Genomic DNA, 54,690 nt, shown 5'->3' on the forward strand with positions numbered 1-54,690 from the left:
AAAGGCCAGAATGGGTATATGTTTTAAAGAAATTAGTTTCTCCTGCTCAGATTACAAATATGCAAATTATCACTGTGGAAAGGATTAATGTTAAGCATTTCAACAGTTCACCATATTTTCTATAATGAGATGACTTCAGCAACTCAAGTATCACTGGGAGGCTGTGCATGATGAAAAAAAAAACATTTTGCTGGCAACCTTGACTACCATAACTACCACACAAATCAAAAATCTCCACGGAAACAGTACATTTGTGACTGTGTAAATGAATGGCACCTGGGTGTTACGTCTTATGTCATCATTAGGGATACCTGAGGTGCTCAAGAAATTCCTCACTTTTCTAACCTCTGACCCGAAATAAACCGCAAACCCATTTAGCACCAACTCATTAACTTCAAGGCCACGGCAGAGGAGAAGAAGTCAGCTAAAAGAAGTGCTATTTTCTAGGTCGGTAGGCTCAGTCAACATAAGGAATAAAAGCTGTCAAAACTGTGCATAGAACAGAGGGCTACTGAAGGAACAGTAGCTTTCACAGAGTTAATGTGAAGTGATTCCCACGCTCTGCTTGGTTTAGGCACGTGGTCAGTAAGGCGAGGGTGCCACGCTGTAATTGTAGTGTGAATACGGCTTACCAGCAGCATGATACCCCCACCCCCCCACATTCACACACACACACACACACACACACATACACACACATACACACACGGACACACTCACGCAATACTGAAACTGAAATGACGACATCATTGCTTGGTAATTTCTTCCTTTCTTGGACCAGGTGAGTTATGGTCTGCTGCCTCTGTGTGAGTATGAGTTTGACACACAGCAGGGCCATGCGGCTTCTTAACAGTAGATGAATGAAGTGTAAATACCTCAAACAGCAGGGTGATGGTCTTAACAAATGAGCAACATGTGTAGCAAACAGAATTTACATAACAGCTTTAACTTTGCTTTCAAACCTGGGGGATCAGGAGCGATGAGGATAGCAACAACTGTCAGTCAACTGATGATGTGGCACAATGCCGTTAATGATGAGTTTCTTACAGACTGCTGAATAAAGAGCCAAAGCAAAGCATCAAGTTGGTCACATTTTTATAATAATGTAAACATTAAGAATGACATATCCTTCTCAATAAAAATGCACAATCAAGTTATGGTCTTTTCCCATACATTCTGATTTGTTAAGGCACAATTCAAGTGATAATAAAAATGCTGTAGAGTCCCATCACATGAAAGAAGGGTGCTTCAGAAATAAATAACATGCCCATATTTGTGCAGCTTAATCAAGAAAATTCCTACTAAAAAGTTCTGAGAAGAGTTTTTTCTGTTCCCTATATTTTTATTATTATATCCATTCCATAGACCTGTTAGATAGCTTGAATATAAATTCTACTGTGCCTGATGATTAAAATCCACCATAGAGAGAGAACAGGGTGGAAGGTATTTTTGTAAAAGACATACAACAGATACACTACTTGCTGGTGTTTTGTGGCTCTGAAACTGTGTTGCAGTTCATAGTAAATACAGCAAAATAGAATACTTCTATCACATCTGTGTGAAAGTTGATAGTCATCATCATCGCCGCCTAAGCCCAGGGTCCCCAGGCTCCAGAGACGCCTGGGTCACATCTGGGGTCATCATCAGGGAATGTGATTGGCAACGCATTACTCTGGTGGTAGCGGAGTCGACTGAGGAGAAGATCCACTACTGAGGGGAACTTTTCAGATACCTCGTTCCTCTCCTCTGGATCCTTTTCTATGTCAAACAGCATTACAGACTTCAGCGGCTCCACCTTGGAAGACCCGGAGCTGTTCTGGCCAGGTCGGGGGAACCAGTTGGGACAACCTGGAGGAAATGCGGGACATGGACATTTGAGTCAGCAGAGATAAAGGAATGAGCGTGTGCCCATGCATGTTTCTGAGTGTGAGCGATTGAATGAAACACTTTCAACCAAAACGCTACAAGGACACCGCTTCCGCTCCCCCGTCAGACTAAACATGTCATTATGGGTGACAGAGGATACTGACCCGGGTAGCCAGTCAGCAGCTTCCAGTTTGAGGATCGGATGGCCGCGTGAATGGACACATTGAAACCAGATTTGGCCCAGGAGCCTCCGCTGACCACGTCAGCCAAAGTCAACTGCTGGGCCCTGAGAGGACCTGGGGAGAGCAGAGGAGAAAGCTGATAATGGAAGGCAGTCGTCCATCTCAAAGAAACTGCGAATCGCTGATTAAGAGGATATTGGACTACATCTGGATACAAAACGTCCTCTATGAATGTCTAAGTAAACCGAACAGTTAGTGGGCCTGGGACGGAACCATGGTGCATACCTGGGAATCAACGGCTGGGTATCCAAAGCAGTAAGGTGTAAAAATAAACATACCAGTAAGAAGGAGCTCATTCTTTCTGTAAAATCAACAATGAAACAGCAGGTATTGCAGTTCAGACTCTGGCAAAAACAAGACAAATAAAACATAAGATAAAAAAAAGGAAAAGACAAACCATCCACTAAATAGCAGAAATTATTTTAGGCATGCTTTTATTCAAAATACAACACATGAAACTTTGGGGCTGGAGGAATTTGAGCTTAAATCTGACAAAAGTGGTGACAGTGTACTCAACTCAGCACCTGCCCTTCATCTCTGCAAGGCAAGTGAAGGACGATGGTTATAAGTGGGATATATTCAAATGACACAAGAAAATAGTTTATTGTTTCTCAAGATCTGGGGGTGCAAATTTTTGTAGCCTCACGGCATGAGGGATTCCTGATCTCTTAAAGAAAATGCGTTTCTGAAGTGAACACACGTCTGCGTTTCAGAGGGGCAGATCTGGCCTTGAGAGTGTTCTCAGGTTCATGTGCTGGTTGACCCCAGCAATATGGTCCTGGTTAGACAGATTTTCAAATAATTGCTGCCTCCTAACGCTGTCAAAAACAAGTATTTCCTCCCATTCTTTGCATAAACACAAATACTTCATCTATTCATGAGCACAAGCTATGTGTATAACCACATGCTAAAACCTTTGACAATGAATCTTTCACTGATTATTGCACAAATGACATGTGGGTATCTTAATTGCTCTCACATGCATTAAAGGGATAGTTCACCCATTTTGAAAAACACAATATTATTTCAGTTCTCCTCTAGCTGGTAGGACAGTAGTGGTGCTATCTTCCTCTCATTGTTGGATACTGGCTGGACGCTCCAAATGCTAACTGTTAGCCTCCTGCCATTAAGGTGGGCTTCCCCCCAGCTAACATCCTTAAACCACATTAATCCACTCATTTGGTTAAATGAAGAAAGGTTGAGTTTGACAATGTGCAGAAGAATTTTTACAGCCTAAAAATCCAAAAATAGAGGTGAGCAAAGTAAAAGAAGAAGATAGCAAAGAAGTTAGCCACCTCATTGCTAACCTAACATAGCTACGTCAATGCTACTTCCTCAAACTTTGTTTATTTAACAATTTGAGTGGATTAAGGTGATTATTTTGAAGAATGTTAGCTGGGGGGAAGTCCACCTCGATGGCAGGAGGCTAACAGTTAGCATTTGGAGCATCCAGCCGGTATCCAGCACTCAGTAACATTGAGAGGAAGATAGCACCACTACTGTTCTGCTAAAGGGGGAAGAGAAATAATATCATTTTTTCCCTAATGGTGAGCTATCACTTTAAGTTAAGCTAAACAATGAAAAAACATCCCTGGTCCAAGCATCATAGACTTGTTTAAAGCACCACCACACAGAGCTGATATCCCCATATGAGAAAGATACGCCAGTAGATTATCAACAGATTCAGGTGTCGATACGATAATGTAAGCAGGAAGGATGAGGAAGGTTAAATGTTTTGGGCTCTGGAGACAAAATGGTTTGATTTGTAGCATACATAACAGAGAGGCCTGCTCTGAAGCACCCTGTGGCCCTTCTCTGGCTCTTGCTTCATTAAGGGGCCTCAACATACACACACACACACACACACACACACACACACACACACACCCATTTCTATTCTTGTTTTCACCCTTTGCATTAACATAGGACAAGAGCTGCTTAAGGCACGGCTTTCTTCATCTGGATCCGCAGCAGGAGAATTTACACACTGGCTCATGAGAAGGAGGGAGGTGAGGGGTAGGGAAAGTGGGAAGAGACCCGGGGAGTAAAAGAGGAGAGCAGAGCAATGGAAGGAAAGGAAAAGAGAGGAGTCAGAGGGAAATTCTGGGTGATTTAAGGCTTGGGACTGTTTCAGAGCCTCTCTCCCTACACAGGCGAGAAGTTCAGAGACCTTTCTGTGACCCATTTTGATGGGATCCTTCTTCTCACACTGAGAATGAAAGAGGCTGAGGGAGACTGAAAAGTGATTTGAAAAGCAATCACACGTCAAAGGGACAAGTTCTTTTCTGAGGGCTAAATAGAGGGGAGACAGAAAAGACAGCAAGAGGGAAATGGGACCCAAGGATGCAAGAAGAGAAAGGGACAGAGAGAGGGGTCTCAGAAAGAGGGTGGGCTAACATGAAAGAGGGGAAGAAATAACAAGACAGTCCGAGAGAGGAGAGGGAAATCTCACCCTGGAATGTGCCAAAGAAAGCCGCTTGTCACCACGGCGGCCGACACTGAAGATTCACATGCATCAAATGATTAAATAAAACATCGGGATGAAAGCTTGCGAGGCATGCTGTGTCACAGGGCCCTCTTATCTTGGAAATGATTTAGATGGTCATAACTGACAGTTAAGTTTGAGGGTAATTTGGGGATTACAGGCTTAGGCTGTTAGACATTCATGTAAGAGATCTTGCCCCTAAAATATAGTACATGAGTGTTTGGACTCCACTGGCCCAAATGGACATATTTATTCACACTAAATCACAGCTCTCTAAATCTCCAGCAGACTGGGTTTCCACTCTTTCCGGTTACAACATGTCCAGGCCAAATAAAGTGGTGAAGTAATCATCCTTGTTAGTAATTCAACATTTCTGTGTTTGCTCTTCACATCTTCCTACATGACTTACAATCTTTAACCATAAATTAAGGGGTTGTGTGCCATTTTTTTCTGTGGCTTTGCAGTAAAAAGTCTAAAACCCAACAGTAACACAAAGTTGCAAAAAAAAAAATAAAATAATAAAATAAAATAAAAAAAAAATGCAGATGTGGGCAGGTAATTTTGCTTGATTAAATTCCTTTATTCTTGTATGTATTATGATTTTTACAACCTCTTCTCAAAATTCATAGTTCATGTGTAAACTACATAAGGTTTTTTTGTAAAGTCTTCCAAAGTCTGCCATCTGTAGGGGTGAGGCTGCTGGGAAGCAATTTTGTGCCAGTTATGAGGCCGAATCAAGCGCCAAACAACGACAAAAGCTACTTTTGACAGATTTCAGAACTGAAAACGATCAAAGACGTTTTTACCCCTCTTGGGGAATTCCTTCCGCTTTCACTTTTTTTTTTCCTAATGAGGTTTTGGTGAGAGTTTTTCCTTTCTCTCATTAAAAATCTGAGGTCAGGGGTGTCAGTGTTGTTTGAATTTATTGTGTGATAATGTGAGGCCCTTTGAGACTGTAGCTGTGATTAAGCGCTGTGCAAATAAAAACGGCTTAGTAACAGTATAGTGGATTTGAATGCTGGAAAGTTCCTGCTGATTCCAACCAAACCATTAGAGAGGAGGTCGAGTCATGTTGAGCTCCCCCTACATCATCACAGCGCCTGTTTGCCTTGAAGTGCAAAGGTTTAAGGTGAGCAGCCTAATCTGCTGACATTTTGCTAATGAAGCATAACGGGTTAAAATGAAAATGTGTGCTCCATGCACAAAAATGAAACAATTCCATTTCCTAACACATGCACAAAAAAAACATGAACTGAAAGAAACTTGGCCAGAAATAGGCAGCAGTTTGACACAGAAATAGCACAGCGGAAAGTAAGAGTGTTGTGGTTGAGGTGGTGGATGGGCGGATACATTTTGCCTTCAACTCTGACGACCCAGGTTAACTTCCCAAAGATTCCTGTGGTGACTTTTACTTTTTTTCAGCCAAAGTGTTTCTTAATCCACTTTTACTGTGTTGTAAACTAATGAGAATTTGCCAACTAAACTGAACATCATCTTCAACATCCTTACTGTCTGCAACATGTTGATAGATAGATGCATTTTACTGATCCCAAATTGGGAGATTCTTGTGTTGCAGCAGCAGGTTGTCCAGACATTACAGAGGACCAATAGCAGGCAAAATATAGCTATCAACACTACAAGACAAAAACATATATCTTTAGAAAAATAAACACAACAAATAACAAAATTAAGTAAAGCAGCTCAATACAAAGAACATAGGAAAAAACTTTCTATACCCTATAAGAGTAATAAAGATAAAATATATGTATCTACAGAGCTTTAACCTTTGAACCTTTGCATAGACTATATGTAAAATGAAATATATCTGCAAATAAAACAGCCACAGGTCTCTGGGCTGAATGCTGTAAGCCCTGTGAGCTGGAGGAAAGGCCCAGCAGCCTCTGGCCTCTGTGGTCGTGTCATTTAGTGAGCAGAATACAGCAGATACACGCCGCTGCACAGGCCGCTGTTGAACACACAGTCACAGCTGGCCTCCAGCCAGGGCCCCTCTGCCTCCTCTGAGATGGAAGCGGTCGGGTCCGCCTAATATTAAGTGGTTTAGACAAGAATGAGACCACTCCACTGTGTCTCGTTCGGCAGTCACAAGATTCATTTCCTGGAAACCCTCCCTCCAATGACTTTAAACCATGCGCGCACACCCAGCTATCTCAAATGTCAACAGTGTTGACTGATTACACTTTCAACCTGGCATTGTCAGCATTGCACACACTGAAACAGAATAACAAACTAATTAATCACATAATACATGTATTCTTTTTAAAGGTACAGTCATCACAAAGGCTCAGCTGAAAAGCGAGGAAAGCTGATAAAGGTGTGTGTTAAAACTCAGTATTTGTGAGATCTGTCTCATAGTGATTCCTTGTACAAAAGTAAAACTCAGAGTAAAATATAAGAAATTTGAAGTCAGTGGCAAATCATCATCTTGAAGAGAAAAGTGTCTGCACGTACTAGAAATTCTTTCACAAAGTGGATGTTTACAGGTCGCAGCTGTCGGCAGGGTCAACTGGATTTACAGTGACTCGTGTTGACAATGGCTCCTTGGTGCTTGTGCCCATGTTGTGATTATATTAGCACAATGTAATTATGTATTTGAACAAAAACCTGTTATTCACAATGTAAGTGAATTAGTAATGCCAGCACTGTTTTGGCTTCAAGCGCTGTGGGAATTTTTTCTGTTGTTGTATTTTGTGTGTGAAAGGGAGAAAGAAAAAGAGAGGAAAACAAAACAAAACTGAATATAAACAATAATAGTGAGAGACACCCGTCCCAGACGGCACACACACAAGACGGGGGCCGGTAACTCGAGAGGGGTAGTTAACGTCAGGAGGTCCGTCACCTTAACACGCTTTATCAGCTTGTTCCTGCCACTGGCAGATGAATTATGGCTGGGAGGGTCGGCATGTCTCCTTTAAAAAAAGGACCACAACAGTGATATTGAATGTTTGGCCCATTTACTACAATGCCCCCACATGTTGCAAATCATGCAGGCGTACTCAAGATGTCAGAATCAAAATTACTTGATTTTCAAATTGGAATTTTTGGTTGAAACACCCATCTTATAAAGGTTCTGCTTCCCCTCAGGGATATTTTTTGGCTTTACTCCACCTAATTACAAGTCCTCAAAACACAACAGTGCGGCTGCTTTTGGGGAAACTAATGAGGACGACTTTATTACGATGATGGTGTGCTGGTGTCCTATCTACAAGGGAACAGTTGTGCCATAGGAAGCAAATTCATCGTCTTCTCTGTGGAGCTCTTAGTTATCAATTTCATGACCCAACATAACTTCCATAAGTTTGTGCAGCGATTTTGCTCCCACAATCAAATACCTCAGAAGCTGGAGGCGAGCTATGCATTTCTGTACTTTGAAAATGTGGGAAAGCATTAAAACACAATGTTTATGGCCATTTTGATAAAGATAATCAATGCACAATATTGTCATATTCCCTATATCTTAATTGAATTGGTGCTTCTTGTCAGCTGGTTCTGGCAAACGCAGTTAGTCAGCTGGAAAATCACTGTAGCCTACTATTGTCGGATACCCCCTGAATGCACCACCAGGTAGGCTTTCAGATCCATACAGATCACTTCACCCAGTTTCAAGTCATCAAAACACAACAGTGCTGCTGCTTTTAGGAAAACTAATGTGCACGACTTTATTACAGGTAATGAAAAACGATGAAGAAAGTTTGAAGTCTCTGAGAGTTGATTTTCATATCGTAGCTAAATGAATAAAAACCAATGGCTGGATTAAAGAGAGGATGTCAGAGTTATAAAATATGATGGCTACAGTGTTTATAGTAATAGTAACGCTAAGTATATATATCTTGTAGATAAAGCAAAATCAGTGGTGTCTGGCATTCTCACAGCCACTTTCGATCTTTTATCATCTTTTAACATAAGGATTTTGACTTTACATATTATTTATTCTCACATTCACAGCAGAATCAATCCAAAAGATGTGAAATGATTCTGCGTTTCATTTGTTTCAGGACGTTTCGCAGCAAAATGAGGCAGATCACACCACTAGAAAATGACACCAAGTCAGCAAGTTTCCAGTGCTCGCTGATTTGCACTGGAAAGACGTGAAATGATCTCACTGTACTGGCAGGGTTCTCACTTTGTCTTAAGATTTAAGATTGTGAGATTTAAAGAGTCAGCACTACGTTAAATGATTCGTTAGGATTAATATTTGCAGAGCGGTGATGGGATCTCTCTGGCTCTGTCAGCGCTTATGTAAGTGACAGCCAAAGCTTGTATTTTACACGCTCATATTTCAAAATGCATGTCACTTCTCTCCTCACCCCATCTGGAGGGGAGCACACACACACACACACACACACACACACGCGCGCGTGCGCACGCACACACAGCATGGGGAAATTAGGGAGCTGGAGTACGACTTCAACTTTGTCCAAACCCACAAACCAGATCCTGTTGTTGGGACAGAGTTTTTATGTCCAGCTGGCGAGTCAGAATCAGTGTTGACAGCCAATTTGATTTTGATTTTGATTTAGTTTTAATCTTGATGAAAATGTATTTTAGTCATTTGAATTTCTTGTTTTAGTTTAGCTTTTGTTTACAAATCTACACTGGTTTAAGTCAATACAAACACAAGTTTAATCTCTACTGGATCATTTTTCACTTTTTTTCCTCTCTTAATTCCTCATTAAATTATAGTTAGTGACCTTTATGCATAGATTGATCTACTTTTAGCATTATAGCTATAGCATTTTGTATTCATATCAAAATGAAAGTTTGCTCAAATATCTGTTTCCAACCAAACAAAGGAGCTATTCTCATTCGTCTATTTTGAAAATGTCATTATGTCATAGTTTTTGCCAAGAGTTCATTTTTGTTCAGTTTTCGTCTTGTTTTGGAAAAAGTGTCATTGCCGAACACCTTCGCTCATAGTTGTAGAAACAAAATGAACACTGGTAAGGATCCCAGTAGACAGAAGTGTCAGTGTAATGTGAACTGGGGTGGGTGAACTTACATGGACCTTCGTCATTATACAGAGGGTCAATGTTGTGCAGCAGCTCCAGTCTGGGTGAGGCAAATCCTTTGCTGTAAGACAAAAATATCACCAGTTACCCCCGAACATCTGGACACACAACAAACACACACACACACACACACACACACATGTACTGGCACACACGCGTGCATCTGACTCACGCGCTGTAAAAATCCACAGGGATAAATCTAAACCAGCCGCCTGTTATTCAGCAGACAGTCATATGCCTTGACCACACTTCACCACAGAGAAAGTGCACCACTCTCGCTGACCACAGTGTCTGATAACACAACGAGAATAACTCTCGCTTTCTGCTGCCTGGCTGCACTTCCAGGCCTTCATTTGTTGTTTTATTTCACAGGCCGAGCTGTCAGACCGCCGTTTTCTTTAACAGGCAGCCAATTAAAAACGGACTGGATCTGTAAATCCGGGGGAAAAAAAAGTTTGCAAGCGAGTTTGTGCCGTCGTCAGGGTCGACACATATCGCACACTTAGCCAAAGAGAACAGTCGGCGGTCAGCTGACACACGACAGCCAATAGAGGCGAGTGGAGGCTGTGGGTAGTCGTTTGTGGTCCAGGCAAAGCCCTGTTTCAGCTGAGGCTCTGCTCTAGCCCTCAATTTCACCTACTTCATGGTGTCCACATTTAGTTTACAAATATAAAGTGTCACTCAGACAGGACTCAGTGACACCCAGCAGAGTCGCCCACAGGCAAAATAAACATGGCCAGCAAAGCTACAGTACCATGTGCACAGCGTCACTCGACTTATTAAAGAACTAGATTTTGCATGTTTGTGTAAAATTCCCATCTCTGCTAATCTTTTCCCAAAGCAAGCAGCCAGTATAGTATAAAATGTGTGGGAAACTGTGTTTAACGGGCCAAACATTCAAAATCACTGGTATGATCCTTTAAATTGGTAATTGATTTCCATGGAGAATATATGCAACATGTAACGTGTGAAAAGACAACTTATAGCTACAACTTCTTCAGGTTTCTATTTAGATAAAAGAATCTGTGTCAAAACTAATACGTTTATCTGACAGCAAGCCTTCATTGTTCTTCTTAAAGGTAGAAGAAGGGATGGACAGAGGATGAGGGGAAAAAAGAGAGAGAGAGGGATTGAAATAAGGACTACAGATTCGTGTGAGAATGACTGATGGAATTTCCTTCTCTTTGAGTTCCCACTGCCACAGTAACAAAGGGCTTATTGAAGGACCAGGGGCTCCTATGAGAAAAAGACGCTCGCTCCAAGACAGAGAGAGGGAGCTGGAGAAAGTGTTTGGGGGAAGGATCAGAGCGGGGAAGAAGAGGGGAAGAGGGCAGGCTGTCAAATGCAAGAGCTACTCTCAGTCACAGTGTCAGCGCAGGCCTGGTCTGCCACCCAGGAAAAGGTTTCAGCCGGGAATTTTCAGCGTTTGTGTAAAATCAGCGTTCTCGCCTTGTATCCTCTGTGGGAAATGTACCAGCAGCGCCGCTCACCTGATTGTATTCCACACGTTGAACCCATCCAGCGGCTTCGTGCTGTTGATCTTCCCCCCCGCCAGGCCGACCAGCGTAGGCAGCCAATCAGAGATGTGGATTAGCTCGCGGCTGACGGTCCCAGGCTTCTTCAGGAGCGGGCTGGAGACAAATCCCACTCCCCTGACCCCACCTTCCCACAGCGACCACTTCCTCCCTCGCAGAGGCCAGTTACTGCCACCGGACAGCGTCTGGCCACCGTTATCTGTCGAACAGCCACGGGGACAAAACATGACATGAGAGGACAAACTGCACCACAGAAAGGAAAGACAACTGGAAAGTAATATGTAAGATTCGGGCTGAACAACTAACCGAAATAGTATCGATATCACAATATGGCAAAGTGTAATATCCAAATCACAGGAGCTGTGATTTTGATGAAAGGTAAAATGTGTGACAAAATATTGTTGTAAATAAAGAATTATAGTCTAAAGAGATGCCCTGGCCTACAGACCCAAGCAAAAAAAAAAAAAAAAAAAAAAAACATCACACCACTGTCACTTTAATAGGTATTTCAGTGAAAATGTAAATGATCAAGCAACAATTCTCATTCCTATTAAAATCATGAAAAATGACAGTTATGGCTGGGAATCACTGGGTAACTGGAAATGCGATATTATAACAATTTTACCCACATAAATGATGGGATCACGATACAGGCGATTCTGTGATATAATGTAAGATAAGCAGCTGTGATACATGTAACTGGAGAAGAAGAAATATCCTGGGAAAGGCAAAATAATTTTTCAATAAGCAGGAATCAGGCATGTTTTTCAGTGTTTTAATCTACACAGAAATCAGCTTTGGCAACAAAACAAGCAAACATATTCCTCCCCGGTTTAGACTGGAAATACTCCTCTATTCCTTCAACAACAACAAAATATATTTCAGAAGATTTCTTCCCAAATAAAAAGAAAACATTTTCATTTTAGCATTACTGCAAAGTAGGGCCTGCAACAGAAACTTCCTTGAACTAATTTGCCATTTAAGCGCCGTCTGCTTTTTCCTTTTCCACAAACTCTAAAACAATACATGACAACATGCTTAGTAAGCGCCAATTACCAGCCAAGACAACCACTGCTGAATACATTAGGTTGGGGGAAACTGTCACACTAGTCTCAGACTGGTGACACAAAGTAGTTTTATCCTGCAGTCAACACCACGTCCCATTGCTGAACTGAACATATCGCCTTTCACAACTTTGAGCTGGGTGTGCCAATTAAATAAAACATTATGAGCTGTGGTATTGCATGCAAACACTGTGTGTGTGCAAATTCCTACTCATATTAACGAGCATCTACCATCTACTATCATTTTCTTTTCCAATATATATGTTTCACCTCTTTATGCCTTGGCACCTCTATCAATATGCCTCTGATGTTATATATTGACAGTGATATCCATCCTTTTGTCGCCCAAAGTAGACAAAATGGTGAGTTAAAATAGACGGGCATAAACACAAATGCTCGTGTGCACACAGACACACACACACACATAGACACACACAGTCATCACCCCAATAAGTTGATCCAGTATAAACACAGTTGACCAATCACATCTGGGCAGGGCTCCCTTTCAGGAGCATAGTGTCATGCTAGTCCAGGAAGTAGTCTGCGCTGATTCCAGTACTGTTCTGGAAAGAGTTTGCTTCCCTAATGCTTTTTCAAGCTGTTCCAACCCTCCGTGTGCCAGTGCTCTCTTTCTCTTTCTCTCTTTTTCCCAAACTCCCCAAGTTTCCCCAGCATGTCTCTCTCATTTGCTTACAGAAAAACCCCAGCGAGACAGTCAGCTTGCAGAAAATTTCATCACAAAGGAATCTCAGGATCCTCCGAGTTCAGGGCTCGTTAAAATGGTGCATCGCTGAAACATAGTCCGGCGCGACTATGACAAAACTGTCAGCTATATACTGCACAAACATAACTTAGGGAAGCTCATAGAATTTACACAGGAACTGAATGTACATTTTGGTCATGTCATATTGACACCGGGCCAAACTCAGTCATCACATGTCGACCATGTTGCAGAGGTTTCGTAACCACCGCATCCCATTTATACAAAAGCGAAGGGGGGCACAGTGAGGTTTTTCACAGCTTCACACTCCGTCAGCAGAGTCGGTGTCTGTCTGGCACATGGCTGAATCCGAGGCACCGAGGAGTTTCCAGCCGTACCCCTGGTCGTCCAAATGTTTGGAAGAACAATGAAACAGGCCACCTACCGCAGCCCACCACAGGCATAAAACTCTCCACTTTACTTTCACAGCATTGTTCCTGCCTTCTAATTACCCTTTAAAAAACCTAAACCCCTAAAAATAACTTGCTTTCCCTCGGCGTTCAAAGAATTCACCTACTTCAGATGCAAATCATTAGAGGTCCCAGATGTGGAAAACTAAGTAGAAACCCATGAGCAACTTGGACCGGACTTCAAATATGTTCAGATGATACTGCGTGCTCTGAATCCGCTCCATAGCTTAAATAATTTCAAACGCATCCTGGTTGAGTCACATTTGTTACTGAGGGTTGTTTATGCGAGAGTGAAATCATTAATTTTCCTGTTAAGCAAAAATCATTATAATCAAAACGCTGACCGCAGCCATATTGTCACTGTGAACGGATATTCAGTGCTTTAGTGTAATTTTTGTTGTTGTTGTTGTTGCAAATGTCCATATCCTGCTTGACAATGATCCTAGGAGCAGAATAGGCAACTATTAAATCAAAAACAACAAAAGACTGATCTCTAGTGGATTCAAAGAGTATTGCTATGGCCACTTCAACATAAAATATCTCATCTCATCAAACACAGGAGTTTACAGCTGATATACACTGCAAATAACAAACCTCTAGAGATATTTGGTACATCTATTTCATCTTCAATCGTGCCCTGTGACATTATTTTATTTCACATGCTGATATATTAATTCAGTAACTTGCACCACGCTGTCTCTTGACCTCATCTCCCCTCAAACCAAACTGCCTCCAGGGCTCGAGGGAAACACTGTGTTCTGTCCAGGGACACAAAATGTGATTTCTCTCTCCTTAATGCCTACTGATTCAGTCTCTATTCTGGCAAACCATAAAAGCATTAATGTTTAAAAATCAGCGGACAACATGTTAGCACTCATTCCAAGAGATTTTCACCAAATTATTGTCTCTCTCCTCCTTTCTGAAACTCGCTCAGGCTTCATGGCATCATGTTTTGACTAACTGTAATAAGGTTTGAGTTAGCGGTGGAAATCACTGTGAAACTGGTGATACCATACTGTCACAACAACAACGGTATCATGATAAAGGTGATTCTGCCATAATATATTGTAAAATAGTCAGCTATGATACATCACGTTATCTGTAATTGAAGAAAAAAAACATTCCCTGGAAAAGGCAATATAATTTCCCAATAAGTAGGAATCGGTCGTGTTTAATCTGCACAGCGACTGCAACATGAACATGACAGAACAAATACACCTCATAGGAACTCAAATGTGTTACCCGTGCAAAATAAGCTGAAAACTCAAATGCTGATACTTGGCACAAGTGTGTCGATAATGTATTTCAAAGCACACCTACCTTACCCTGCATCAGTCAGAATATTTCATACGCTGGTGTTTAAGTCTAATTAAGCCAATAAAGCCTTTAGAGACTATAAACAGTGATATGGGACTCTAAACTTGAACTTGAACTTGCCACCGGAGTCTGTATGACATTATGTCGGAGCGTAATAACTGGAAACACTTAGTAAGCTTTTTCAAACAATTAGTATTCCTTGAGATAGTCATGATTCTGGTTTGCTGCTTTAAAGTCTGAAAAACAGGCCTGCTTTGAATCTCACTGTTGATCGGTGTTAGACATGCTTGTCTAACTTGCTCACCAGGCGGCTCCTCAGTAAAGCTCACACTGTCATCACAGACGGTGCGCATCCCGTGAGTTTCTTAGTTCCCCCTCTGGCGCACATTTTAGACTTCCTCAGCTTAGGACAAACAAATATAAACACTCGTTTAGTTTCTCCGCTATCATCCCGCTTAGCTCATTCTCTAAAAGCAGGGGTCAAGGCTGCTGGGAATACTTGGCATTTTTTTATTTATGTGATGCATATGTGGTTTGTGGTTTGCTGTGACTATGTTTTTATGTATGCTTAAGCACAGCCTCGGAGTCAAGCTTTTTAGGCGTGTTGTTTTCTTGTGAGTCTCTGTATTGTATGTCTGTTGCTGCAGCAAAATGACTATAGGCTGAACTGATTTGAACAAATAAAGAAATATATATATTTGCCCACTCCTTAAGTAAGAAGCACAATCCATCCAAACAATACATTTTAGTCTAACGGTTATGAGGATTGTCTTATTGGATATATGCCGTCTTGCATTACTACTTGTCTGATTACTTGTGTCATTTTAGCCAGTGCTTTTAATTCAAGAATTTCTTATTGGATCATTATACAACGAGTGTGTTTTGTCGCTTGTTGTCTAGCTCGCTTTAACATCATTCATTCAAAGTACCCTGAAATCACCTGATTTGTAATTGTTTGATTTGCCACATGATGGACCGAGGTTCAAATTCAGGCTATGATACTGATGCCCAAAATGAGATGGAAGAGGTCAAATGGGGAAAGAAGCGGTGAGTAACAGAGCCTGAGGCCTTTCAAGACTATATCAGACTGTAAAGGCCCCCCTTTAGGTGAAGAGTAGATGTGTCTTTTCTTTTGCGGGAGATTCAAGCTTGATTTTTGTCTGCCAGATAGTAGTTAAAGTGTGATGTGCAGGGAAATAGTCTAGCTATAAGAGTATGTAGTTTCACCTCTAGGGGGCGTCATAGAATGCTAAAACAAGGCTAAACAGAGTCCAATGAACAGCAATGGGACTCTTCCAGGAAATCGGCTCTCTAGATAATTTTTTTTTTTACTGTGCAACAATGAAAATGACTAGAAGCTGGTTAAAAAGATAAACATTTATATGTGCTCAGCTGAATGAAATCTGCAACCATTTAGGGGAAAAAATATTCCTTTTCGTCTTGATATGCCATCAGTCAGCAGCACAAAGCCTCAGTGTTGGTGGTTTTTCCAACCATCAGTTTCATGTCATCTTATGATTATGTCTTCATTATAAATATTGGGTGTAAAAATGACAGTACAAGTGTAGTTACTGGTGAATCAAATGTAGTGATCACTGAATAACATGTAGCCCCACTTACTATAAATTAAATTATATATATACACTACTCTACTCTGTTTAGAAAGTGCTCGGCATTGCCCACTAATGGCCAAAAGAGCGTACTGCACTGTTTTCTGTCTCACATCACTTAAATGCAGTGGTTCAGCTTTGCCTCTCTCTATAGACTTTATGCAAATGGAAAGTACCTGTTGAGAAAACCAAGACTGTATTGTTCCAGAGGCCTCTCTCCTGCAAAGCCTGGGTGATGTTGCCCACTGCCTCGTCCATGGCCGACACCATGCCGGCATAGTGCCTGCGGTTGCCGTCTTTGATGAACGCGTAGGGGGCCACGTATCGTTCTGGCACCTGCAGTGGTGAATGGACGGCTTGCAGCGCCACGTAGAGGAACAGAGGCTGAAAGATCAAGGAACACACTGGGATCAGATGTGCCTCACAGACCCGGCGCTGCAAACATGTTGCTCACATGTCAAAGGAGTGAATACAGACTCAGCAATGAACACACTGATAATATACGGTTGAGTATAACTGTGATAGTCAATTAAAATCAAGTGAAAATATCTAACATTTGCTAGTTAAAGCTTCACAAATACTATTTCAATTATTCAGTTATTTCAAAATGCATGCTTGAGTCGTCTTTGTGCAGATGTGTGAGAACAAAAAGACCAAATGTAGAGAGGAGGTAGTCCTGCACACCGCCAGAGCTTGCAAAACTTGTCGATTTTATTGATAAAAGACTGTGACATTTACATTTACTCAGGGTCAAACAATCAGTTCTTTTAACATCAGCTGCTTGACATCTGGTGTTTGCATGGTAACTGACGTGTTGGCATGGTGCCAGCTGATGATCGGTTGACTGGCTGGGCCATGTTTTTCATATCACAGAGTCAATCTTATTTCATGTCAGCCAGACAAAGGTCTCTGAGTGACACGCTGCACTTCATTTGTAAATAAAATCAGGCAGTTTTGCATGTTACATCAGTGTGTAGGACTAACGTCTTTCTATATATTATTCAAATAAAAAAACATGTTTTTTGCCTGCTGGTCAGACTAAGGAAGCAATTTAAAGGCACTGCTTTGGGTCTCATAAGCATTTGTCAGCAGTTTTTACATTTTATATATGAAATGATTGATTGACTGATGCTATGTGGCCTTGAGTCAAAATTTAAAAATCAAAAGATTATTTCATATGAGGTTTCTTTAGTCGTCTATGACAGTCAACTAAACATCTTTGGTTTGTGGACTGCTGGTGGCGACAAAACGAGACATTTGAGGATTTCACCTTGGGCAGTGGTAAATTGTGACCAACATTTTTCACCATTTTCTGATATTCTATGGACCAAACAGCTAATCAACTAATGAAGAAAATAATCAGCAGAGTAATCGATAATGAAAATAATGTTAGTTGCATCTCTGTGGTAGGAAAACTACAGCACAAGCAGAAAAATATACACGCTAATGCCTTTTGCTGGCTAAAAGAAATAATCTAAAGTTGAGCCAAAGCTGTGGCTGAATTTCAACAACAATTTATTTATATGATTGCCTCTGTTCAAATTAACAGATAATTGTGGGCTGATCATTCCAGGGTTAAGTGTCGCAAAATGACCCTATTCTAGGGGATCAATGAAAAAATATGTCTTATCTTCCTTGTCGAAATGATTGTATTTGCATCATTCCTGGCTTTGCCACATGACACTTCAGTGCTGCACACTTGTCTCTGCCACTTGAGAGGGAGAATGACTCACAAAGTGTTGAAATAACTTTAAATGAACACTAGGTGTCCTCCCTCTCCTTGTGTATTGAGAGCCTCAACCCCTGCCACGTCTGAGGACCTGCTGCTCCAGGTTGTTACAACGTGTGTGTATGTGTGTGTGTCACCTTGTTGGGGCTTTGTTTAGCAATAATGCTAACAGCCCTGTCGCTGAGCATCTCAGTGGAATAGGTTCCATTGTATCCGGTGGCGACCTCTTCCCCTTCCCTCAGGTCCAGCGCACAGCGAGTCAGGTTCAGAGTAGAAATATGAATGCAGCGGACATGACTGAAGTAATCCTCACTGCCTGTCAAGTAGCCTGTGGCACAAGGGAGTTGAAACAAGTTTTGATGAAGAGAAAAGAACAGCAGCATCTAAAAAAAAAATATCCAGTAAACATGGTATAGTTTCTGCACTGACATGCTCTTTGCAAACTGATTTTTTCTAAAATCTTTTATTCAGCAAAGTATACCAACCAAAATAGGTGTCAAAGCCGCGGCGGGTGGGCAGGCAGTCCTTCTTGTACATTCCCAGGTGCCACTTGCCCACCATGTGCGTGGCGTAGCCTGCCTCCTTCATCAGCTGGGGCAGCAGTTTCTCATCCAGCGGCACACAGTAGGGCTGACACGGCCAGATGATCTGATGCTGCATGCCAGTATGGATCTGTGGCGTGCAGGATCACAGGCTCCAGGTCAAAATACAAGCATGCCTGCATCTTATTAAAACCTAAGTAGCCGGTTGAATAAAGGCTTTTAAACTATCCTATTGTAAGAACAGTTGGCTCTGTTCATGAAAATATCTCCATTTACCAAATAGCACCCTCGCTTGTTTTCTGACAAAAGCCACAGAGGCACTTCCGAGATGTTCAAAAGCAAGCACGTCTTGTTGAGCAATGATGCGGCTTTGGATTGTAAACTGGATTTTGCAAGCTTGAAGAGCAGAAAAGAGATTACTCCACGAAACCCCAACCTCCCAGAGCAAAGTGATGCTGACTGAGGCCCCTGTCACCCACAGGCATGAGTGTCACAAGGTTGCAGGGTTTGTTTTTTTTTTTTTTTTTTTCCCTGTTTTCAGCCTTTCATTGCCTACTTTGCTTATTTGCCCACTTGTTATACATAGAGTGACAAGGTGAAGGGGACTAGTGTAACAGTTTCATCTTTTGCATGCATTGCACTGGTGACAATTAAAAGAAAAGCCCAAAATAAAGTGTCTTAATAAGGCTACTAAGAAACTTTATGTTGATTTTTCTTTCATTTGCAAGCTTGTAGAAGAGCAAAGAGATCACACCACTAAACTCCAAGCTCTCAGAGCAACGTGATGCTGACTGGGGCCCCTGACACCCACAGGCATGAGTGTCACAGGGCTGCAGGATGCACCCCAGGCAGCACAGGCCATGTGCCCAAGGAGCCCACCTGTAATTTAGGCTGGATTTTACCTGGTATCTCCCGGTCATGAGTTGATTTCGTGAGGGAGTACACAGAGGCTGGACATAGTAGTTCTCCAGCCGGACGCCAGTGGCAGACAGCTTGTCCAGGTGTGGTGTTTTGATCTCAGAGCTGTGGTAGCCCACATCATGCCATCCGAAGTCATCTGCCAGGATGAACACGATGTGCGGCGGCTGACTGACCGCTGAAACTACACAAAGGCTTAGGAAGAAGACGGCTGTGAGGACTGCGCAGGCTGATTTGAACGAGGCCATTTCCGATTTGCCTTCTTTGCCAACTTAACAGAGCTCCCTCGGTCGAAGGTCTGGTTATTTCCCCATAACACAAACAAGGAAGTCCTCCGTCAGGCCAAAAGGAGCAGGCATGGCTAAGATTTAGCAGCGCAGTGATGAGCTAAGTTAGCTGATCACGAGGGATCAACCCGATCACCAATAATCAATTGCAAAACGTATCCAGAATTCACAAAATGTATATTTACTTCACTACCTGCAACCTTGCAGATTGAAAACACAGGCTCAACTGCAGCAGCCAATCAGATGAGCGGAAAGCCGACAAATCACGTGAATGTACGGGTGCCTTACAAGGTCACAATTAAGACTCTCGCGTAACGGGTTCGTGTCTAATGCTGCTAATGGAATGTTGTAAATCCTGTGGTGAGTCATCACTGCACACATAGTTGTTGGTGGCCTAAATAATTGTGGGACATTTTTATTTCCTGCTGTCAGCCTACATTACCTACTTTGTAAAATTTGCCACAAATACACAGAGTAATGAGGGGAAGGGATTTATAGTAGATGAAGAGTCAAAGGGGACCAATGTAACAATTTAATCTTTTGTATGCGAGTCCTAATGAAATATGCAGAGTGGTGACAAATTAAAGGAAAAGCCAACATGAAGTGTCTCAATAAGGTGTTGGAGCCACTGGTCCCAGCAGAACAGCTTCAGCGCTCCTTGGCATAGAGTCTGTAAGTCTCTCAAACTCTACTGGAGGGACTGAGGTCCTTTCTTCCAAAAGATAGTGCACATAGATAGGTTGGCACTGGTCTACAGAGATGTGGAACAAAGTGATGAAGTCAGAGAGTCATCCTTCACCTTATTCTGGACAAGTGGGCGAGTCCACCAGGAGAACGCTGCAGACCTGAATGCTGGACCCCTGCAGTGAGGGGGTCCGCTGCCTCTGTTACACTGTGGGGGGCATTTTGTACTTGTCCTCTTAGAGGGAAGCGTCACTGCAAAGCAATACAAACTTCTTCTGAGTGATCACCTTCATCCTGTGATGTAACATTTCTATCCTGATGGGACTGGTCTCCTCCAGGATGACAGCACCTCCATCCACAGGACAGGAGGGCTCACTGAAGGGTCTGATGAGGATGAAGATAATGTAAATCATGACACTAAAGGCCTCACAGTCACCAGATCTCAACCCAGCTGAACACCAATGGGAGATTTTGGGAGATTTCTGCCTCCATCATCAAAACACCAAATGGGGGAATATCTTTTGGAAGAATGGAGCTCCATCCCTCCAGTAGTTTCAGATCTACAACCAGGGGCACTGAAGCTGGTTTGGAGATGCGTGGTGGCCCAACACCTGTTATGTCATTAGAATCACCACCACAGTCTCTCTCTCACACACACACACACACACACACACACACACACACACACACACACACACACACACACTCACACAACAGCGATCACAAGGCAGTGAAAGCAATGCTTTTTCATTTAATGATTTTAATCCAGGGTTTTTTAATACATTTCTTCCTGTACACGTTTCCTTACAAATTAGGTTTAAAAAAGACGATTTATAAAAAAATAGCTTGTGCATGTTTTGCAAAAGTTCATTTCTTCTTTTCTATTCTTGCTCCTGTTCCTTTTGCTTACTTTATATTTTGCCTACTGCTTGCATGCTTTGTTTAACCTTGCAAAAGCCCGCTGTGCTCTGAAGACTATGAGCATTGTCACCAATTGTCTTATTACCAACACCCATTAAGAAACTCTTGAATAAGAATTTCAAAATTTAAACACAGCTTCAAAAAAAAAAAAATTCAACTGTAAACCGTTAATTTCCATGGAATTTAAATTATTCATCAATTGCAAAATACTGTAAGGTATTATGCTTGTAAGACATCACATAGCAGTAATTATATCTCAGTGTCATTGAAAAACACATTCATACGGTTTGTTGTACAGATGACTGTGCTGCTCATTCTCACATGATGAGAATTAGGAGCTGTTTTAGCAACTTCTTCCTTTCCAAGTGACCAGGCAGAGACAGGAAAATGTGAAAATGTGGCAAAGTCACTGTCACCAACTACATGACTCAGCACAAAAGCACCTCGGTACATGGACCACACATTAGGATTTTTCCCCCCATCACTACTTCAGCTTTTTCTTCATCACAGTGCCATATATCTCATTCATATTAAATCACAGTGAAATGGTTGATGATACTAGTTCATAATTAGCTTCATGTAGGACGGCGTGTGAGCAGCTGGCTGACAGCTGGCCAGAACTTATGCTTTGCCCTTGGCCTTCTTCTGCAGCCGGGTCCTTGTGGGCTCGGTGAGGACTAAGGGCTCTTGGACCACCATGGCGGTGTACTTCCTTCCCAGCAACTCCACCTCCACCTTCTGGCCGATGGAGCAAAGCTCCATGGGCAGGTAGGCGAAGGCCAGGCTCTGCTGGGTGCTGTAGCTGTAGGCTCCAGATGTTGTGTTGCCAACCACCTGAAGAGAAACGAGGACACCGGTTAACTGGCGGTCACCAGGAAGTTAGTGAGTAAGGTTTAAAGCATGGCACAGAAGTTGAATGATTTAATTAAAGGGTGAAAAACACAGAGTTGTGCATGGTGATAGGATGGGGTGATGGGTGGAGATCAGGCAAGAAACGAATCAAGACAGACTGACAGTACATCACTGAGTAGCACGTGAGCCTTTTTCACAGCAGCCAATCTGACATGAAATAGCAGGTAAACACAGGTGTTACTAATGATATTAACTAAGGGTCTTCTCCATTGAACTACTGTTTATGTTGGCTCACTGGAAGGACTATGCTCATATGGAAACGATTCTTAATGAACGTCATTACTAACACCTGTGTTTACCTGTTATTTCATGTCAAAATAGCTGCTGTGAAAAATAATGCAGCTGCCATTTGTTTGAATGGGTTTGCCCCATTTATGCCTAATTCAACAGGTTAGTGTTAAAGCCAGGAGTCATAATAAATCATCAATCAAAGTCATTTGTCTATTGCTATGTCATATTTGATATGAGACTGTACATTTTAAACATGCATGTAGCTAACATTAGTATTTTTTTTTATTGATGTTAGCTCATGGCTTTAGGCTTTATGCAGCTGCTGGACAGTCTTCTGATGTTTTGAGACCAATGACAAGAACAATTAATATGCACACTGGATTAAAAATACCAGTCTGCATTATGTGAAGTGTGTTTTGTTATACAGTCAGACCTCTGACCTGTCAGGCTTCAAACAGCAGAGGTGTAGTGGTTTATAGAGGGATTTTGCATCCTTGTTCCACTGATTTCAATATCAGTGGCACCAAATTCTGGCACCAGGGCAAATTTGGGATACTGTTGCTATGACGTACTAGACAATCCTTGTCAAAAAAATGAAATTTGCATATAAAATACAGGAAAGCAACATTATGCAAGGTATTTTCAAGTTTTCAGCGACAATGGACGTGTTTCCTCATAAAATTGTCTGCAACATGTTTTAACAGCTAAAAATAGTACGTTTAGAGTTGCATCCCACTTTATGAACAATAATAAGAAGCATCCAAATCAGTAAAAAGTTTTGGTGCTGCTAACCTTGCCGTTGTGCCAGACAGTCTCGTTGCCCTCAGGGTCAATATCATCCGTATCCATGGTGATGTAGCACAGCTTCCTCTTCAGGCCTTTGGCTTTAATCTCCTGCAGGGCTGCCTTGCCAATAAAGTCAGCAGGCTGGGCAAACATGGAAATAAATCATGTTTATTCACCTGAGATTGCGACTTCATTCGTGGCCACAGGAGAGCCAGTCCATGCAAACTCGGCTGTAAACTATACAGTGTCTTTGCACTCGAAACATACAATGTATAAATAACTGAACAGTGGAAAAAACTCACCTTGTTCAGTTTGATGAAATAGTCTAATCCAGCCTCCAGGGGGTTGGTATCACAGTTCATCTGTAAAGAAAGACGGCCTTTCTTGAGATTCATGAAAATATTATAATGATAAGATAATCCTGATAGATGGATGTTGTTGTTGATATTATTATTACTGTGTGTGTGTGTGTGTGTGTGTACCTCGGCTCCCCAGCCTCTGAAGCCCTTCTCCAGTCTGAGGGAGGCCATGGCATAGGTGCCAAAATTATCAATGCCCTCACTTTGTCCTGCTTCCATGATTGCCTTGTAAACAGCTGCCAGATTCTTCTGCTCCATGTACAGCTCCCAACCCAGCTCACCTAAACACACACACACACACACACACACACACTTTAATTTTATAACCACAGACTTCCATTAGAGGGCTCTCTCTTCCTAAGTAATGTGACAAGGTTCTCAGCTTCATTCGTAAGGTGCCGTATACTTTGAGTCATGGCCACACTTGACTTTCCCCTGATATGCAACAGAATCTAACAAAATCCTTGAAAAACATTTCATGACACTAAGGCAAATCAGTAACTGGGTGGCCCTCAAAACAAAGCAATGAGAACAAAATTACTTTGTGTTTTTGTAACCACAGAGAAAGAAGCATTCATTAATAGTCATTATCGGTCAGACTTCATATTTTTATAAACAGTTTTGGTTTGAACATAATGGTGATCTAGTGCTTTTACATTATTTTCTGCTCATGTGGATGCACTAACCAGTTTATCCAGTTTTTTGTGAATGTATATGAGGTGGGCTAAATCAATCTGCTTCAGAGCCACTTTCAGGGAGGAGCACTGCCTGCACCTCCGTGTATCTCAAGTTGTTGGAACATCACTGTAAAGCCAGGCATTATTCAAACATGGCGGTGCTTTCATTGCGTTGTTTTGAAGCTGGTGCAGGAGTGGCGGCAGACAGACATGAGGCCAAGTTTGCCTCAATCACTCTGTCAGACACGTCTTTCAACACAAGGGGCTGGGGTTGGAATTAAAGATGGGTAGTGCCAATACAAGCTCCTGAGGCAAACTTCAACCGTGTGCCAGCAGAGACAGTTCCTCTGAGGTCATCTACAGCCAGAGGCACAGCAGCTCCTCCCATCTCTGTGTAAGTCAGCAGCACCACAACCTAACTTCTAGTTAAAGGTGCACGGTAGAAAACTGCCAGGGGTTGATTTACCTGAAGAACTTGCATAGTGCATGTTTGAAAATATAGTAAAATAATAAAATATAATATTAAAAATAATTTGAACAATAGATTGACAGACACTCTATACATTCCTCCACTCTTTTCCTCAATCTGGCTCAAAAAATACGTTGGCAATGTGTCACAAAAGCAGACTACATACTAATACTAATCAGTATCTACTGTTTTGGCAGTATGATAGACATTCGCGATACTGAACCATTTTTTCTCAAATGACATGTGCACTAATGGTGGCATCATGGGACCTACATCATGTTCCTCCCTCTAGGCAATGCAATGCAATGTGGGACAATAGCGTGCATTAACGGCACATAAATTGAGTATGTATGACATTCTTAAGTATAGTGTATTTTAACACGCTATAATGCACAACATACTAAAAACTTGGTGAGAATAAGTAAGTGCCATACTTTTGGGACATGGTTTCAAAATGACTCATCAGAATCCAAAGGGATGTCACGCCCCCTTTATCCGCTGGTATCTACAGTCTATTCTTTGACAAGGTAAGTTGTAAGACAAGAGGAACTGTTAAATTAAGACATGTTTTAAGTGCTGATATAAGGAAGCGGCTTTGTGGGCTGTACATTACCAGTGTAGGAGATCCTGATGGCTCGGAGAGGAGTGCCAGCGAGCTTGATGGACTTGCAGTGGAGGAACTTGAATCCGGCATCACTCATGTCCTCGTCTGTCAGTTTCTGGAGAACCTTACGGGAGTTTGGTCCAGCGACACCCAGCACCCCTATGTCATCAGTCACGTTGCTGATGTCCACATCATAGCCACCTTCTACAGCTTCTCTCTCTATCCACCTGAAATTGATTACATTTTGCATTTTAGGTGCATTTCATGTCATTTGTACACATAACTAATGTATATCTACTATTTCACAGGTATATATCAGTTCATCTCCATATGACAAAGAAATATTTATGATATTATACATATTTCCACATTTCAAAAGAGGCAGTGTGTTCTGATTTATATAGAGTTGTGTGCCCCTTAGACTACAGACCCTGCTGATCTATAGTCCATTCCCATTACCACTGGGAGTCGCCATGTAGCATGGAAATCTAATATGAGTCCTCAGACTGTGGGTGATGAATGTTTTCATGTACTGTTTCCCAATTGGAGCAAATGTGGGGGCGTTGCATTAACAGCTGCTATAGGGTTTTAGGTTTCTGGCCCATAAGATACTTTACTGTTACTTTGTGGTTCATGCTGTGAGGGGAGTGTTTCGCAGCACAGCTTCAGATTTGACTATGAGCTGCAATTCTATTGTGCTTTTCTAGTCAAATTAGAGAGCTGCTTTGCAAACTGGTGGTTTCTCCGTGAGAGAGAGACGTTTTGGCCTCCTGATGATCATGAATGATCATGTATGTTATGTACATGGGAACTGAACATTGGACTCTTACTCTGCTAGACAGTGTGTCTGTGTGTTTGTGTGTGTTTGTGTGTTTGTGTGTTTTGGAGCAGTGGTAGATGGGGGTGAGGGCTGTTGTTTCCTTTAGAATTTTAATTCCAAAGTTCATTTTGATTTTTCTGCAGTGGAAACCTGTGTCGCTCGATTGATGTTTTTTTTTTTTGTTTGTTTGTTTTTTTTGATTCTGAGATAAAGAACCTGGCATTTCTAATCAGTGAAGGTTTGAAAAAGTCAATACTGAATGTTGCTGAATACTGAAATCATTTTAGCAAATTGCTGCAGCCCTAATACACTGCACCTCTGATGCAGCACATGAACCGCCTCATGTCGTCAACATGCGACTGCATAGATAGCAATGTTTCAAATTCAGTATATCCTAAGGACAGTTACCATTAATATTTTGCTGTATGCCGTTTGCTTCATTTAGCAGAAAAAAAAATCATATCCAAGGATAGCAAACAGCTAATGTTGTAGGTAAGTTAACTAATGCTAGCCTCAGTGGTTTCTACTGGAGCGAGAAATGTATGCACAACTGGATGCATCCCACCTGAGGTCATGGAGCTCTGAGCCCGAGCCTGTGATAAGCAGAAACTCTCCTGGTGCCAGCTGGGTGATGGTGACCTCAGCATACACTTTCCCAGTCGGAGTCAACATGTGGCTGATATTAGTCAGGCCCACCTGAAAACACACAGGGCGAGGAGACAGGAACACACACACACACACACACACACAATTTGTAACTTGATCTGAACAAAGTTGAAAATTTTGTCATCAGAAATTATGAGTCAAAAATTACAGTAAGCAAGAATTCCCCTAAATGTTTGACAACAACTTAGTTCGACATCATGTATGAACATTAAACCTTGGGCATGGTGTTGGCAAACAGGCGATCCAACAACTTGTGCGAGTCCTTCCCCTTCACGGTGAACTTGCCAAACGGTGTTAGGTCGATCACCCCCACTTTCTCCATCACCAGCTTACACTCTCTGCCGACTGGTCCGAACCAGTTGGTACGGTGGAAACTGGGCCTGTAACACAGCACAGCAACAATGCTCTTTTCTCATTTAGGTGCAATTATCAACACAGCAGCCAGCTTCCTCCAATACATTTCTTTTACTGGCGTCAGTGCATAATAGTCTAATGCAAACAGCCATAAACAATTGCTTGTAAGACTTTAGGTTGTTTAGCATATAAAAATATACAATGTGGCACATAGCTGCAAGGGATTAAAGATTAAAAATGACTGGTGATAAAACATTATATAATAAAACATGTGGCCATACACTGCCTATGTATTATAAATGAGGAAAACTCGCAGATATGAGTCACGCAGGCAGCTGGTATAGGCCAATTAGATTCTACAGATTAGATACTTTTGGCAAAATCCCCAACACCTCAAGCATCATCTTAAGAAATATATGTAATTAAGTACTTTCAAATAATGTCATTGTGCGTATTTAGAGAATAAGATTATTCACACTGCCAAGTTATGTCCAGAACAGTTACATATGCATGTGCTGCTGGACATTTCGCAGCTGTCTTGTTCTTCCAGCTTGCTGCGATATCTTAATGCTGCCATTGTGCTGCTGCCGGCAGGGAACACTTCAACTACGTGTGCTGAGCTCATCTCAGCACCGCCTCTCAGGGTTGGCTGATGCATTCACAGGATCTGTGTGTGTGTGTGTGCGGCTTCTGCTCTCTGCTGTGCTACCAGCAGATAAGTCAAACTGGATAGACGCCCTCACATCTCAAAGAGGAAAAAAAATAGAGAACACTGTGTCCTCGAACATTTTAATCTCATGAACACAAAGATTTACTAGAGCAGGCCAGTGGTCCATTCCACCCTTACTGCCCAAAAACCCTGTGTGTCTATGTCATTTCTATGTGTTCTTTACTTCACCACAAAGGATGGCACGGTATGTTTGTGGTATAGTGCAGGAATGTGACATGCCTGGCTTACAGGACTGCTGGGCCATTCACACATCAAAAGAGAGCACAAAAGTGAGCTGAGAAGCAACAGTATACACAGCAGTTAGGAGGGGTTGTGTTCAACAAATCCATATGCATTACTGTTTGTTCGGCCTCCTAACAATCAGCAAGAGAAATTTTTTTGGCAAAGAATGCTCTGCTATCTAGATGTCTTACTTGTATCCCGTGTCATCTCCAGGTTTGTAGAACCAGTGTGGCTGTTCCCAGCCGGCATGAAAACCCATGGAGGCCTTGTCCTTCAGCAGCTCGTACAAGCCACTTGTGCGGGACGTTGGGCGGCCTTCAAAACGCTCCTCCTTAGGATAACCCACTGGAGAGACCAGCAGAGTGAGGAGGGCAGAGAGAGGAAAGAGTAAAAACTGAGGGGTTTGTGTAAACAAATGGAGTCAGTCGTCACCGACTTGGTTTGTTTTAGGAGGAAACGAGCGGGATCCTCTTCTATTCATCTTACCCACGTTGTTGAAGCCGTATGATTCTCTCGCTTTGGCGCACATGTAAGGCACATCGGTCCATTTGCCATAGCGGTTGGGGTCACATTCAATCAGGTCATAGGGCGGCTCTCCAGTCCTAATCCAGTCACTCAGGAATTTACCAATACCGCCGGCATGGATCACTCCATACCTGGACACATGTAGTCCATGCATTGAGCACTTTGAGTCAGCCATCTTATCCTTAGTTGAGATTAGCATTGAAACAATCTACTTGTGTGCTAAACCAATCCCAGTCTTGCGCATTACCATCCTTCCAAACATACCCAAATCCAATGGCGGTCCAGTAGTTGCGTGCTCCATGGTGTGGCCCAACCATGGGCAGCAGGTCAGGGGTGTATGTGATTGGTCCAGACACAATGTTGATGATGTCAGCATTCTTCAACACAGGGACCATCTCCATGGCCATCTCAACATGCTCCATAATCCTATCCAGGTCTGACTCAAACAGCTCCTTACCGAAACCTGCAGCACACACACATACAGTCATAAAGATTGGTAACAAGACAGACAGAAAGACAACCATAAAAATAGGAAGGACAGGCTAACCTACCAATATCTTTTAGGCCAGTAAATTCATTTTAGGTCATTTTAGGACCTTCTGTCATTTGACTAATCTCCCCAACACCTGACAACCCCAACACCTAAAAGAGCATATGTAAGTGTGATTAAAAGCGCAAAATTTACATGACCCAGTTTCCTCCATAATTTAGATGCAAGCCTGACTAGTGAGCCATAATCTTCTTTTTTTGATGAGCACAAAATAAACCCATTAGCAGGCATTCAGTGGATCTAGACCAAAAGGTTGTGCACATCCCACTCTTTTAAGGAAATAATTTCCCAGGATTTTTAAAGGACATATTAAAGGACTTGCATACATGTAAGTTGTCGCTCCCAGAAAATCATCTTAGAATGATTCAAAATGAGTCAAGTTGCCAAATAGCTCAAAATTGTGTGAAATTGGCCATGAGTGGAACACTAGTCTCTAAATTTCCAGGGAGTCCAGGACGTGTGGCAGACTGGCAGACAGACTAACCTGGAGGCACGCCGTCTCTGACCCACGAGTCCTGGAGCACCATCTTCTCCATCTTTTCATACGGTCCAAACAGCAGGCCATCTCGCTCCTGACGGAGATAGTAGGAGCCCTCCAGGTCCCTGATCACAGCAAGCTCTCTCTTCAGAGCCTTCACCTCTGGCAATGTTGATGTCACTACATACTGATGATGCACTGGGATGGTGGGGTGTTCAAACCCGATCAGTTTGCCCACCTCCCGGGCCCAAAAACCTGTCAACAGATAGATATGTATTAGATAAATTAACAAATCACAATACCACTGAATTTTATCTTTGATACATACATTCCAATGGACTATGCCAGTTCTTTCTTTTATTAAATTCACAAATAATGAAAACAATGTAATGCCCAAGACTGACATGTGATTTCATCTGAACAATATTTGCTTAAAATATTGGTTGCTATTTAGGTTGTATAAATAATAAGCATGCACTGTGGGTCTTCAGCAAGTAATCAGAAATTATGTGAGTACATGCGCCACGCCCTGTGATTTTAACATAAACCAAGACTCTGCCAGAATCAGCCTACAGACAAAAATACACAAACAATCACACATGCACAACCACATCCACACACACACACACACACACAAAAACAAACACACACTTAACACCCAGTTTGGCATGCAAACATCACATTGTTGATTTAATGCCAACCACAAAGATGGAAAAACAAACTTAAGAATAGATCTTTTCAAAAGCACACCGACACTATAGTTTTATCATCCAGACATTTAGGAGAACAGAACAATAAAAACAACAGCCTATAAATTACTGCGATACTACAAACAAATGTATGGTGGGGTTAAAGTGCTGATAGGAGCACATCCTTGCATTATGTATGTTTGAGGAGCTAGAGGAGTAATATTCCTCACCACAGCTCCACAGCCTGAAGCTGAAAACTGCTTCATGTGATGAGCCGCACTGTTACAGACGCCCAGGCTTCACACACACACTCTGACATATGAATGATGTGTCACTGACAATGTTGGCTCGAATAAGCTTACCAGCTGCCACTATTTTAGTTTTTGACACGTAGTACGAGACTAAATCAGTCTCAGTTGCCTCAGTGGCCTACAGTCATTTCCATTATGTAACAAAAGCGGTATTTCACTGACTGGCTCATATTGTTGCAGCATACTATCTTTGTAAAGTACAACGAGAAGGAAAAGACCAGGGGTGGAAGCAACTAATTACATTTACTCATGTTTCTGTAACTGAGTAGCTCTTTTAGCATTTTTTTTTTAAGCAGTGGTGGAAAGTGTACTACAGACTGCTACTTAAGTAGAAGTGCTGTTACTTTGTTGATATTACACTTAAGTAGATTTTTTACAGCAGTACTTCTACATAAGTAAAAGTCAAAAGTAGCTCATTTAAAATCTAAAAAACTAGATTCTTATAAAGGTGCATTGCGCAAAACTGCCGAGGGTTGGCTAAAGTGAGGACCCTGTAGACTCAACTAACAAATGTGGAATTGTGCATGATAGGTTTTGTACCAACATTTATTTTGCACTGGTCAGGGGGTACTTGGCTGAAAATAAATATTTCAAAGGGGGTACATTATTGAAAAAGTATTTCTGCTCTAGGCAACGTGAATGTTACCCAAAAATTCATGGCGATCCACCAATTAAATTTGTTTTGACATATCCACCCAGACTCTAACTGCTGACCGCCCGACCAACACAATGATCTAGGCCCCCGCCTCCAAGTAAGGAAAACATGTACATGAATGGCTCCTTTGATGATTTTACTGCCATGTCAACATCTGTTCTGTATACTTAGCCACCTATATAGTAAATCATATTTAACTGCAAAAATTTTGCATAAGGGAATAACTTGGGATCAATGGCATGCACACTAACAAACTAGCATAGTACTCTAGTGGAGGCGTCACTTCAGGACTCCACCCACACAACATACGTTATGCTATGTGAATCTGTAATTGGGGCATGTGACCATACCCTAGATCAGCCTGGACCTTGAGCCCAATCAGCTGCTTGAACTGACAGTGTAAGCCAACAGCTTGCCACAGTCAGCTGGGGCCCTGAGAGCAAATATCGCTTAACACCTGCTATTGATTTCAAACACTATCTTCTGTTGTGTTACATGTGTTACTCCAATATGCGCTGCCATGCAAATGAAATTATCTATTTTCACTTCATCAAGGACATTACCCCGTATCAAGAGACAGTCTAAAAATTCTATGCGCACATTTAGCTGGGCTCTTTACCAGCATGTTTACCAGATCTCTGCACACAAGGCCAATTCACTGGGTTCCCAGGAATAGCGCACTAATGAATGTACTCAACATGCTCATATAAAGCTACCTTTGAAACAAGTTCTGCTATGTGTGCTTTAGCTGTCTACACCGTAAAACTCTATTTGTTTCCCAACAGGCTCAAGGACTCATGACCCCATATCGTAATGAGGCAAGTTCTTTGAAACACACTGCATCACAGACAAAGGTCTTTTTGCCCTCTTGATGATGTGATATACCTACATTCATTTTATGTGATGGAATCAAGAAGAGTACATTTTGATTTGGTACATGAGGCTGCACATTATGGGACATAACCTTTATTATTGTCTTGTAAATAGACATCTGCAATAGTGAAGCCTAAACTACCACTAGCTCTTGAGTCAAAGGACCGCCCCCCCCTTTCATTAATGGGTCACAGGGTCAGCACACAGAAAAAGATCCTATGGGGTGACATTCTAGGAGCCATGACCTTTGACCTTATTGTAGGCTTCTATTGGTCAATGTGCTAAACGCTGACATTGGGAATTGGGGGTACTGCCTGGGTTCCACATCTTGAGGTCTCACCAATAGAAAAAACAAAAAACAGACGTGGGGGAGGGAGATGGTGGCTGAACAGGCAAACTGGTTAAGGTTGTGGAGGAGACCTCTCTTTTCTAGAAGCCTAGAAAAAGAGAGTTAAAGTAAGAGGAGAGTCAAAATAAAGAAGAGGGAAGGGGGAGAACAGTTCAGTGGGGTTCAGAGAAATCTGGTGAACAGGGAAGGAGAATGGCCCAGATTCAAGTTGTCTTCCAGGAAGGCTACACCAGTACATTAGGATCTGCTTTCCCATGTAAGTTATTTTGGCACGAACACCCTCCTCCCCTATCACCACTCCCCTCAAACCCCTCACCACCATGACCTGCATACACAGATACAAAAAAAAGCAATGCCCAAAAGTAAACTCTTCAAAAAGTTTGTCTTGCATAATATTTTCAAAAGCCTTAGCTTGCTACTCCCCAGTTACAGATTAACTGCACTAACCCCCTTGATGCAAAGAAAAAAAAAGTTTCATCTGCCAAAAAAAAGCCACTTTTAGCATTGCAAAGAAAGTTTAGTCAATGTACTGTGGGGTGCAAGCAAGAATGAACATGCAAAAGTGCAATAACATATGCACATAAAAGTACACTCACACACTAGTAATTAGCAGGGTGGATACTGAGGTTCTGCACAGTCAACTCCCAAACAGGACTATTGCAATGAACTTTGGTAAAAGCCATAGCTCCTCTATTGGTAGTTTTAAAATGGATCAAGCTTTAATAAACCATTGCTAGTATAAACTATTTTCCTAAATTCTAAATTTACACCCTTAAACTCCTCCTATGGACTTTTATACACTGAGTGAAAAGCAGTAGAGGACTGTGATTGTAAGTTTAAGTACTGTATAAAAGAGGTAATGTTGATACAAATCCTCTAAGCCAGGTTAAATTGCAAACACATGAACTCTAGTTTCATGGAAGAAGTCCTGTGGAAATTCAATGGATTTAAAAGTTTGTTCTTTTAAATCAATAAATAAACAATCAAAATGTGCATCAAAATGTTGAACATTCTGTCAGGAGGTGTGTATGTGCAGCTGCTTTAGGACTGGATGAAATCTGAACTGCTGGCCTGTTTTCATTGGCTGAGGGACAAACTGAAGGCAAAGGACCAGAGAGCCCTACACCATTAATGGCTGCAGCTAGGCTAGAGAATGGACAAGTTGCAGGATAAAATATGGAGCAATAAAATGTGAATGCAGCTGTGCAACACATGCTCTGCAAGACCTGATCTATATAATCCTACTGACAGACTGCACTATACCCACCAAAGTCTCAGTTTAGGGTTCATGTGTGTGCTATATAAATGATTTTCAAGCAACCATGAGAAAGTTTCTGCATTGCAGGAACTACCAAATACTGATATGCATGTACATCAGGATGTAATTCCTATAACTTCATATTAATATCAGCTGCAGTTCACTTGTAACTGACTGTCAAAAGCGAGAAAAAAAAAAGTTGTCTGGAGGCCATCTGAAAAACATGTCAGGAGGAAACTTACATAATATCATCTAAAGACTAAGAGAGAAGGGAAAGATTGAAGCAAAATTCCTGAACCTTGCAAAATAAATAGCAGCCGCAAGGGGAAAAAAAAACATTTTGCCAACAAAATCCCCCTAGAACTGGTATGACCCAGTTCAAGCCAAATCACCTCCTGTATCTGAACTCTGTAGACACTGGCCATCTCGCTCAAAGGTCCTCGGCTGCGGGGTATCCACAGATAATATAATTTACCAATGAGGGAAGAATGAGCTGGCATTCGTAAAACCTTTGTGTGCAGGTCTCATGTTTTCTTTAAATGACAGTTTAAATCAAAGGGACCAATAGCCACTTAAACAGATAGAAAACATGAACCATGGCCACTAGCAAATAAAATTGTTGGGTACTTATTTGATATTTTTCCCCACAGAAAAAAAAAACAAAAAACAATTTGACAATGCCTGGTTTTAAGTGGTTAATATACCATGACAATTACAAACTTAATTTGATTAAGGGTTATGTGTGGACATGTGGACATGTACTGTTGACTCATTCCCCTTCTTTATTTTAGATGGGCAGTAAAATATATGTACCTGACTCATTGGCCAATAATACTTTCAGTGTTGCATTCATTTTAAGTTTTCAATATGCTACTGCATATGAGAGAGAGAGAGAGAGAGAGAGAGAGAAAGAGAGAGAGAGACTACAGACAGAGGTGAAAAGGAGGTCATTCATGCAGTTTGTATCCTGAAAAGTAGTCACAGGAGTGCTGTGGTCTCTTACTTAGCTCATCATGATCCCTATCCCTACATAGTCATTTTAACACAAGAGTTGCAACCTCTAAAAGCTGGAAAACTATAAATACAGTTCAAAAGGTGTACCAACCCATGTTGGTACACAAATATGAAACTTGTTAAAACAGGGTATTTCAGTTCAGTTCTTCAAAATACCCTCTGAATATCTGCATGGCTGTAAAAACAAACTGAAACAATCCAGCTGTCTGATCCACTTATTTCAAAGTACGGAAATGCTCTAAATAAGCTGCCCTTCATTACAGTGAGTCAACTCTAATAATCAGTTCACAGAGCATAGAAAATGACAGGGGCAATTAGATGGCAATCCAGATACAAGGGAACATGGACATTTTAACAGTACTAATTGAAATGTGATGGAATCCTGAAACAAATTTTTCTGGTTTCTGCATTCTGTGTGAACCGTGTCAAGTCAACCACTTTGCGACCGCTGTGGTGTTGCACAAATTACAGAACGGGGTTTTGAGTTCAGAGCAGACGTGTCAAGGTTTATCAGTTTTGATAATTATTTTAGCGTTCAGCCAATAAAAAGCATAAAAAACACTTATAGTGAATGTCTGGCTTGAGCATATATGTGAAGGATCACATACCTGTTGCATTAACAATGCGGTTTGCACGGATTGTTCCATGAGGAGTCTGGACGTCCCACTTGCCATCGGAGGTTGGGGTTAGGCCAGTAACAGGGGCTGGGTTGTAGATCTGGGCACCATACATACGTGCCCCAGCAGCCAGAGCCATGGTGAGAGAGTAAGGGTCAATGTGGCCGTCTCCTGGAGTGTACAGGCCTGCTATCACCTGTAAATGTACATTAACTTTAATAAAGCACATCAACAGATACATCATATTCACGACATTTAGCGCTAGTACAATCTGGCCGTTCTTGACTCATCTTTCAAACTACAGCATGAGCTAACTACATGTTACTCAACTAATCCATGAATTTACACATCCTCAATTATGGCCATTGAGCCCCAATATCCCAATGTTACATTTTGTCTCAGATGCCAAGATACACCTGCAACATACCAATTTGCACAAAAATTTGATTCTAAACATGATGCTCATGCAAATGAAAATATGTTGCTATATCCCACTGCAGTATGAGTGTTATTAGGTTCAAAGGACATGTTTTGCTTTTTAGATTGTTGTTGCTTTTTAGCCAGCTACTTCATTTATGACAACTTTGACTCAGTATGTGCAGATAAGCCAAAATTCTGGCATGAACAAGAACAGATTTTAAAGGAGGGGATGTTAGTATTTACATTTATCTATACATTCACACTGAAATGAAGCTGTCAACTGGGTTTTCTGGGCTAACAACTCTAATGACAGGCCATATTAGCTGTTAAACCTTACTGACCATCCATGCAATGCTGCAAATTTAATGGTGCACCAAATACTCGGCTACAAGTCATTACTACTGGGGAGACAATTAAATTCAAAACTGTGTGAGTATTATGGCTGTGATACTGCTGCTTTGTGTTGAGCCAGAGTTAACCAGTAGCCAATCCAGAGCCTGCTTGATACTTGATACAGAGATATCCCACTTTGATCTGATCTGATTAAGAATTTCCCAGTTTGGGATCAATAAAGTAAATCTATCTATCTATCTGTCTATCTATCAGCCTGCTACTCTCTAGTGTTTCGGCCTCTTAAATTTTAGTTCTTACATACCTTGTCCATGTTAAGCAGAGGGAAGAGCTCTTGGACTTTTTCTGGTCCGATCAAGAACTGCGGCGTCGGATGCCAGTGTGTGCGGGTCATTTGGTACTTCAGCTCATCCACTCGAACTGGAGTAGAGGCGATACGGACGCTACCTGGCTGGTGAAAGCCGACTGCCTGCAGAGAAAGTACAACACAATAATAAAAAAACATGAATAGTGATCTATATTTGTACAGTAACTTTCTTACAAACATACTGCTGCTCACTGTGCTTTCTGGTCATAACAGATCTAAGCCAAATGTGAAATTAAAATAGCAAAGAGGGCTAAAAGAAGATGTTTTGAAGTAGCTGAGGTTTAATGCTCTCTTTGAACCTTTCTAAACTAATAAAAAGCTGTTTGGGTGATATAATTTATGCAATCTAAAAATACAGCTAGGTTTTTGGCCAGGGGCTTCAGAATGGATTTCAGTTGTACCCTTAGTTTCTGTGTAGGTTATTCTGTTCCAGTAATTAGTATTTCCATTTGTCTTTGTTCAGCTTTAGGAAGAGAAATCCATCCATACATACAACATATTAATGTCATTAGTCCACGTTCGCTTATCAATTTTGGTGGCAACCTCAATTGATACAGAAATATATAATTATGTGTCATCTGCATAGCTAATTCAAAAGTCTGTCAGTAGCTGTGAGAGCGCTCTGAGTTGGTTTTGTTTATCAGTAACAATATTCATGTGCTATCTTCCTCCATTCTCATACAACGTTTTGATGATTTAAGTGTAAAAGTTACCTCATTTCTTTCAGGTGATTTGTGTTTATAAGTAATATTTTGCAATGGTTTCCACTATTTCAGTGATAAGGTTATTTAAGGAGGATTGAAAAATCAGTTGCAAGTATTGAGCAACACACAACACAAAAGAAAGCTGTAAAAGATGTGCAATATACGTTACCTGTCCTGTCTCAGCCTCAAGGCTCTCATACAGTTTAATGCTGTAGTAGTGAACCTTCTTAAGGTTGATCCCTGGGTGATAGTAAGTTGTCAAACCTGCCTGCAACATAAAAGAAAACAATCCCCACCCTGAATGATAACTGCACACAGACAAAACATATACATTTATCAAGATGACAGAGATATCATTCTGTCAATTAAACAAAAGCAAATGTCATCAATTTCACACCAATATTTGTTCTATCAGTAATTATTAGAATTAGCACTTAGAATCTAATTATTACATTAAGACAGTGTTCACCAAGTTATTTATATCATTTGAGTGTATTACGTAAGGTCAGTGGATCACACCATCGGGTATGTAAAATGTAACATCTTTAAGCACTGTGAGAAAAACTGGATGTGTAGTTTTCCCATCTGACATGAGGATATTGTGTTTATGGCATTTCACAGCAGTGCCTATAAGAGGAATGAGTGTTGCAGATGGGCAAATAAATAAGTGGGTCAAATTTTAGGATACCTCGGAAGCCATACAGTGTATTGTTGACAGCTGCCCTCATTGGGTATGATTAAGCAACCCTGCCAGACAAAGCTATAAACACCCTCACTACAATCTGCTTATGAGACTGCCAGAAGAAAACGTCTCAATGCTCTTCTGTGGCTCTGGTGCAGCTGTCATTTGCAACATAAGCAGCTGCAGTCATTCTTTCTCTATACTAAATGCCAAACTTCAGCACTGCTTTCACTGGTATCTTAAAAAAAAAAAAAAAAAAAAAAAAAAGATAAATAAATCCCTGTCCCCTTTCTTCCTCTCAAACACCCATCACATGTTGTCTCAAGGTCTGCAGCATGGGTGTTAATCCAAATACAGGAATGTCTAAATAAGCTATCTATGAAAATGCCCCATAATGTTAGACACCATTCATCCACTACACTACAAGCAGAACCAGTTGTTGATTTAACTGAGCAAATCACATTCAGATTTTTCTACCACCGTTGGCCTCTTAAATGCAAACTTTTGACCCCTAGAGACCTGATGCCCGCCCCACCACCAAAAAACACCCTTTTGCTAGACCTACAGCATGCCAGGTGGAACCAGCTGTCAGCTCAGACTTCTCCAGCAGGACCACATCCTTCATGCCACCTTTGGCAAGATGGTAGGCCAAGCTGACCCCCACACATCCACCACCGATGACAACGGTGTCTGCAGTGTCCTTCCATCGCTTGCCCAATACTGTAGATGCATCACTGAGAAGGGAAGGAATCATATGTTAATAAATCAGCAGTAGTGATTAATTACTCAGTTTAACAATCTGTGCATGGATCATTCACAATGTGCATGCAGCGTGAAAGGCTGCACAAAACATGGTGATGTGCCTGCATGGAGCCACCATATCAGCTGTGCAAAATATGTGCATGTTATTGAGCAACAATGGCTACAGTGTATGTACTTGGCAGAAAAGGCACTGGAGCCTATCCCACAATTTGCTTGTGTATTTGCTTCTTCCATCGCTTTTTGTCATTTGCACCATTTAACCGACTTGTTTAAGGCCAGGAAGAAACCAGGTGTAAGAAGTGCTTCTGGTAATCTCACCCCTCTCCGGCTTGTTTTCTTGAAGTGCAACATATAGTTCGCACAGGAAGGCGAGCGACTCCTCGGCACGCCACCAACTCCCTCCGCAGCTGAACGTTAATTACGTTACATATCCTAAACATGATTGAGACCGTAAAAAAGGACTAGTATGTACGACTTAAAGCATACCAAGCCCTCCTCTCACCAAACCCCCTGTGTTGCTGCGTAGTCCCAAATAACTCAATTTTGCACCACCAGACGCAACAACACGCCCACAAGCCAACAACCAAGTCAATTTGAGGAGTGAAACTTTACCCAGATCCACCCCGTGCAAACATCTCAAGCCAAGTCAGTAACCCTTTACGTGCCGGATCGGCCAATGTGATTGGTGTAAAATGAATGAATGAATGAATGAATGAATAAGCAAGCCTAAGCCCATCTTTAGTTTGGAGTTAGTTTAATGTAGCCTAAAAGCAGCTCTTGCTTGTTAATTTGTCGTAATGCATTGGTTGAAAGCACACATGGCCCCAATACATTTTACTTAAAGAGTATAATTCTTATACTAACAGCACAGATGCAGCCTGCAATCTTGCGGTTGTAAAGACAGAAAACCACAAAAAAAGCCTTCACTATGAGATTGGTTAGGTTGGTTATTTGTGACTGACATGTGGAATAATAAATCCCTCATCTTAATTCACAAGTTGTCATTTCCAAATGATGGAACAGTGAAATAGTGAGACATTTTTATCAGTTCCTGCTGGTCTCTGTCAGATCCAGTCTGAACGGTCTATACAGTTACAGAGACATTTATCTGTCAGTTGTCCTTGGGCCTTTTATTGCAACACAACCCCTAAAAACCCTCTGGAATATCTGCAGCTGGCTGGAGCTGGGACTTTTTGCTGATAACCTGAATATGTACTTCAATATGTTTCTATACATGTTGAGATGTGGAAAATTCAGTTGCTGTATGCATGTACATGAGGATATGCATGTATTTAGAAGAACCACTGGCACAGTTTGGAGTTTATTCGGTTTTCACATGTAAAAATGACCAAACAAGAGAGAGAGAGAGTACTTTACTTTCTAGCTTGAAATGGTGCTAAAAGTCATATGAGTACTGTTATGTAAATTCACTTACCGAATAATATTCCCCTTTAAAACAAAATTTCACAGAACATTTATTTTATTTAATTTGTCCACCTTGATGTCAATATGTGAACTATTAACTTCAGCCATTTCATCACAGGGGATCTTAGCCAACACTTGTGTGTGTGATTTGATTTTCTGACTGCCTTGAGAAACAGACAAAGCTTTGTCACTGTTCAAAAACCAAAATGCAAACAAGATGCCCAACACTTGGCCGTATACTGTTGAAAAAAATACACCTGGAGCAATGAAGAGGTAGCTGATACTAAGTGTACTGAATAATAGTTCTTTCTTGACTCAAACACAAAAAACAATAGGTAGAATTAAACATAACCCATTATTTCCTTTGTTTTGCCCTTTCATAGTCAACAGGGTGTTTACATTTTCTTTTCTCAACATTCTTGCATCTTTCTGTTGCAGTCTTGTCTCCCTCTGGCTTACAAAACCAGATGATATGCACTGGAAAGGAAAGAAAACAATGTGTCATGTTCCTGTTTTATCTTATTCTACCCTTTTTGTATACAGGTATTGCTATGTTTTCTTTCTTGCAGAAATGGGAATGATAATCCCACCTCTCTATCGATCAGGTAGGGCCTCTACTCAGTGATTCTTTACACTGTCCTCCACCTCTCTCTACCTTCTGTCTTGTGCTTAGCTCTGCCCCCTGCTTGTGACACAACATTACTACTAAAGTAGGGCAGGAAGCCCCCCAGTAGGTGCTCTGTGAGGTCCCACTGAGGTCAGCCAAAGAGCTAATTAGTTCAAAATACTTAAGTTTGAACCTCTGAAAATCACCAGTCAAGCTGAAGAAATGCCTTTGCTTCCTTTTGAACTTGGGTGTCTCTAGGTACAACTGCAGTTGTTTTGTTAAATTTGGTCAGTAGATGGATGGCACCCGATGACATTATGTATGTAGGTCAGAGGTCAGAGTACCTTTCCAGTTGCATACTCCCACTGACAGGGAGACACACATCTTACTGACCTCAATACAGCCCTAAAATGCTGCCTATACACCACTGACATCTCTGCTGTAAATAACACCGACTTCAACCTACTTATCATGTGGCAGATACTCCAAACAAAGAGAGCAGAAATACTAGCACCACTTCCTTCCAAGCGTTTAATGGGTAGGTGTGATTTGTGGTGTATTGCCCATCCATGTGGGCAACAATACAACTACTACAACTACTAATACAACCGTCTTGGGGAGTCATTACATTGAGCCTGGAATGGATTATCAGGTGAACTGACCGAATGAGCAGAGTCTTGCTCCCACATCCAAGACATGGCATTTTGTTCTTTATGGCACTTTGAGCCTCCTCCTTCAAACGGTCCTATTAAGACACCAAGGAGTTTACAACCTCACAGAAAAGATCTGCCATCATCAGTCAGAATCTCTTTCCTGATGCTGGCCTTGAAGGATTATACAAAACAGAGCCTGCACAACACATGTGGTTTCTATGAACTACGTCAGGATACTTAATAATTGATTAATAATGGCTACAATGAAGTAACACTATTATTTTTAAGGGTTTCTTGGGGGCCAGGGATAAGGGGTACGAAACAGTAGAATCAATGTAAGGGGTTAATGTAAGTGACCCAGGGTCTACTGCTATTGATATTTTTACTTGGTGGACGTTTCCCATTATGTTACTGTGCAAATCATGCCCAGTTGTACTTCCCTGATACCTGATAAAGATGATTTGTATTCAAAGGAAAGCCAGTGGTACTTGAAACCCATGCTTTATGCAAAAGTGACTCCACAAATCTTATAAAAGAAGCTCAGTGAGCACATCTTTAACACATTGTTGGAAAGTAACACATTTGTGTAACTTTTCAACACATTCGATGTTGGGGAATGATGCATTTCCATTAACATAATTAACACAAATGTTTTCTGTCCTCAAGAAGACAGTAGATGCATGTCAGATCCTTATGATGGTGTATGATGAAGCATTTACAACACAAAATCATGAAGAATGTTACATAAATATTATAAAATGCAAAATCAATTCTACTATTTCTTCTAATACCATCTAGGCTGGTTTATTTAACCGAGTTTGGCTCATTATAACATATTTGATGATTTTCTTGTGACATGCATAACCTTCCAGTGCTTCCAAAAATGCATCTAAAGAAAACAATATCTGAATGTCAAAATGGCAGTAAACATTTGGTGCTTATAATGGAATTTTCATGACATTCACTTTTGACTGCATCTGAGGTGATGTCCCTAAATACATAATTAGATCAATCCAAATCCCAGGCCAAGATAAATCAACAGCCACTGGCTACCACATATCTCAATTTAAATTAGATGACCATAGGGACAAGAGAAGGGAGCTCTATGTAGAGAGAAAGTGCATAACATATATCCAGAAATGTAATTTTACAATGTTCTCTCAGTTTATGACTCCTTTGACAATTGGCATCTAATTTAAAAACTAATAATTCAACTGCTGTAGGTCTATGAAAAGCAATTGCCCAGTCTTCAGTGAAAACCAATACTAAAAAACTATTTATGACTAGTTTGTGGGGGGGAAAATGTAAAAATGAAAAATGAAAAAAGTTTATTAATTTAAAGTTTATGTTTTTTATGTTGACAATGATAAGTCTTTTCACATGCCATTATTGTTCACTTGTTGCATGCTGATGCTATCTGTCTGCAATGACAACTTTGAAAAAAAAAATGCTGGAGGCTACTAATAAGCATTCTCTTCAAACATCCACAGCATCGCATTTTTAAAAGGAAATATTAAACAATTGTTTATTTGTGGCAAAACAAGGAAATAAGCCCAGGAAGTAAAGAGACTGATGTTGTATCAAGCTTTGGTCACTTTGTGAGGTTCAAGTGCACGAGGTCCACATTTATGGTATGAAACAGTGACACATGATCCCATTAATTGCAAGTCAAATGTCTATGATCAAAAGGAGATTATATTTAATAACATTTTTAATTGTATTTACAAGGACTTCCAAAGCTTTGGCTAATTATGCACAACTAAATGCATCTGTCCATTGGCAGGAGTAGATGTTCATATTAAAGTACTTTTTTTTTTTTTTTTTGTACATGCACACATGTAATGCTGGATCTAGCTTCATAGTGCATGCACTCATTAGCTTTAACCACCAAGGAACAAAATGTTACAGTGTCAAAAAAAAAAAAAAAAAAAAAAAAAAAGCTATAATCAGATTCCAAAATACTGTGAAATTGGCACCACATCGACCAGGCTGCTATCTGTTTCTGAAAAATCCATGCACAATAGGTTGTTCTGTGCCAAATTTACATTAATGGATGAGAGGGGAAAAAAAGTTTATGTAAGTATGTAAGAAGTAGGCGGTTCTTTTGGTGACATCAGGAGCACCACACCCCTCTGCTGGATTTTAAAAGCTCTCTGGCGACTGCACCAAATCGTCCAAAACCAGAGCAAGACTGAGGCTGAGAGGCAAAGCGAGCTCATTACTTCTGCAATAACCATGGCACCAGTTGGAGCAAAGAGGGTAAGCATCCTTCCTGAAATCTCACTTTTTTAGATAGATTTATAGATGCACCAGACAGAATGACGGATAACCCATGTCATACTTGTTGTATAGTTCTCTCAAGTTATGAGGCCAATAACTGCAGCACATAAACGTTTTTATACTGAAATGGCCATGTGCATGCTGCCAAATGGCATAGGCCTATTACTTGTGAGCCTGCCTCATGACTTGCTCGTTGCATGGCTGACTGTTACGCAGAACATCCTGGAGCGTCTGGATGCAGGCGAGGTCGTCATCGGGGATGGAGGCTTTGTCTTTGCCCTTGAGAAGAGGGGCTATGTGAAAGCAGGTCCATGGACCCCTGAGGCAGCTGCCGAGTACCCTGAAGCAGGTACCGCTTTGCTCTCCTGCCTTGTTGTTACATGACCTAGACTTACAGGGAAACATTTGTTGCCTAACTGTATTAACAAATTTGTCATTCCAGTTTCATGTAATCTCAGTTGCTGTTGTCTTGTTTCAGTGCGGCAGCTGCATCGGGAATACCTCAGGGCTGGATCCGATGTCATGCAGACTTTCACTTTTTATGGAAGTGATGACAAACTGGAGAACAGAGGCAACAACCAGCGCTTCAGCGTGAGTGCAGCAATTTAATTAATGTTTTGAGTTTCTGCAACTGTAGAAGGCCAGTAGATGCACTGCACACTCTTATCTTAAAATCAGAGCGGTGAGGTTAAGGTATGTTGGCCTGGAACATGACAATTTGCAGCTATAGAAAGTGTTCATTATGCTCAATAATGATTTGTAATTTGATCATCAGTTTTTGCATGTGATTTTTCATGCAAAATGAATGGGTTTCTTTGAACACCAGGGGCGTCAGATCAATGAAGCAGCTTGTGATCTGGCCAGGGAGGTGGCCAATGAAGGCAATGCTATGGTGGCAGGAGGAGTCTCTCAGACTCCCTCTTACCTCAGCTGCAAGAGTGAGAACGAGGTGAAGGCCATCTTTAAGAAGCAGCTTGATGTCTTTGTCCAGAAAAATGTGGACTTCTTGATTGCAGAGGTATGAAGTAAGCAAACAAAGCTTTGATCTCATTGCTAAACAGTCAACTTGTTTTTATGTTTACCAGCATTATGTGATTTTTTGCAGTACTTTGAGTACGTGGAGGAAGCTGAGTGGGCTGTCCAGGTTTTGAGGACTGCCAAGAAACCTGTGGCTGCAACTCTGTGTATTGGACCGGAGGGAGACCTGAACGGAGTCAGTCCTGGAGAATGTGCCGCCAGACTTGTCAGAGCCGGTATGATACACAATTAACCTCTGAGGCTTTCATTGGTTGTGTGATATAGCCTAATTTCCTAATCCTAATTGGTTCCATTACTTAACATTTTCATTCAGTCTTCATAGTTTCTAGTTTGCATTAAGTTTAACATGCAGTTTATTATATCATTAATCAGTATTGATTATTTTCAGAATTTAGCATTTTCTTTCACATGCTTTTGATCTGAGTAGAAGGTTAACACATCAGGTTTGCATATTATTGCCTCACCACAGGAGCTCAGATTGTGGGAGTTAACTCCCACTTTGACCCCATGACCTGTGTGAAGACTGTGAAGATGATGAAGGAGGGTGTGCAGAAGGCCGGACTGAAGGCTCACTACATGACCCAGCCATTGGCCTACCACACTCCTGACTGCAACCGCCAGGGTTTCATTGACCTGCCAGAGTTTCCCTTCTGTATGTACTGATACTCAACACTCCTGTGCCACTTTGATTCATCAGTCCTAAAGTTGAAATGCATGTGTGTACACTATCGTAATGGTTTGTCTTCTCCCACAGCTCTGGAACCAAGAATCCTGACTAGATGGGACATGCAAAAATATGCCCGGGAAGCCTACAATGCTGGCATTCGTTACATCGGAGGCTGCTGCGGATTTGAGCCCTACCACATCCGTGCCCTGGCTGAGGAGCTGGCACCTGAGAGGGGCTTCTTGCCTCCTGCCTCAGAGAAGCATGGCAACTGGGGCAGCAGCCTGGAGATGCACACAAAGCCATGGGTTAGAGCCAGGTACAGAGGCATTTTTGTTCATTCCTTCATTTCCCTTGTAGCATCTCCAACTTTTGAATCACTAAATTGATTCTTCAACATCATTCCATCCTTTAGGGCCCGTCGTGACTACTGGGAGAAGCTGATGCCTGCAAGTGGCCGCCCCTACTGCCCCTCTATGTCTAACCCTGATGGGTGGGGTGTTACCAAAGGCCATGCTGACCTGATGCAGCAGAAGGAGCCCACCTCTCAGGAGCAGCTGAGGGCTCTTTTTGCAAAGGCCAAGGCCAACCAGTGAGCATTTCTCCTAAATATGCGAACACAAGCAACACCACTATGAAGGAGAGGATACCTCTATACTCAATGAAAGTGAATGATTAATTAAATTGAATGGCTTTGTTCCAAAACGACAGCCACCACTGGAATGCTGGATAAGAGTGATTTCATTCTGGAGATAACGGGATTGCATCTGCATCTTGTTTTGAAATAAGAAAGCAACATTAACTTTCATTGTGTATCCAAGAGGAGAGAAGGCATACTTGCATACATTCCCTTTAGCTTGCATACCAAAGAAGAGCTGATGCTTAAATGCTGACGTTGTTCTGTCTTTCTAGGACCATTCTTTTTCTATGAACAAAAGTGATGTCAAACAGATTTGTTGCCACTCGAGAGTTTGGATGTATTGATCTTTTGATGAGAATTGTTGAGAAATGAGAAATGTTTTCCACCTTCACCAGATCTCCAAGATGATTATTCAAAATGGCATTCTGGTGAAGTAAATCTGACCTCAGTGTTCAAAACAGCAAGTGAAAATGTGTTTGAACAATGCCTTACTTTAACACTCCAAAAGTCTGAGATGGTGTCTTATAAAGAGAGAATAACTGTATAAATAAACCTGCAATTGTGAAAAACAGCCTAACTGTGTATGTTTATTTTTTCCTTTGGGGAATTTTATTTTTAAGGGTGGCCATATACCAATGTCATATTGCAAAATACTAACTGACAAAGTTGTCACAAGAAACATAACCAAGAGAAATGCTATGGGGAATATTTATCATGCAACAAACATAAACAAGATGTGTTTGAAAGCTTTAACTGATACATTCAACAAGACAAGGCTCTCAACATTTCTAACTGATCAAATGAAAGGAATGTAAAGCAAAAGCATGTTTTTGCAACGCGTCAAATGTTAAAGAGTGTCTCTAAACAATACTTACGCTTTTTGCACTCCATGTACGAAGATGCCAGTGGACTCTGAGACACATCAGTCTGAAGAAAATAAACTAGTGTTAGAAGCGGTTTTGATAAATTGCTGTAGGACAATGAAAATTTCCATGGAATTTCCTGGGAGTTGTTCATGGTATCAAAACGGGCACAAACAATGGCAGAGGAGATACACTATATGGACAAAAGTATCAGGCCACCAACACACTACACCTACAAGGGGCTTTTGTGATACCTCATTCTAAATCCCCCCCCCCTCCCTTGAAGCTGTAACAGTTTCCACTCTTCTGGGAAGGCTTTCTACAAGACTTTGGAGTATGTCTGTGGGAATTTTTGCCCATTTATCCAGAAGAGCATTTGTGAGGTCAGACACTGATGTTGGACAAGAGGGCCTGGCTCACAATCTCTGTTCTAGTTCATCCCAAAGGTGTTGGATGGGGTTGAGGTCAGGGCTCTGTGCAGGCCACTCAAGTTCTTACACACTAATCTCACCCAACTATGACTTTATAGACCTTGTTTTGTGCACTGGGGCACAGTCATGCTGGAATCACGCTCTGAACCGCTCCATCCCACACTTGGTGTTGTGCTTGGTGATGTGAGACTTGCATGCAGCTGCTCGGCCATGGAAACCCATGCCATGAAGCTCCCAGCGCACAGTTTTTGTGCTGATGTTAATGCCAGAGGAGGTTTGGAGCTCTGCAGTCACTGAGTCAGCAGAGTGTTGGCCACTTTTACGCACTATGAGCCTCAGCACTCTGCGACCCCACTCTGAACTTTACGTGGTCTGCCACTTGGTGGCTGAGTTGCTGTGGTTTCTAAACAGTCTTCCACTTTGCAATAATACCATAATAATGCTTACAGTATATTGTGAAATATCTAGAAGGGAAGAAATTTCACAAACTGACTTGTTGCAATGGTGGCATCCTATTACATTACTAATACAGTACCACAGTGGAATTCAGTGAGCTCTTTAGAACGAGCCATTCCTTCACAAATGTTTGTGAAGGCAGACTGCACAGCTAGCTGCTTGATTTTATACACCTGTGGCAATGGGACAGACTTCAGTGATTAAAAGGTGTGGCCCAATACTTTTGTCCATATAGTGTATGTGGCTTTAGATGTACTGAACAGGGCAGATGTGATGAGTGCAAAAACACATACCAAAAACAGAAACCTTAAACATGGTGGGGCAGTGAGTTTCAACTATGTGCTAGTAAGTGTGGAGAGTCTGCAGGCTTTCATTCCAGACAAAGGCTGTCCCAGGTGATTTCACTGCTGAATAGTTCCACTTGGTGTAGTGTCACAATGAGAGCCCTCTGTTTGAACATTGTGTGGACTGAGAATCAAAGGCTTGATCTGCTGAACAACTTGATCTACAGTCTTGAACAGACTCTGAAGTTATCGGTGCTCTCAGCGCCATAAAAGAGATTAAAGCTATGAAATAATTCTGTTATGCCAAATAAAAGGAAAAAGAGAGAGGCCGAAATGCAATCAATCACTTATTGCTGGATTCGGGTTTTTTTTTGTTTTTTCAGTTTCAGAGGTCAAGGCCTGAACCACTACCATCACCAGTGGGCCCATGAAACACATTTATAACCCACTGCAATGTCTTAAATATAAATGACTTCAGAAAATAAATAATTGTAATTGTAATACTGTAATAATACTGACTGTAATACTACTACTACTCCTACTACTACTAGTACTATTACTTCTACTACCAGTAGCAACAACAACATTAATAACAATAATAATAATAATAATTTTTCCTGAGAACTGATCAATTATTTGCCTATTTCAGTACTCCTGTACCAACTGAATAATCAGTCTCAAACAAATATTGTTGCTATTGGTGGCCAATTCTTTTGTCATCATTTTTTTTCCCCATTTTGTGTTTTAATATTTCATATTAATGTTTAATTGACATTAGCTGAAAAAAGTCCACCACTTAACACTAAATAGTGTTTTTTTCTTTCTTTCATTTTTTTTTTCATTTCAAAGTTAATTATGGCTAATGACCATTTAAGTTATATAAACATAAATAAATAAATAAATGGGAAAAGCCACAGCATCGCATTTTTAAAAGGAAATGTTAAACAATTGTTTATTTTTGGCAAAACAAGGAAATAAGCCCAGGAAGTATCAAGCTTTGGTCACTTTGTGAGGTTCAAGTGCACGAGGTCCACATTTATGGTATGAAACAGTGACACATGATCCCATTAATTGCAAGTCAGATGTCTATGAACAAATGGAGATTATATTTAATAACATTTTTGATTGTATTTACAAGGACTTCAAAAGCTTTGGCTAATTACACACAACTGAATGCATCTGTCCATTGGCAGGAGTAGATATTCATATTAAAGTACTTTTTATTTATTTATTTTTTTTACTGTCGTTGCATGATTTGCATTGTTGAATTTGGAATGCCACTAAAGGAAGGGGCAGTCATTTTATACACAAGTCCTTAAGTTTGGCTGGACATAAGCAATATGTCCCCTCCTGTCACATTTCTGTCTGTCTGCTCCGGTCGTACAGCCCATACAGCTGCGCCTGTTTGCTGGCAACGGTCTCCCATCTCACATCACAATGTCTGCCTATCCTTCCCAGCATGTGGAAGCAAATGTGCTCTCACTCACAGAATTGTTTTCACGGTTTAGAGATATTTTCACTGCCTAAAATGTACATTTCCATGAACATTTCTACATGCACAAAACCACACAGCTTGAAGATTACTGCACATAAAATCAACCACACATTCATTAGCAGCATAAAGGGATGTTGACAGGCTCCTAAATTAAAATGTTTGTATCAGTTACACGCTGCACTAATTCACAACTTTCCATTGATAATTACTCCCTTCTGTTTCTGCCAAAATGAAATGCACATAAGTAATGCTGGATCTAGCTTCATAGTGCATGCACTCATTAGCTTTAACCACCAAGGAACAAAATGTTACAGTGTCAAAAAAAAAAAAAAAAAAAAAAAAAAAAAGCTATAATCAGAGTCCAAAATACTGTGAAATTGGCACCATATCGACCAGGCTGCTATCTGTTTCTGAAAAATCCACGCACAACAGGTTGTTCTGTGCCAAATTTACATTAATGGATGAGAGGGGAAAAAAGTTTATGTAAGTATGTAAGAAGCAGGCGGTTCTTTTGGTGACATCAGGAGCACCACACCCCTCTGCTGGATTATATAAGCGCTCCGGCAACTGCACCAAATCGTCCAAAACCAGAGCAAGACCGAAGCTGAGAGGCAGAGCGAGCTCATTACTTCTGCAATAACCATGGCACCAGTCGGAGCAAAGAGGGTAAGCATGCTTCCTGAAATCTCACTTTTTTAGATAGATTTATAGATGCACCAGACAGAATGAGGGATAACCCATGTCATACTTGTTGCATAGTTCTCTCAAGTTATGAGGGCAATAACTGCAGCACATAAATGTTTTATACTGAAATGGCCATGTGCATGCTGCCAAATGGCATAGGCCTATTACTTGTGAGCCTGCCTCATGACTTGCTCGTTGCATGGCTGACTGTTACGCAGAACATCCTGGAGCGTCTGGATGCAGGCGAGGTCGTCATCGGGGATGGAGGCTACGTCTTTGCCCTTGAGAAGAGGGGCTATGTCAAAGCAGGTCCATGGACCCCAGAGGCAGCTGCTGAGTACCCTGAAGCAGGTACCGCTTTGCTCTCCTGCCTTGTTGGGACATGACCTAGACTTACAGGGAACTGTTTGTTGCCTAACTGTATTAACAAACCTGTCATTCCAGTTTCATGTAATCTCAGTTGCTGTTGTCTTGTTTCAGTGCGGCAGCTGCATCGGGAATATCTCAGGGCTGGAGCCAATGTCATGCAGACTTTCACATTTTATGCAAGTGATGACAAACTGGAGAACAGAGGCAACAACCAGCGCTTCAGCGTGAGTGCAGCAATTTAAATAATGTTTTGAGTTTCCGCAACTGTAGAAGGCCAGTAGATGCACTGCACAGTCTTATCTTAAAATCACAGGGGTGCGGTTAAGGTATGTTGGCCTGGAACATGACAATTTGTAGCTATAGAAAGTGTTCATTATGCTCAATAATGATTTGCAATTTGATCATCAGTTTTTGCATGTGATTTTTCATGCAAAATGAATGGGTTTCTTTGAACACCAGGGGCGTCAGATCAATGAAGCAGCTTGTGATCTGGCCAGAGAGGTGGCCAATGAAGGCGATGCTATGGTGGCAGGAGGAGTCTCTCAGACTCCCGCTTACCTCAGCTGCAAGAGTGAGAACGAGGTGAAGGCCATCTTTAAGAAGCAGCTTGATGTCTTTGCCCAGAAAAATGTGGACTTCTTGATTGCAGAGGTATGAAGTAAGCACACAAAGCTTTGATCTCATTGCTAAACAGTCAACTTGTCTTTATGTTTACCAGCATTATGTGATTTTTTTTTGCAGTACTTTGAGCACGTGGAGGAAGCTGAGTGGGCTGTCCAAGTTTTGACAGCTGCCAAGAAACCTGTGGCTGCAACTCTGTGTATTGGACCGGAGGGAGACCTGCACGGAGTCAGTCCTGGAGAATGTGCTGCCAGACTTGTCAGAGCCGGTATGATACACAATTAACCTCTGAGGCTTTCATTGGTTGTGTGATATAGCCTAATTTCCATTACTTAACATTTTCATTCAGTCTTCATAGTTTCTAGTTTGCATTACGGTCAACATGCAGTTTATCATATAACTAATCAATATTGATTATTATCAGTATTTAGCATTTAGCATTTTCTTTCACATGCTTTTGATCTAAGTACAAGGTTAACACTTAACTTTGCTGGACAATGAGTGCTAATCAGGTTTGCATATTATTGCCTCACCACAGGAGCTCAGATTGTGGGAGTTAACTGCCACTTTGACCCCATGACCTGTGTGAAGACTGTGAAGATGATGAAGGAGGGTGTGCAGAAGGCCGGACTGAAGGCTCACTACATGATCCAGCCATTGGCCTACCACACTCCTGACTGCAACTGCCAGGGCTTCATTGACCTGCCAGAGTTTCCCTTCTGTATGTACTGATACTCAACACTCCTGTGCCACGTGTGTGCCATGTGTGTACACTATCATAATGGTTTGTCTTCTCCCACAGCTCTGGAACCAAGAATCCTGACTAGATGGGACATGCAAAAATATGCCCGGGAAGCCTACGATGCTGGCATTCGTTACATCGGAGGCTGCTGTGGATTTGAGCCCTACCACATCCGTGCCCTGGCTGAGGAGCTGGCACATGAGAGGGGCTTCTTGCCTCCTGCCTCAGAGAAACATGGCATCTGGGGTGCCAGCCTGGACATGCACACAAAGCCATGGGTTAGAGCCAGGTACAGAGGCAATTTTTTCATTCCTTCATTTCCCTTGTAGCATCTCCAACTTTTGAATCACTAAATTGATTCTTCAACATCATTCCATCCTTTAGGGCCCGTCGTGACTACTGGGAGAAGCTGAAGCCTGCAAGTGGCCGTCCCTACTGCCCCTCTATGTCTAACCCTGATGGGTGGGGTGTTACCAAAGGCCATGCTGACCTGATGCAGCAGAAGGAGTCCACCTCTCAGGAGCAGCAGAGGGCTCTTTTTGCAAAGGCCAAGGCCAACCAGTGAGCATTTCTCCTAAATATGCGAACACAAGCAACACCACTATGAAGGAGAGGATATCTCTATACTCAATGAAAGTGAATGATTAATTAAATTGCATGGCTTTGTTCCAAAACGACAGCCACCACTGGAATGCTGGATAAGAGTGATTTCATTCTGGAGATAACAGGATTGCATCTGTATCTTGTTTTGAAATAAGAAAGCAACATTAACTTTCATTGTGTATCCAAGAGGAGAGAAGGCATACTTGCATACATTCCCTTTAGCTTGCATACCAAAGAAGAGCTGATGCTTAAATGCTGACGTTGTTCTGTCTTTCTAGGACCATTCTTTTTCTATGAACAAAAGTGATGTCAAACAGATTTGTTGCCACTCGAGAGTTTGGATGTATTGATCTTTTGATGAGAATTGTTGAGAAATGAGAAATGTTTTCCACCTTCACCAGATCTCCAAGATGATTATTCAAAATGGCATTCTGGTGAAGTAAATCTGACCTCAGTGTTCAAAACAGCAAGTGAAAATGTGTTTGAACAATGCCTTACTTTAACACTCCAAAAGTCTGAGATGGTGTCTTATAAAGAGAGAATAACTGTATAAATAAACCTGCAATTGTGAAAAACAGCCTAACTGTGTATGTTTTTGTTTTTTGTTTTTTTCCTTTGGGGAATTTTATTTTTAAAGATGGCCATATAACAATGTCATATTGCAAAATACTAACTGACAAAGCTGTCACAAAAATAACCAAGAGAAATGCTATAGGGAATATTTATCATACAACAAACATAAACATGATGTGTTTGAAAGCTTTAACTGATACATTCAACAAGACAAGGCTCTCAACATTTCTAACTCTGATCAAATGAGAGGAATGTAAAGCAAAAGCATGTTTTTTGTGAAGTGTCAAATATTAAGTGTCTCTAAACAATACTTAATCTTTTTGCACTCCATGTATGAAGATGCCAGTGGACTCTGAGACACATCAGTCTGAAGAAAATAAACTAGTGTTAGAAGTGGTTTTGATAAATTGCTGTAAGACACTGAAAATTTCCATGGAATTTCCTGGGAGTTGTTCATGGTATCAAAACTGGCACAAACAATGGCAGAAGAGATACACTATATGGACAAAAGTATCAGGCCACCAACACACTACACCTACAAGGGGCTTTTGTGATATCCCATTCTAAATCCTCAGGCATTAATAAGGAGTTGGTCCCCCCTTTGAAGCTATAACAGTTTCCAATCTTCTGGGAAGGCTTTCTACAAGATTTTGGAGCGTGTCTGTGGGAATCTTTTCCCATTTATCCAGAAAAGCATTTGTGGGGTCAGACACTGATGCTGGATGAGAGGGCCTGGCTCATAATCTCTGTTGTAGCTCATCCCAAAGGTGATGGATGGGGTTCCGTGCAGGCCACTCAAGTTCTTCCACACCAAACTCACCCAACTATGCCTTTATAGACCTTGTTTTGTGCACTGGGGCACAGTCATGCTAGAATAGAAACAAAGCTGGATACAGAGAATTGTCCAAAATGTCTTGGTAAGCTGAAGCATTAAGATTTCCCTTCACTGGAACTAAGGGGCAGAGGCCCACCCCAGAAAAACAAGCCCATTGCATTATCCCTCCTCCACCAAACTTTACAGTCGGCACAATGCAGTCAGGCAGGAAGCGTTCTCCTGGTATTTGCCAAACCCAGACTCACCCATCAGACCGCCAGATAGAGAAGCGTGATTCATCACTCCACAGAACAAGTTTTCACCACCGCAGAGTCCAGTGGCAGTGTGCTCTAAACTGCTCCATCCCACACTTGGTGTTGTGCTTGGTGATGTGAGGCTTGCATGCAGCTGCTCGGCCATGGAAACCCATGCCATGAAGCTCCCGGTGCTCAGTTTTTGTGCTGATGTTAATGCCAGAGGAGGTTTGGAGCTCTGCAGTCACTGAGTCAGCAGAGTTTTGGCTACTTTTACGCACTATGAGCTTCAGCACTCAGCGACCCCACTCTGTAACTTTACATGGTCTGCCACTTGGTGGCTGAGTTGCTGCGGTTACTAA

At 41.5% G+C, this 54,690-nt stretch overlaps 4 protein-coding genes across 4 annotated transcripts; 2 read left to right on the forward strand and 2 right to left on the reverse strand.

The window, feature by feature from the left end:
* Positions 1–1,078: 1,078 nt before the first annotated feature.
* On the reverse strand, positions 1,079–20,030 carry arsb (arylsulfatase B). The gene is made up of 8 exons (XM_030065564.1): positions 19,490–20,030; positions 18,531–18,717; positions 18,183–18,373; positions 16,493–16,700; positions 11,111–11,354; positions 9,611–9,681; positions 2,031–2,162; positions 1,079–1,848 (listed from the first exon to the last, which is right to left on the reverse strand). The coding sequence occupies exons 1-8, from the start codon at positions 19,751–19,753 to the stop codon at positions 1,589–1,591; spliced, it is 1,557 nt and encodes a 518-aa protein (XP_029921424.1). The 5' UTR covers positions 19,754–20,030; the 3' UTR covers positions 1,079–1,588.
* Positions 20,031–21,218: 1,188 nt separating this feature from the next.
* dmgdh (dimethylglycine dehydrogenase) lies at positions 21,219–39,374 on the reverse strand. The gene is made up of 16 exons (XM_030065497.1): positions 39,151–39,374; positions 38,636–38,804; positions 37,558–37,656; positions 36,622–36,786; positions 35,538–35,742; positions 29,787–30,035; positions 29,017–29,215; positions 28,714–28,883; positions 28,419–28,572; positions 27,136–27,301; positions 26,821–26,951; positions 25,445–25,662; positions 23,809–23,966; positions 23,629–23,688; positions 23,333–23,467; positions 21,219–22,231 (listed from the first exon to the last, which is right to left on the reverse strand). Exons 1-16 carry the CDS (start codon positions 39,270–39,272, stop codon positions 22,019–22,021), a joined length of 2,613 nt encoding a protein of 870 aa, XP_029921357.1. The 5' UTR covers positions 39,273–39,374; the 3' UTR covers positions 21,219–22,018.
* A 4,333-nt stretch (positions 39,375–43,707) lies between these two features.
* Positions 43,708–46,710, forward strand: LOC115369007 (betaine--homocysteine S-methyltransferase 1-like). Its single transcript, XM_030065499.1, has 8 exons — positions 43,708–43,776; positions 44,014–44,146; positions 44,276–44,388; positions 44,624–44,815; positions 44,903–45,050; positions 45,305–45,487; positions 45,590–45,818; positions 45,915–46,710. Exons 1-8 carry the CDS (start codon positions 43,753–43,755, stop codon positions 46,093–46,095), a joined length of 1,203 nt encoding a protein of 400 aa, XP_029921359.1. The 5' UTR covers positions 43,708–43,752; the 3' UTR covers positions 46,096–46,710.
* A 3,553-nt stretch (positions 46,711–50,263) lies between these two features.
* LOC115369006 (betaine--homocysteine S-methyltransferase 1-like) lies at positions 50,264–53,264 on the forward strand. The gene is made up of 8 exons (XM_030065498.1): positions 50,264–50,334; positions 50,571–50,703; positions 50,833–50,945; positions 51,181–51,372; positions 51,463–51,610; positions 51,881–52,063; positions 52,145–52,373; positions 52,469–53,264. The coding sequence occupies exons 1-8, from the start codon at positions 50,311–50,313 to the stop codon at positions 52,647–52,649; spliced, it is 1,203 nt and encodes a 400-aa protein (XP_029921358.1). The 5' UTR covers positions 50,264–50,310; the 3' UTR covers positions 52,650–53,264.
* Positions 53,265–54,690: the final 1,426 nt, after the last annotated feature.

Source organism: Myripristis murdjan, chromosome 12 (assembly GCF_902150065.1).
Source record: "Myripristis murdjan chromosome 12, fMyrMur1.1, whole genome shotgun sequence".
In the NCBI taxonomy this organism is placed as follows: Eukaryota; Metazoa; Chordata; class Actinopteri; order Holocentriformes; family Holocentridae; genus Myripristis; species Myripristis murdjan.

What these genes read in the sequence shown, in the direction of transcription:
- arsb (XM_030065564.1), bottom strand. Translation starts at nt 19,753, where the DNA reads ATGGCCTCGTTCAAATCAGCCTGCGCAGTCCTCACAGCCGTCTTCTTC. An exon ending in AGTCTTGGTTTTCTCAACAG is followed by an intron (nt 11,355 to 16,492) that starts GTACTTTCCATT and finishes GCTGTTCGACAG; the next exon opens with ATAACGGTGGCCAGACGCTG. An exon ending in GTATAATGACGAAGGTCCAT is followed by an intron (nt 2,163 to 9,610) that starts GTAAGTTCACCC and finishes TGCTCTCCCCAG; the next exon opens with GTCCTCTCAGGGCCCAGCAG.
- dmgdh (XM_030065497.1), bottom strand. Translation starts at nt 39,272, where the DNA reads ATGTTTAGGATATGTAACGTAATTAACGTTCAGCTGCGGAGGGAGTTG. An exon ending in TCAGAGCTCCATGACCTCAG is followed by an intron (nt 25,663 to 26,820) that starts GTGGGATGCATC and finishes AATCAATTTCAG; the next exon opens with GTGGATAGAGAGAGAAGCTG. An exon ending in TCAGAGGCTGGGGAGCCGAG is followed by an intron (nt 23,689 to 23,808) that starts GTACACACACAC and finishes CTTTCTTTACAG; the next exon opens with ATGAACTGTGATACCAACCC.
- LOC115369007 (XM_030065499.1), top strand. Translation starts at nt 43,753, where the DNA reads ATGGCACCAGTTGGAGCAAAGAGG. An exon ending in TGGACTTCTTGATTGCAGAG is followed by an intron (nt 44,816 to 44,902) that starts GTATGAAGTAAG and finishes GATTTTTTGCAG; the next exon opens with TACTTTGAGTACGTGGAGGA. An exon ending in AAGCCATGGGTTAGAGCCAG is followed by an intron (nt 45,819 to 45,914) that starts GTACAGAGGCAT and finishes TCCATCCTTTAG; the next exon opens with GGCCCGTCGTGACTACTGGG.
- LOC115369006 (XM_030065498.1), top strand. Translation starts at nt 50,311, where the DNA reads ATGGCACCAGTCGGAGCAAAGAGG. An exon ending in TGCTGAGTACCCTGAAGCAG is followed by an intron (nt 50,704 to 50,832) that starts GTACCGCTTTGC and finishes GTCTTGTTTCAG; the next exon opens with TGCGGCAGCTGCATCGGGAA. An exon ending in TGGACTTCTTGATTGCAGAG is followed by an intron (nt 51,373 to 51,462) that starts GTATGAAGTAAG and finishes TTTTTTTTGCAG; the next exon opens with TACTTTGAGCACGTGGAGGA.